General features: G+C 45.5%; 1 protein-coding gene across 1 annotated transcript; it reads left to right on the plus strand.

Annotated features, from left to right (window-relative positions):
• The first annotated feature begins 20,242 nt into the window (after positions 1 to 20,242).
• LOC132834991 (S-adenosylmethionine synthase-like) lies at positions 20,243 to 49,000 on the plus strand. The gene is made up of 9 exons (XM_060854173.1): positions 20,243 to 20,351; positions 27,215 to 27,292; positions 28,393 to 28,515; positions 30,632 to 30,744; positions 37,847 to 37,990; positions 39,320 to 39,538; positions 41,557 to 41,739; positions 46,371 to 46,504; positions 47,846 to 49,000. Exons 1-9 carry the CDS (start codon positions 20,258 to 20,260, stop codon positions 47,946 to 47,948), a joined length of 1,191 nt encoding a protein of 396 aa, XP_060710156.1. The 5' UTR covers positions 20,243 to 20,257; the 3' UTR covers positions 47,949 to 49,000.
• Positions 49,001 to 72,089: the final 23,089 nt, after the last annotated feature.

Consider the following 72,089-nt stretch of genomic DNA (forward strand, 5'->3'; position numbering starts at 1 on the left):
AGGCATTCTGCCAAATGGCTTTGACAGTCTGCTCAGGGAACCGCTCGATAGGATCCGCCCTCTCCTTTTCCCAAAGGGTCTCAAAGAGGACGTGCTGACCACTTCCTGATGGACCACTTCATAAACTTCTCCACGAAGGACAGGTGATACGGAACGGTCCAACTACTCGGAGTGTTCCGCAGCAGCGAGGCCAGGCCCATCCTTCGCAACACCAGTAGAACCTCAGTATGTAGTGACACTTGGTGTTTGCGTACCGGGGATCCACACACAGTTTGATGCAGCCACACACCCTTTTTGTTTTGATTTTTTTATTTCAAAAATATACTTTATTCATAAAATATGCATAGAATAATTTGATACACTGTACATTAGGTAATGCCATTCATATTTCCACATTTACATACACAGCTCCGAATTATCATTATTACATACAGATCTGTGCATCTCTCACTCACATATTGAGCTGAGGCGTCAGCAGAGCCCAAATGACTGCAGGGCCCCCTGACCTTCTTTAGACAGGCAGATGTTAAACGGTGGTCTTTCCCCACCGCGCCTTGGCGGCAGCTGCCCCAAGCTTCAGCGCGTTCCTCAACACGTAGTCCTGGACCTTGGAATGTGCCAGTCTGCAGCACTCAGTCGGGGTCAACTCCTTCAGCTGGAAGATCAACAGGTTTCGGACCACCCAGAGAGCGTCCTTCACCGAGTTGATGATCCTCCAGGCGCAGTTGATGTTCGTCTCGGTGTGCGTCCCGGGGAACAGGCCGTAGAGCACGGAGTCCTGCGTTACGGCGCTGCTCGGGACGAACCTCGACAAATACCACTGCATTCCTCTCCAGACTTCCTCTGCATAGGCACATTCCAGAAGGAGGTGTGTGACAGTCTCGTCCCCCCCGCAGCCGCTTCGAGGGCAGCGTGCAGTGCGGCTGAGAGTCCGGGCCTGCATAAATGATCTCACAGGTAGAGCCCTTCTCACCACCAGCCAAGCCATGTCTTGGTGCTTGTTGGAAAGTTCTGGCGATGAGGCATTCTGCCAAATTGCTTTGACAGTCTGCTCAGGGAACCACTCAACAGGATCCGCTCTCTCCTTTTCCCGAAGGGTCTCGAGGACGCTACGTGCTGACCACTTCCTGATGGACTTGTGGTCAAAGGTGTTTTTCTTCAGAAATTTCTCCACGAAGGACAGGTGGTATGGAACGGTCCAACTACTCGGAGCGTTCCGCGGCAGCGAGGCCAGGCCCATCCTTCGCAACACCGGGGACAGGTAGAACCTCAGTACGTAGTGACACTTGGTGTTTGCGTACCGGGGATCCACACACAGCTTGATGCAGCCACACACAAAGGTGGCCATCAGGGTGAGGGTGGCATTGGGTGTATTTTTTCCCCCGTTGCCCAGATCTTTGTACAGTGAGTCCCTTTGGACCCGGTCCATCTTTGAACTCCATATGAACTGGAAGATGGCCCGGGCGACTGCAGCGGCGCAGGTTCTGGGAATAGGCCAGACCTGTGCCACGTACAACAGCAATGACAGTGCCTCACACCTGATGACCAGGTTTTTTCCCGTGATGGAGAGCGACCGTAGCCTCCATCTGCCCAGTTTCTGCCTCACTTTACTGATACGCTCCTCCCAAGACTTGGCGCACGCCCCAGCCCCCCCCGAACCAAATACCCAGCACCTTCAGGTGGTCGGTCCTGACGGTGAAGGGGATCGAGGATTGGTCAGCCCAGTTCCCGAAGAGCATGGCCTCGCTCTTGCCTCGGTTTACCTTGGCCCCCGAGGCCCGTTCGAACTGGTCACAAATGCACATGAGTCTGCGCACGGACAGCGGATCCGAGCAGAAAACGGCGACGTCATCCATGTACAGGGAGGCCTTAACCTGCAGGCCCCCGCTGCCCGGAATAGTCACCCCTCTCAGGCTCGCATCCTTCCTGATGGACTCAGCAAATGGCTCTATGCAGCACACAAACAAGGCTGGAGAGAGAGGGCAGCCCTGCCTGACTCCAGATCTGACTGGGAAGCTATCTGATTCCCACCCATTGATTGAGACTGCACTGACGATGTTGGTGTAGAGCAGTCTGATCCAATTGCAGATTCCCTCCCCAAAGCCCATTTTGGAGAGAACATCTCTCATATACATGTGTGATATCCTGTCAAAGGCTTTCTCCTGGTCCAGGCTGATCAGGCAGGCGTCCAACCCTCTGTCCTGCACGTAGGCGATCGTATCCCTGAGGAGTGCGAGACTCTCAGCGATCTTCCTGCCTGGCACAGCACAGGTTTGGTCAGGGTGAATCACCGACCCCAGAGCAGACCTGACCCGGTTGGCAATTACCTTTGACAGGATTTTGTAATCTGCATTCAACAGTGTGATCGGTCTCCAATTTTTGAGTTCCTCCCTCTCCCCCTTCCGCTTATAGATGAGGGTGATGATGCCTTTCCTCATGGATTCGCTCATGGTATCTGCCCGAAGCATACTGACATACACCTCCAGCAGGTCCTGGCCAATCAAGTCCCACAGAGCGGAATAAAGCTCGACCGGTAAGCCATCGCTTCCGGGAGTTTTATTCTTTTCGAAGGACGCGAGGGCCTTGGTCAGCTCGTCCAGAGATAGCGGCTGATAGAGAAGGAGGGAAGGAGGGAAACCCTGCTGTGATCGAGTGTTTGGGCCTTAAACACTCCTTGATACCAGTACCATGACGATCCACTCTTCAATGCAGGTGACTGCTTTCAGGCTGTAATGTATGTGCCTCTCCCTCTCGGTTACTCTCTGCTGCACTTTAGCTTTACCTTAGGGAGAAAGGAGCGTGACTGGTCTTAACTCCCTATACATATACTGAAATTCTTGCCTCTCTACAGATGCTGACAGACCTTTGGAGTTTCTCCAGCACTTGCTGCTTTTGTTTTGAACCTGGAATGATGTGTTTTATTGCAGGGAAAGGTTGGACAGACCAGATTTAAATCTTCTGGAGCTTAGAAGAGTAGGCGGCAACTTCATTCATGTAAGATCCTGAGAGGTCTTGACAAGGTAGATAATGAGAGAACGCTTGTTCTTACGGGCAGCATGGTGGCTCAGTGGTTAGCACTGCTGCCTCACAGCACCAGGGACCAGGTTTGATCCATCCTCGGGCGACTGTCAGTGTGGAGTTTGCACATTCTCCCCGGGTCTGCATGGGTTTCCTCTGGGTGCTCTGGTTTCCTCCCACAGTCCAAAGACGTGCAGATCAGGTGAACTGGCCATGCTAAATTGCCCCATGGTGTGCAGACCAGGTGGATCAGCCATGGGAATGCAGAGTCATGGGGTAGGTCTGAGTGGGATGTTCTTCAGCGGGGCAGTGTGGACTTGATGGGCTGAATGTCCTGCTTCCACACTGTAGGGATTCCATGATTTTATGGGAAAATATGGAATAATGTATATATAAAGTAGAATTACTTCACTCAGGTGATCATGAAATAATCTTCGTGTAAAGATGTTGGAGCAGATTCCTTGAATATTTTAAGGCAGCGGTGCACAGATATTTGTGGGGTGAGAGGTTATTGGTTTGAAGTTACAATCATGATTGGCCGTGATCTTACTGAATGGCTGAAGTTGGTCAAAATGTACTCCTGATCCAATTTGTATGTTTGCGTGTCCATGAAAAGTGAGTGGGGTGAGCTATGTCCCTGATACTACTAATCAGACACTATCGGGACCGAAGTGTTGGGGGGTGGGAGGGGGTAGGTTCAGCTGAAGAGGAACAAATGGGTAGGGTGGGAGCTTGAATGGGGAGAAGTGCCAGCTCTGAATCAATGTACCCCGACTTCGTTCCCCTTGCCCATCGCCGACAATGGAGGTGCATTGACTGCCTTAATTGGCACCAAATTGGACCAAAAATGAGGGATCACCCCCTGTATTCCAGGTGAAGAGTGAAAATTGGAGGTGGGCTAACCACCCAACATGCCCCACGCCTCGTCAAAAGTGGGAGACAACAACACCAACTCATGGTGTCCAGACTTAATAACATTACCTTGTTACCTCTGGCAGCTCCCCTTGTTTCTCCCACATCTGCGAATATTCAGTGAACACTAACACAGAGCACTTGAACCCTCATCAGCGATGACTGGCAGGAGAGAGTGGAGACAAACAAAGGAGCCTTTTCCTGTTTGAAGGCTCCACAGCCGATGTCACTAACAGTTGCTTTCCCGTACAGACTCCTGACTTCCAATCCCAAACAAACAACCTCCTTTCTGTGGCTCTTCAGCCAAAGCAAAGTTGAGTTGGAACCTTGACACCACTTCAAGACTGTCACCTTGGGATCGATGGCTGTTTGGGTATTTCGGAAACAAACAGTGGATTTAGTCGGAGCGCCCAGTCATCAGTCGGTGGCTCCGTACGGAAGCTGGAAAATACCCCTCCCCCCACCTTCGGCACAAATTCATGGCAGGAGCATTACTGAGGAACTTCACAGTCAGTATCAAGGAAAATCAGGCACATTGGCTCCAAAGTTCAATACCCGTATGTCCAGAGATAGCCAGATTCTGGAAGCACACTCACCACAGAGCTCAAAATGGTATCGGATATTGGATACCCATGTTGTAATGATAGACAGATCTCCTCAACGTTTTATGATGATAATAATCATAATAATCTTTCATGATGACACCACTACAACAGATCAGATCTCAAAAAATGACAAGGCAGAGTCCAGGAAAGAGATAGACAGCTAAATAGCATGGTGTCAAGACAACAAACCCTTCCTCAATGTCAGCAAAATGAGGGAGTTGGTCATCGACTTCAGGAAGCAGAGTGGAGGACACACCCCTGTCTGCCTCAATGGGGCCGAGGTGGACAAAATCAAAAATCTCAAGTTCCCAGGAGAAAATATCAACAACAATCTGTCCTGGTCTATCCATATTGACATTACAGTCAAGAAAGCACATCAATGCCTGTACTTACTCAGGACGCTAAGAAAACTTGACATGTCCAATATTGACTCTCACTACTTTTTATAGATGCACCATAGAAAGCATCCTATCTGGATACATCACAGCTTGGTTTGGCAACTGCTCTGACTAGAAATTACAAAACGTTGTGAACACGGCCCAGTCCATCACAAAGCAGCTTTCCATCCATTGATTCTATCTACACTTCCCACTGCCTTTGGAAAGCAGCTAACATAATCAAAGACCCCTCCCACCTCCCCAGTCTGGCAGAAGATACAAAACTTTGAAAACACATACCACAAATTCAAGAACAGCTTCTTCCCCGCTGTTCAAAGTTAAAAATCACACAACACCAGGTTATAGTCCAACAGGTTTGTTTGGAAGAACCAGCTTTCGGAGCACTGCTCCTTCACACAACCACCTGATGAAGGTTGGACTATAACCTGGTGTTGTGTGATTTTTAACTTTGAACACCCCAGTCTAACACCAGCATCTCCAAATCATATCTTCCCTGCTGTTATCAGACTTATGAATAGACCTTTCATATATTAGAGTTGATCTTTCTCTGCACCTTCTCTGTAGCTCTACCACTATATTCTATATTCTGTTCTATTTCTCTGGTATTCTTTTGTAAGGTATGATTTGCCCAGATAGCACAGAAATACTTTTCATTGTCTCTGGATATATGTGATAATAATAAATCAAATCAAATCAAACATTAAAAACTCTCCCATCCAAATGAGTCCCTTTCACCAAAGCTAGCCATGCCCTGAAATATCCAAGGTAGATACGTCCCAACCCTGTTTGTTCAGGATTATGCGAAGGAAGAGTGCTGAGATCAGAGTGGTGCAGGAAAAGCACAGCAGTATAGGCAGCATCTGAGGAGCAGGAAAATCAACGTTTCAGGCAAAAGCCCTTCATCAGTAAGACAGACAGGAAGCCTTCAGGGTGGAGAGATAAATAGGTGGTTTTGGGGGGGGGGGGGGGGGGGGGGGGTGTGTGTGGCTGGGGAGAAGGTAGCAAAGAGTACAATGGGTGAATGGGGGTGGGAATGGAGGTGATAGGTCAGAGAGGAGGGTGGAGTGGATAGGTGGGAAGGGAGATTGGCAGGTAGGACAGGTCATGAGGGTGATGCTGAGCTGGAAGTTTGGAACTGGGGTAAGGTGGGGGGAGGGGAAATGAGGAAACTGGTGAAGTCCACATTGATGCCCTGGGGTTGAAATGTTCTGAGGTGGAAGGTGAGGCGTTCTTCCTCCAGGCGTCGGATGGTGAGTGAGCAGAGTGGGAGGGGGAGTTGAAATGTTGGCCACAGGGCGGTGTCCCGGAGATGTTCCCTAAAGCGCTCTGCTAGGAGGCGTCCAGTCTCCCGACTGCATCGGGAGCAATGGATACAATAAATGACATTGGTGGATGTGCAGGTAAAACTTTGATGGATGTGGAAGGCTCCTTTAGGGCCTTGGATGGAGGTGAGGGAGGAGGTGTGGGTGCAGGTTTTGCAATTCCTGTGGTGGAAGGGTAGGGTGCCATGACGGGAGGATGGTTTGTTGGGGGGGCGTGGACCTGACCAGGGGGTCTTCCTGCCTCTATTCCTGATGAAGGGCTTTTGCCCGAAACGTCGATTTTCCTGCTCCTTGGATGCTACCTGACCTGCTGTGCTTTTCCAGCACCACTCTGATCTAAACTCTGGTTTCCAGCATCTGCAGTCCTCACTTTTGCCTGGGGGAAGAGTGCTGTCTCAACGCCATGACTATACGTAATAGGAAATCAAAGTCAGTTCTTGGATCTATTCATTCAACATCTGTTTTTTTTTCTGTGCCTTTGAATCCGCTATTATGACAAAGGAATTATCATGTTGAAAAAAATGTAAATGTCTCCCAACCATAGAGTCATAGAAATGTACAGCATGGGAACAGACCCTTCAGCCACTGAAACAGACAATATGGTCATTATCGTATTGCTTTTTATGGGATCTTGCTGTGCACAAATTAGATGCTGCATTATGATAGTTTCAAAGTACATAATTAGTTGTACGGTGCTGTGAGGCGTACTGAGGTTGTAAAAGCTACTTTAGAAATGCAAACCGAGGGAACAGATGGTGAATATAATTAACCTTTGATGTCAGGAAGGATGAGGGAATCCCAGCAAAATAAGAGGTTCAGGAAATCATCGAGAAACAAAGTATTATAATAATTGTGCAGTCAGTATAGGTTTCAAGGGGGAAAATCTAGCTTGAGCAACCTTGCTGGGTTTTTTTCTCCAAGAGGTCATAGAGTCACAAAGATGTACAATACAGAAAGAGACCCTTCGGTCCAACTCGTCCATGCCGACCAGATATCCCAACCCAATCTGCCAGCACCCGGCCCATATCTCTCCAAATCCTTCCTATTCATAAACCCATCCAGATGCCTTTTAAATGTTACAATTATATCAGCCTCCACCACTTCCTCTGGCAGCTCATTCCATACACGTACCACCCTCTGTGTGAAAAACTGCCTCTTAGGTCTCTTTTATATCTTTCCCCTCTCACCCTAAACCTATGCCCTCTAGTTCTGGACTCCCCCACCCAGGGAAAAGATTTTATCCTATCCATGCCCCTCATGATTTTATAAATCCCTATAAGGTCACCCCTCAGCCTCTGACGCTCCAGGGAAAACAGCCACAGCCTATTCAACCTCTTCCTATATCAAATCCTCCAACTCTAGCAACATCCTTGTAAGTCTTTTCTGAACCCTTTACGTTTCACAACATCTTTCTGATAGGAATGAAACCTGAATTGCATGTAATATTCCAACAGTGGCCTAACCAATGTCCTGTACAGCCGCAACATGACCTCCCACCTCCTATACTCAATATTCTGACTGATAAAGGAAAGCATACCAAATGCCTTCTTCACCATCCTATCTACCTGCGACTCCATTTTCAAGGAGCTATGAACATGCACTCCAAGGTCTCTTTGTTCAGCAACACTCCCCAGGATCTTACCATGAAGTGTATAAGTCCTGCTAAGATTTGCTTTCCCAAAATGCAGCACCTCATGTTTATCTAAATTAAACTCCATCTGCTGCGCTTTTCCAGGAACACATTTTCAGCTCTGATCTCCAGCATCTGCAGTCCTCACTTTCTCCCATTGGACCATCTGATCAAGATCCCGTTGCAATCTGGAGTAACCTTCTTTGCAGTCCATTACACCTCCAATTTTGGTGTCATCTGCAAACTTACTAACTCTACCTCTTATGCTCACATCCAAATCACTTACATAAGTGATGAAAAGTAGTGGACCCAGCACCGATCCTTGTGGCACTCCACTGGTCACAGGCCTCCAGTCTGAAAAACAACCACCTTCTGTCTTCTACCTTTGAGCCAGTTCTGTATCCAAGTGGCGAGTTTTCCCTGTATTCCCTGATATCTAACTTTGCTAGCCAGTCTCCCATGGTGAACACCTTACTGAAGTCCACAGAGATCACATCTACTGCTCTTCCCTCATCAATCCTCTTTGTTACTTCTTCAAAAAACTCAACCAAGTCTGTGAGACATGACTTCCCACGCATAAAGCTATGTTGACTATTCCTAATCAGTCCTTGCCTTCCCAAATACATGTACATCCAGTCCCTCAGGATTGCCCACCACCATCAGCAGGCTCACTGGTCTATAGTTCCCTGGCTTGTCCTTACCACCTTTCTTAAACATTGGTACCATGTTAGCCAACCTCCAATTTTCCGGCACCTCACCTGTGATTATCGATGATACAACTATCTCAGTAAGACGCCCAGCAATCACTTCCCTAGCGTCCCACAGAGTTCTAGAGTACACCTGATCAGGTCTTGGGGATTTATCCACTTATTTGCGTTTCAAGACATCCAGCACTTCACTCTCTGTAATATGGACATTTTTCAAGATGTCACCATCTATTTCTCTACATTCTATATATCTTCCATGTCCTTTTCCACAGTAAACACTGATGCAAAATACTCATTTAGTATCTGCTCCAACTCCTGCGGCTCCATGCAAAGGCTGCATTGCTAATCTTTGAGCAGCCTTATTCTCTCCCTAGTTACTCTTTTGTCCTTAATGTATTTGTAAAAACCTTTTGGATTCTTCTTAACTCTATTTGCCAAAGCTATCTCATGTCCCCTTTTTGCCCTCCTGATTTCCCTCCTAAGTATACTCCTACTGCCTTTATACTCTTCTGAGGATTCACTCGATCTATCCTGTCTGTACCTGACAGCTTCTTCCTTCTTTTTCTTAACCAAACTCTCAATTTCTTTAGTCATCCAGCATTCCCTATACCTACCAGCCTTCCCTTTCACCCTAACAGGAATATACTTTCTCTGGACTCTCCTTATCTCATTTCTGAAGGCTTCCCATTTTCCAGCCGTCCCTTTACCTGCGAACATCTATGCCTAATCAGCTTTTGAAAGTTCTTGCCTAATACTGTCAAAATTGGCATTCCTCCAATTTAGAACTTCAACTTTTAAATCTGGTCTATCCTTTTCCATCATTATTTTAAAACTAATAGAATTATGATTGCTGGCCCCAAAGTGCTCCCTCACTGACACCTCAGTCACCTGTCCTGCCTTATTTCCCAAGAGTAGGTCAAGTTTTGCACCTTCTCTAGTAGGTACATCCACATACTGAATCAGAAACTTTTCTTGTACACACTTAATAAATTCCTCTCCGTCTAAACCCTTAACACTATGGCAGTCCCAGTCTATGTTTAGAAAGTTAAAATCCCTGTCCGTAACTACCCTATTATTCTTAGAGATAATTGAAATGTCCTTACAAATTTGTTTCTCAATTTCCCGTTATTAGGGAGTCTATAATACACTCGCAATAAGGTGATCATCCCTTTCTCATTTCTCAGTTCCATCCAAATAACTTCCCTGGCTGTAATGCTATCCCTTATCAAAAACACCACTCTCCCTCCTCTCTTGCCTCCCTTTCTCTCCTTCCTGTCGCATTTATATCCTGGAACATTAAGCTGCCAGTCCTGCCCATCCCTGAGCCACATTTCTGTAATTGCTATGATATCCCAGTCCCACATTCCTAACCATGCCCTGAGTTCATCTGTCTTCCTTGTTCGGCCTCTTGCATTGAAATAAATCAGTCCAAACTTGTTCTCTGCTTTGTCCCTGCCTGCCCTGACTGTTTGACCCGCTTTTGTTCTCAACTGTATCAGTCTCAGATTGAAATCATTCCTCAGTATCTCCCTGGGTAAAAGAGGCCTTGGCCCATATTCTATCATATCCAGCTGCTGAGCTTGGGGAAACCATCCTGTGGGCTCTGCAATGGTTCCTTCGCTCATGGACAGCAGCCATGGACACGGTGCATGCCGCATGGAGGGGGGCTCAGAGCATTGGGATTCAGGATAATGACCTAACCTGGTGTGCTTGGAGTGAGTGCACAGTTATTCACTCACAATGGAGAATACACTTCGCAGGTGTCCAGTACAAAACTATGCCTTTGAAGCTAAGCAGTTACCTGCTGCTTGCAACATTTTCTACAAAGAAGGAACGAATCCTGTCGGATGGGCTCATGGTGTTAAAATGTCTCAAGATATCACTTCAGGATGTGAGACAAACTGAAATGTGAGAGGGTGGCTCAGTGGTTAGCACTGCTGCCCCACAGCCCCAGCGGCCTGATTCCACCTTCAGGCGACTGTCTTGTGTGGAGTTTGCACATTCTCTCCGTGTCTGCATAGGTTTGCTCTGGTTTCCTCCCACAGTCAGAAACATGTGCAGGTCGGGTGGATTGGATGTACTGAAATTGTCGGTAGTGGTCAGGGATGAATGGACGAGGTGGATAGATGTGGGGTTAAGGTGTGATTGTGGGTGGCCTGGGTCTGGGTGGGATACTCTTTGGAGGATCAGTGTGTACTCGACGGGCCGAATGCCATCGTTCCAGAGTCCCCAATTAGTTTCACCAATTGGGAAAAGCAATAAAGTTGAAAGCAGTTGCTAACTGTTTACAGGTGAAGCTTGTAAATCCTGCCCATATTAACTGCAGTGACCCGCATTCAATACACGTTGATTCAAAGAGGCAGCAATGCCCTGTCATCCGTCGACCGTTTGTGACCCGTGTTCCTTAACCAAATGTTCAAGGTCACTGAGACCATGCAGGCACAGTTTCAGATAAGAAAAATCGACACAGCACACTGAAAAGCACACAGTGAAACCATGAAAATAAGAGCAAGCTGTGAATAAATAGTACCTTAGCATGTCCCTCTGAATGGGCCCAAAGCAGTGTTACTACAACAAATCACTTTGAAGTATGTTTGTGAAGGTACACGTAAACTATTAGCACACAGTGAATCTCATTTCTATCAATTTTGGAATACACCCTCTACCTCCCTCTCCAATTTCAGGCGTTCTTTGAAATCTGACTATCACAGCTTTCTAATATCACATGCTTTGTCTCAGCATTGATTTTTGTTTGATAGAGGCCTTGTGAAGTTTCTTAAGACATTTTTCATAGTGAATTATGTTTTTGTTGCATAAAAGCACTATTGCAATCCAGATACTGGGAATGTTTTCTGCTACTTCTTTAAATCAGAGACTTAGAAATTAGCTTAGATTCTCTACAGTGTGGAAACAGCTCCTCCGAAGAGAAACCCACCCAAACCCATAAATGTGTGGTCATCCACTTTGGTGGCAAGAACAGGAAGGCAGATTACTACCTAAATGGAGTCAAGTTAGGTAAAGGGGCAGTACAAAGAGATCTGGGTGTTCTTGTACACCAGTCAATGAAGGCAAGCATGTAGGTACAGCACGTAGTGAAAAAAGCCAGTAGCATGCTGGCCTTCATAACAAGAGGGATTGAGTATAGAAGCAAAGAGGTTCTTCTGCAGCTGTACAGGGCCCTGGTGAGACCGCACCTGGAATATTGCAGTTCTAGTCTCCAAATTTGAGGAAAGACATTCTGGCTATTGAGGGAGTGTAGCGTAGTTCACGAGGTCAATTCCTGGAATGGCGGGACTATCTTATGTTGAAAGATTGGAGCGATTGGGCTTGTATACCCTTGAGTTTAGAAGACTGAGAGGGGATCTGATTGAGATGTATAAGATTATTAAAGGATTGGACAACCTGGAGGCAGGAAACATGTTTCCGCTGATGGGTGAGTCCTGAAGCAGAGGACACAGCTTAAAAATAAGGGGTAGGCCATTTAGGACAGAGATGAGGAGAAACTTCTTCACCCAAAGAGTGGTGGGTGCGTGGGATGCTCTGCCCCAGAAGGCAGTGGAGGCCCAGTCTCTGGATTTGTTTAAGAAAGAGTTGGATAGAGCTCTCAAGGATAGTGGAATCGAGGGTTTTGGAGATAAGGCAGGAACAGGATACTGATTGAGGATGATCAGCCATGATCATAATGAATGGTGGTGCAGACTCAATGGGCAGAATGGCCTACTCCTGCACCTATTGTCTATTCCCCTACCCTATATTTACTCCTATCACAACTAACACAATGTGCAATTTAGCATGGCCAATTAACCTGACCTGCACACCTCTGGATTGTGGGAGGAAACCGGAGCACCCGGAGGAAACCCACGCAGATACAGGGAGAATGTGCAAACTCCACACAGACAGCTGGAATCGAACCCAGGACCCTGGTGCTATGTGGCAGCAGTGCTAACCACTGAGCCACTGTGCTGCCCGCACGTGGAAGAGGCCATTCAAGCATGCTCTATCGTTCAATCTGATCTCCTTATTCCGAAGAACTCTATCTAACTCCTTCATGAAAATGTTCAATGATTTGGCCAAAACCACTTTCAGTGGTTAGAGACAAAAAAAACTGCAGATGCTGGAACCCAAGGTAGGCAGGAGGCTGGAAGAACACAGCAAGCCAGGCAGCATCAGGAGGTGCAGAAGTCTATATTTCAGATCTAACTCTTCTTCGGGACTGCCTGGCTCATTGTGTTCTCCCAGCCTCTTGGTTATCTACCACCTTCTGTGGCAGAGAATTCCACAGGCTCAGCACTCTCTGGGTGAAGACATTTCTCCTTACCTCAGTCCTGTCCCGTATCCTTAGACTGTGACCCCTGGTTCCAGACTCCCCAGTCAATGGGAACACCAGTCCTCCATTTATCCTGTTAGACACAGACAGGTTTCTATGAGGTCCCGCTATACCACCAATTTCTCAAAATGCTGAAGACACACATAGCCAACTAAACAGGGAGGCTTAAAATCCCAAATAAATATCTTACAATGCAGCGCTCTCTCAGTGATTAAATAATGAACTCACAACTCTGACTGTGAAACAAGACAGCAACATAACCAACCAGGCTGACAAGTTTTATTATAATCTGAATATCTCGCTGCTAACTCTATGGTTCAATTGTGCCGCAGTTGCTTAATTTGCTGACACCATTAAGATAGCTGTGATAAGTAACAGTATGCAGAACTTCAGAACTGAGATGATGCCATTATGATTGCAGGATGACAAACGTGAGGCTTGGCATCAACCCAGCTGCTTTAAGATTCTTACTGCTAAGTCAGCATCTCTTTACTCCATTCAGAAAACGTCAGTGCCCCTGGAAGACTGAGCTGCTAAAAGCAGCAAAATTGCATCAAAGAACAAGTGGTTAACATTCCCCACTGACCCTCCATTTATGATTTATAGCCACTGATCCATTAATGTTAAAATGGGGGACAAGGTGACCTCAGGTGCAGTGGTTACATACAGGTCGGGGGGGGGGGGGGGGGGTGGTGGGGGTGGGGGGAGGTGGGGCGTGGGGACCTGAATGGTTCCTCACTTTGCTCTCTCTCCTCGTTTGACTGCAGCAATCTTTCTTTGAACAGCTTATACTTGGTATTTCAAAGGGTTGTTGGATGTTTACACTCTGTGATCATAAAGGAACTAATCAAACACATCTTCCGATTTTGACAAAGAAAGAATAAAGGAAAGGACTGCGGATGCTGTAAGTCAGGTTCAAAAACAGAAGGTGCTGGAAAAGCTCAGCAGATCTGGCAGCATCTGTGGCGAAAAATCAGAGATCACAGTCTGAGTCCGGTGCCCCTTCCTCAGAACAGAGGACAAAGAGTTGATTTATTACATTTAAAATAATACACAACAACTGTCACAGACACATCCCAAGTTCACATATAAACATACAGATTATAGAGTGCGGATGGAAAATTGTATGCATTTTTGTCCACGTTATGATATAAACTGTATGATTTTCAATGTCATTTATTTTGAGTTTTGAATTTTGAATAGTGACATATGGGCTATCTGTGTGTCTGAAGTTAACTACTAAGTATTTCAGTAGCTGGGGTGAGCTATTTTATACAAGTCTGTGAGAGTTCCTTTGGCAGTGCTGATGAATTTTTGCTTGCCTTAGGATGCTTTACAGCTGAGCAAAATAGACTTTACTGAGACTAGTTTGGAATTTACAGACTTGAGGTTTCTTTAAACGTCAGAGAAATGCCTTCAGCTTTACTTTGTTTGAGCAGTTCTGTGAAGTCCTTTAGATGGGGATGGTTAGATTACCTCAGAATAATGAGGCAGCGATGCTCCCAAATCAGAAATTTTGGGATAAGAAACCCTGAAGAGATTAGTTAAGTTCAGTACGTTTAAACTCAAGAGTGTGTGATAACTCCAGAAAGATATTAGCAGAGTTTCCAGCGTTAATGTTGCTGTCACCTTAAGGTATTAGAAAAGTATATTTTTCTCAGATGTGCATACTCTACAGGAGTGCTTTTGGATGCAAGGAATGTTATTTTGTTTGGGAACTCATAAATGAGTGTCCTTGGATTAATGGGATTACAATTTTATTTCTGCTGTAACTAAAGAGCTTGATTTACTCGTATCTTCATTTTATTGGCTAATAAAGTCTGCTTTGCTGTTAAAATAAAATCTATAGCATTCTGAAGTGGGAGAACAGCTGATTAAAACCAAAACAGAACAAAAATGATCTATCGTCAAGTTTTAATCTGGGATGTGATGTCTGCACCAATAACATCAGCTGGGATGGTAACATTATTAGATTAGATTACTATGAAAAAGGCAAAACAGTGTAGGGTCCATAGATTGCGAACTCATCTATCGCCAGGCTGAATCCAGTGGTTTTATCCTGTCAACATAGAGGTGGGTTTAAAACCAGAGATCAATGATCTATCGGTTCTACTAAGGACACAACTATAGATCTGAGTTCTCTGTTTAAAATACCTGTTCACTGCACATGGTGACAGAATCATCTGCTCAACTGCTTAATCTGACTTCTATAGAGGGAGCATGTGCTTAAAGCGCACAGAGTTGTTGGCCTATCATGATACTGACCTCCCCAGTTACTAGTAATTCAAGCATGGTCATATATTCCAACCCTAGCTCAATTAGCTCCTGACTGGTGAGCTACCTTGAACCCATGTCCCATTGTCCCAGCAATTAATCCTAAACAGTCCACTTCCAATATTTGAATAACTAAGGTGATTCCCGTTGGTGCCTTATTAATAAAATAGAATATGATGAGAGTTCCCAGAGGTCATTGTCTCTGGAGAGTTTTGCAGACTTGCTGTTATGATCCTCATTGGAGTTGGAATGTGGAATGTATAATTATGTAAGTCTGATTTAGCCATCTTGAACCATGAGTTCAGTCTGAGTTTCAAAATCTGTTTTAAAAAGATTCAATTGTGGGCGGCACGGTGGCACAGTGGTTAGCATCGCTGCCTCACAGCGCCAGAGACCTGGGTTCATTTCTCGTCTCGGGCTACTGTCTGTGTGGAGTTTGCACATTCTCCCTGTGTCTGCATGGGTTTCCTCCGAGTGTTCCAGCTTCCTCCCACAGTCCAAAGATGTGCAGATTAGATGAATTGGCCATGCTAAGTTGCCTGTAGTGTTAGGTGAAGGGGTAAATGTAGGGGAATGGGTCTGGGTGGGTTGCTCTTCGGAGGGTCAGTATGGACTTGTTGGGCCGAAGGGCCTGTTTCTACACTGTAAGTAATCTAATCTAATCTAATTTATGTTTCCAGCCAATGGATGAAAATTCATTACACATCTTGGTGGTAGTGTTAAACATCCATCTCAGACTTTAGTCTCAAATGAGTTGCCGATAATGTGATAGTTACAAGAATCCGTACCTCATGGCAGTTATTGTCCCACGTAGGAATATTCTTAAAACATTACATTAGTGCTTTAAAAACTGATAAGGAATGGCACTCAGCAAGCTATAGTTTCTGGTAACAGGCTAGTGAGGTGTTCCAGGAAATAAACAATCATGGAGGCAAACAATGTAACATGCTTGAATATACCTTATGTACAAGTAGGGAAGAGAGAGAATGAGGATAGGAATTATCTCTCACAGTTTACTTATTCCAGCCTCGGAAGGCTGTCAGTGTGGAATTTGCACATTCTCCCCGTGTCTGCGTGGGTTTCCTCCTGGTGCTCTGGTTTCCTCCCATAGTTCAAAGATGTGCAGGTTAGGTGAACTGGCCAAGCTAAACTGCCCATAGTGTTCAGGGATGTGTAGGTTAGGTGCATTAGTCTGGGAAATGTAGAGTAATATGGTCGGGGAATAGGTCTGGAGGGTCAGTGTGGACTTGTTGGACCGAAGGGCCTGTTTCCACACTGTAGGGATTCTATAAAAAATCTATTAAAAACTGTTGCCATAACTGATCTATAATGGTTCAATTTACAAATTCTTCTGTTTTGAGCACAACAGTCTCCAGGAGTCTAGTTTTGCCAAGTTGATGGACTGTCGAGGACAGGAAAATTAACACATGACAAACTATTTTCTGATTGAATCATCTATATGAACTTGACGTCATTCTCATAACCCAGTTTTAATTAAATCTCCAAAGGACCTTGTCATTCTACATGATCTCCATCACCTAGGGACAACAGCACCAATAGACAATAGATGCAGGAGTAGGCCATTCAGCCCTTCGAGCCTGCACCGCCATTCAATATGATCATGGCTGATCATTCCTAATTAGTATCCTCTTCCTGCCTCATCTCCATAACCCTTGATTCCACTATCTTTGAGAGCTCTATCCAACTCTTTCTTAAATGAATCCAGAGACTGGGCCTCCACAGCCACCACTCTCTGGGTGAAGAAGTTTCTCCTCATCTCTGTCCTAAATGGTCTACCCCGTATTTTTAAGCTGTGTCCTCTGGTTCGGCACTCACCCATCAGCGGAAACATGTCCCAGGTACATGGGAGCACCAGATCCTTCAAGATCCCCTCCAATTCACTCACCAACCTGACTTGAAACTACATTGCTGTTTCTGCAGGAGTGCTGGGCCAAAATCCTGGAACGCCCTCTACAACCATACAGTGGGGACTCTTACCACAACCACTACACCCTCCTCAGGACAGAGTGCACCGTCTCTGGGGAAATTAGAGATCACTGAATGCTGACCCAGCTATCAGTAGCCATATCTGATGAAAGCACATATAATGTGTGACGGCTGACCTTTATTGCCTATAATGAAGAGCAACTTGGGAATTTCGGTTGACAGTGTTGGGGTTGAGGGGATAGAAATTTATTTGGGCCATTTAAATCAGACATCCAGGGAGAGGAAAACTGCACAGCTTAACAGGGCAATTGATTCATCAGCAGCTTCTCAATACAACCATCTGAGCCATACTATTATCCCTGAAATCTGCAATCACCTTTGTCACTTACATCTGAACCATCCTCACTAAAACTGTAGTTTCACCAATAATGCAAAAAGGACTTATTTTGGACCAAATCTTCAAACATCCACTATACAATTATACATTTATTAAGCAGTTACATTATGCTATCATTGTGCAAAAAGACTCATTGTAATCTGGTATTTTAGGGCAGGCACCAGCAAATAACAATGGAATGTGCAGGATTGGTGTAAAATCCCAACTGGCCTCCCAAAGTGTGATCCTTTCCTCCCTTAGTCTGGTTTACACAAGCCTCCAACTCTTAATTCAAACAGCACCACAGAGATTGACAATAAACGCAGCCATATCAGTATTGTTCACACCCCAATTGTAAATACCCATATGTGTATGTTTATAGTGCTTTATTAATGTATGAATGTTATAGACTATAAATTTCAGTCAATAATGTGGATCATATTATTCAACTGGAAGTGAGCAGCTGAGTGCAGGATTGAAGGACAGTTTTGTGCTGGTGTTTGGAAGAATGGATTTTGATTGATTCTGAACACGGTGATGGTGTTGTATCAACTTGGCATTCTCACATATTTTCTGTGTCAATATTTTGATTGCATTGTCATTCCATGTCTCAATCTCCTCCCCTATTCCTCAAACCCATCAAGTGATTATTATAATAATGTACTGAATCGAGCTTGCCCCACATTCATAGGCTGGAGTCTTACATCAGTTTGGTTGACTAAATTGGCTGTTAATTGAGTCTTCTATCTCTATGTGGGAGGAAGTCCCATTTCCAAGGGCTGCTGGCCAGGCAGATGGCTGAAACTCTCTAATCTTATCCAAGAAGGAAACCCCAGTCAAAACTGATGAATGAGATGTACTGGTCATGTATGCTTCAAAATGGAGTTTCAGTATGGCCAATGTGATCATCTCCAAATATTATTGTGTTTTGACTGTTTTTATTCCCTCCACGGTGACTGGTTTTGATTGCCAAAGTAGTTAGAGAGACATCTTTAAGAGATTTTGTTTTCATTTCAGCCTCGTTTTTGCCCTGATCTGGTGTCCTGTCCACATAGCTGTGGAAGACAGATTGGATGGCAAGACAGTGTGTATGTGTGCAGGGGGAGGGGGTTCAGTCATATGATGAAGGAGGGATGCGTTCAGAAAGATCTAGTCATGAGGCATCAGGCACCATGGCTGGAATTTTATGCCTCTATTCAACATTCTATCTGGACACCCACTCTGAGGCAGTTGCGAGTGAGATGTAAAATTGGGTGCCAGCTTGACAGCACCTCACCAATCACGTACCCACCTCTAGTGGTTTTTCACCAGCAGCAGAGATGTGTTAGGCAGCCTGCTCACCCTTGAGCCAACTGATGCCCCTAACTGACATAACGAATGGCCACTTAGATGCCTCTACCCGCCGAATCTGGTATTTTACCAATGGCACTCCCGGTGGCCACTGCTCAGGTTGCAGGCTGTCCCCATACCAAGGAACCCAGAAGCTAGATAATAAGGTCAGCCCAGGATCTTTCCTGTGGATGGGGTCGTCACCCAGGGTGAGGGAGGTAGATGACACAGGGTGGGTTATATACCACTGGGTACAGGACACCTGAACAGGAAGTGACAATCAGCCACTCCTCCACACTCAACAAGCCTCAACACTAACACAGTTAGACTTGAACTCAGTCTCACCACTGATACACCCCTCTGCTGATACACTGGGTGTGTTTAATTTTCCTATGCCATTTGACCACAGCGATAAATGAAAAGGAACTTTGTTGATATTCATCCATGCCTTCCTTTGGTCGCAATTTTTTTTAATATATCTCTCTCCCCCACCCCCTATCATTTTGGGAACAAAAAGCTGAAATGCTCCCTGAAAATTAAAACTTCTTAAAAAGCAAAATTACATTTATCGATGCTGACATCGCTCGAATTAACGGAGACAAACGTCAGAAAATCCGTCGACCCTTTCAGCAAATCCACAAAACTGCTGTAGCAACAGGTGTAGGTTTCTGAGGCTGGTTAAAGATTTTTGACATCCAACCTTTGGAGGGGATTGTGAACCATGGGCTGCCGCTGTTTCTCTTTCTATCTCGGCATCAGAACGGTTTCTAGAAAGGAAACTGGAACAACTTTCCCCGCCTGTCTCTGTTGGTCTGTGATAACAGCTTCTAAAGAGCCACCGAGTGGAAAGAGGCAGCGCAAACCAAACACGTTTTTTTTTGCACAATCACTATTTACCCATTGCATCATCTCGCCTCGTCTGCTTCCAAAAAAACACAAATCCCTCCGGCTGGACCGTCCCCCTAGCACCCTCCCCTCTGTGTCCATCAATCAGAGCCAACTCTCCAACAGGTCTGTCCAAAAGCAAAATACTCAGGGGGGGAATCCTACCCTAAAATAGCACAAATGATTAGCAGCAATTAAGAAACAGACACTGCTGATCAAGCAGAGTTGGCTAGGGTGTAAGTGACTGGGTGCTGAGTGACATAGACTGCATGTGTAGGCTTCAGGGAAACAATGTCCTCAGTTTCAGTGGGTCAGTCTCTGCCCCCTCCTCCCTGCTCACATTGAACCTCACATGATGTTAGTAACATTTCTCCTGGCCTTATAAAGGAGGTGCAGGAGCCCTCTCCAAGCCAGAGCTGTGGAGTCAGGAGATCAGGGATTTCCTTGTCCCCACCTCCTGGCTGAAGAGAAACAGAGAACTGGACAGAAATCTGCAACACCCATCAGCCTTTCCAAACCTTCCAAGAATGAGTCGCCCGGTGAACGGTCGCCATGGCAACGCCGTACACGATGAAGGGATCTTCATGTTCACTTCAGAATCTGTGGGAGAGGGGCACCCTGGTAAGTCAGGGCACAGGGAGGACTTGCATTTCTGTAGCGCCCCTCGGAAGTGAAATGCGACAGCAAGGTGGGAAATGTAGCAGCCAGTCGGTGCTCGGCAAGATTCCACAGGCACCGAAGTGATCACAACTGGATAACTTGTTTTTTATTGCTGGAGTGATGGCTGAGGGATAAATACTGATCTCTGGACACCTCCCTTCATCGCCTTCGAAATAATACCAGAGGATCGTCAATGTCCACCTGCAGAGGCAGGCAGGAGCTCGGTTTAATGTCCCTTTTAAAAGACAGTGCCATATCCCCCTTGTGCTGCTCTGGGAACGTTAGCCTAGATTGCAGTGATGAGTGGGACTTGACCGTCTTCTGGTAATAGCTACAATGTGTTGACTGGACAGGCTGTGCTCTAAACATGGAGCAGGTGAGGGAAGGGAGACACAAATGGGAAGGTACATTATGAGCCTTGGTCAGCTGGGGTTTGATTAGTGAAGGGAATCCAAACTTCTCTTGGTAGGAAGAGGGTGTCTGAGTGACAGTGGTTAAGGCAATAAAGTGGAGAATGAGAAATGAGTGCATTCGGATGACTATGTAGTCATGGAAACGTGGGGACAATCTCAGCAGTGGGGTGCCAAAGGTAAGAATTTGCATTTGTATAGCACCTTCTTCATTATCTTATTCCCAAACGACTTTGTGATGACAAAACATCTTGACACTAGCAAGTGTTGTTCTGAGAGAAAATGTATTGTATGACATAGAGATCTGCAAACTGCAGATTGATGATTTTAAGTCATTAATTCACTTTGGTGGTGTGGACTGAGGGGTGAATGTTGGTCCAGACGCTGAGCGAACTCTTCCTCGTGATGTACTGTCTGTTTGTATCCACCTGCATGAACAGATAGCAGTCAGCGATTCCAGCATTGAGCACTCCCAATGAACTCAGTTTGTCGACCTGCGCTCCCTAGGGTTAATTACACAAATATCTTAGCATGTGACAATGAACCAGTTTCTGTTTTTCTGGCTTGGGGTCTTTGGACTGATGACTTGGTCTCTGCCACAGGGGAGGTGATTCACAAATAATCATGCCTAGAAATGTCCAGAGTGCTCTCCTGCATACAGTGTCATAACCTCAACAGCAGGTCATCAGAAAATGTTGTGTAATGGTTTCAGGACCATGAAGCAACCTCCCAATGATGATACATAGCTGCAGAGCAGAAGTGTGAGCAGGGTCAAAATACTTTGGAAGAACATGAAGAAAATATTAGGCAAGGACTAATGCACATCTATAAAATCAGAGCCTGGTATATTTGTTATCATGTATTGCAGTATTTAGAATTAATTTATAATAAAGTTACTTTGAAGTCCTTGACTTTGCCTTCTCCTTAACCAGTGTGTCTTGAACACAAACTCTGGGTATGGCATCAAATCACATGATAAAAGAGAAATTTCACAAAAATAGTGTAAACCAGGACATTCCCATTCCTTGTTTTGTTTTATTTCTCTCAGACTCCAAACCTGAACAATTTGGTGATTCCCAGTTGCCCCTCCTTGCAATATCGAACAGTTTTGAGGGGGTCTCCAACAATCATTCCATTTGCATTGTCTCTTGGTGGGTTTAGCCTGGGGAAGGCGTCCTGAATTTGCCATGGCTTGGTTCATCCTGGATGACAACTACCCACTGAGTAGAACTCTCCAGGGTTCAGCTTCTAGAATTGGAGTGCAACAGGAGCTACGGACTTCTAATCCCACTAACACACGGCGAACGGAACCTTACCCATAGATCTGTCTCCTATTCAGTGTTAGAAAAATATGGGCCGCACGGTGGCACAGTGGTATGGGCGGCACGGTGGTTAGCACTGCTGCCTCACAGCGCCTGTAGACCCGGATTCAATTCCCGACTCAGGCGACTGACTGTGTGGAGTTTGCACGTTCTCCCTGTGTCTGCGTGGGTTTCCTCCGGGTGCTCCGGTTTCCTCCCACAGTCGCAAAGATGTGCGGGTCAGGTGAATTGGCCAAGCTAAATTGCCCATAGTGTTAGGTAAGGGGTAAATGTAGGGGTATGGGTGGGTTGCGCTTCGGCGGGTCGGTGTGGACTTGTTGGGCCGAAGGGCCTGTTTCCACACTGTAAGTCTAATCTAAAATGGCAGACAGTGAACAAAGAATAAAGTCAACAAGCTTGTCAAGACGGACAAAGTAAGTATTTGGTACATACCGTCTTCTTTATACTAATGATCAATTTTTCAAAAATACTTTGGCTGCAGGCATCATTGGTTGGGTTTAATTTACTGCACATCCTCCAACTCCCCTCGAGGTGGTGGTGGTGAGCTGCCGCCTTGAACCTCTGCAGTCCATGTGCTGTAGCCACACCCACTACATTGTGGTGGAATTCCAGGATTTTAACCAGTAACAGTGAAGGAACAGTGATATATTTCCAAGTCAGGGTGCTGTGAGATTTGGAGGGGACCCTGCAGGAGGTTGTTCCCATGTATCTGCTGCCCTTGCCCTTCAAAATGTTAGAGGTTGCAGATTTGGAAGATGTTTCCAATTATGGTTACAGAAGTACAATGTGCTTACATCTTAGGATTTCAGGAGTTCTCTATTCCAACCACATTTCTTAGAGGTGTAGACCCAAAATGATGCAGGCCTCTAATCCTTTTATCTCCTGAAGAAGAGTCTGGAGATTTAGGAAGATGGATTTACGTAATTTATATGTTCACAGTAGTAGTAGATTTCTCTTGTTCCAGTTAATCAAGGTACAAAAGTGAATCCCTAACAACGAAATGTTGGCATGATTACGCAAGGTGAAACTTCTAAACCAACCTATTTCCCTACAAATCCCATTCCTGTTTCTTAAGCAGAGTCATTTTCCTTCTCTGCTTAGAATATGCCCTACAAAATCTCCTTATCAGAAACGTAATTAATGTCACATAACCAGAGCATTTCTTTCCATTTGTTCTCATGTGTAGCTCCTGTTAGTTGGACCAACAGAGATTTAGTATCACCCATCCACATACCAGCTTGATAGGACTGAACTTTTCACGCTCATTTTCTGGAATTCACCTTTGCAGTGGCAATGTCTGCAAACATTATTTGTGGAACAGGCTTTTTAATTAGTTGAAAGATCTTAGCCATTAACCACAAGAAGAGTCATTTTCATTTTTAATAACCCCTTAAAGAGACCAGCCGAGAAGATTAACCCAAGGTCCTTTGTAATTCCAACATTCTTTAGCAAGAAACAAAAGGTTGCCTGACCTCTTGATTTCACTTTCTCAACAAGGAAGTGTCGTTTGGGTTTATTCTTCAGTAGTTCACATTTAGGTGACCAATCTGGAATGTATGATCATGCCAAAGATGCATTCAAGAAGGGAGTTCCATCACTAGCGACTTGGGTGGCGATGGGGGGAAGGGGGTGTTTTGGCAATAGATTTGGACCTTTCTGTATGGAATGATTTTTTTAAACAAAGAACCAAGTGGCCAGGTCTTCCATATGTGCAATGTATCTCTGTGATACACTAGCGAAGTGCAACTTTGTATCTATGATTTTAAGGTATTCACCCACCATCATCCCTTAGCCTGTCTCTGTTCAGTACACATAAAAGGGATGAAGGCATTTAGCTCCGTAGAATTTTACGTGCAGGTGGAATGCATCACTGGTTGTGAAGTTGTTGACCAGTTTTGCATTTATTTCCTAGCCCGGCGAGTGGTTTAAATGATCAAACAGTACATATGGCAATAAAGGGCAATGGCTGGTCTCCTTACTTCCAGCAGAAGATCCAGATTCTCACCTGGAGGTGTGTCATAATATGCACAAATGGGTTGATTAAGAATTAAGTTTCTTTTCTTTAAGAGTAGTACAGGACATAATGAAGCCATCAAGTTAGTGCTCACTCTTTACATTAGCCTATGCAACCTGGTCTTACTACTTAACCATGCTATCGTTAAGGGGAACTCTTAACTCTCTCCAAGGCTAATCTTTTCTCTACCTGGAGTGTACACTGTCTGAAGGAGGAACTGGATGAGCACTCCCTGAAGAACACAGATTGGGGAATGACACGCATGTGAGGCAAACACAAAGGTGGTGGGCTCCAAGGAATTGGGGTCTTCCAATCGCTCTAAACACCCCAGGTGCTGCAGAATCTCTGTTCCTGGTATGGTCCTAGGCATGTTTTCTGCTGTGACAGATATAACACATCAAGATCCCAGGAACAGCCAGCTGTACCCAACCCCGGGCAAACCATGAGCTGTAGCAGAAGTAAGCCATTCAGTCCACCTAGTCTGCTCTGCCATTCAATGAGATCATGGCTGATCTGACAGTCCTCAACACCACTTTCCTGTCATTCCCCCCATAACCTTTGATTCCCTTCCTGAGTAAAAATCTGTCCATCTCATCTTTGAATATACTTAACAACCCAAATTTGACATCCCATTGCAATAAAGAATTCCACAGATTCACAACCCACACAGAAAAAAAAACCTCCTCCTTTCTGTCTTAAAAATGTGACCTCTTACTGTAACCTATCCATCGCCCCATCACCATCCTCCCGCCCTGGAACTTTAAAACACAGAATCCTGAGTGGGAAATAACGAGGATGGGTGCGGAGGGTGAGGTGGAGATGTGAAAGGGTGGTCCTAACAATGATCAGTGCCAGTGAAAACATGACACATGTTTCTGAGGGTAGGGAATCTGGCTCCATTTTCAAGGTCTACCACAAGAGTCGGGGGGCACGGAAGGGGGGTTGATTTTGAATAGTCTTTACCTGCAACCTGGTACAGTTGCCAGTCAGTGTTCCAGCCACACAGCAAGATTCAACACCAGCATGGGCTCCATTACATGGGAGTGCAACTCATTCAGTCCTGGAGTGTCACACACACTAGGTGTGTGGGACAGTCGCGAAGCAGTACCATGTGATCTCAGAATGTGGATGCGATCTGGATGTGAAATCTTAGTCCACACCTCCTCATCAACGCTCAACTTGAACTGTCAACTTTTGTTGTTGCTGAAATCTTGTGATAAAAGTGTCTTGCCTTCTGCTATCTGAGAATCTGAAAGCAGATTTGTTAATGGAAAGTACTGGGAATGCTGCTCTCTAATACTCAGCTGTTCTAGGAACTCCAATGAGAATAGCAAATTTTCTTGCAGTTTTCTAAAACTGTTATGCGACTTTCTGCCCATCACCATGACAGTTGATAGCATAGCCTTCATTTCAAAGACACACAGGGTCTCACACTGAGGGTGAGATGCGCTCTTTACTGACAATATAATCCCAATGTAACCTGCATTCATATTCCTCATCTCACCGAAGGCACCAATATTAAGCTAGAGGACAGTACCATGTACATAAGTCAACCTCCTGTACTGCAACCAGATCCCACTAATCAAATCCACTCCAGCCAGCACCCTCCCTGTGGCTGGCTTGTGATTGGAAGCTGGAACTCTGGCTGATATTGTTAGCCTATGCATTCCAGAGGCACTGCAATGTCTCCAAATAAAAATGTTCATTTATATAGCATCTTGCATGATATCAGCCGTCCCAAGACCAAGCAACTAGATTTTGAAATTGTTGTAAATGTCATCTCAGTAGCGAATTCACAAGGCATCACAAAGAGAAATGGGGGTATGGTGGCAGAGCCTGTTTCTAGTGATGTTTGATAAGGGCTTGATATTGATCAGATTACTGGAGAAAGAACCCCACCCTTCCCCCATTCTTCTTTGACCAATGACAGGGTGGAACATGGTATGGTATTACAACCACTTAGACTAGAAATCTGGATATCCAGAGAATGTGGGTTCAATTCCCAATTCAGCAACTGGTGAAATTGAAATTCAATTACCACAGGGATTGAAAACCGTTCTCAATAAGCGACTGGCAATTTATAGCAAAGGTTCACTCGGCTGATATCGGGGATGACAGGACTGTTCGATGTGGGGAGATCGGTTTGACCAGCCTTGTATTCACTGGAATTCAGAAGGCTAAGAGGTGGTCTGATTGAAATGTATAAAACTCTTTAATATGATAGACAGACTGGATTCAGGAAGGATGTTTCCACTGGTTGGGGAGTCTAGAACAAGGGATCATAATCTCAGGAGACAAGGTGGATCATTTAGGTCTGTGATGAGGATACATCTCTTCATTCAAAGGGTGGTTAATCCATGGCATGCTCTACCACAGAAGGCTGTGCTGGCCAGGTCACTGAATATATTGAACAAAGAGATTGATAATTTTTTCGATCTTGAAGGCACCACCAGGTATGGAGAGAAAGCGATGAAACAGAGAATCGGCTATGGTCATATTGAATGGCAGAGCAGGCTTAAAGGCCAAATGGCCTACGCCTGCTCCTAGTTTTGATGCTTCTGTAAAGCTTACAGGAGAGGTAATTAGCTTCTTGATATTGTCACCATACTAGTAATTACAGAAATCCAAGGTCCGATCTGCATTGTAGGGATTCAATAATTTATTTTGGAGAAGGAAATCTGCCATCCTTACCAATCTGACCTATATGTAACTCCACATCAACAAAATAGTTCATTCTTAAACATGTTCTAAAATGAATCCATGAGCCACTTAGTTCAAGGGCAATGAAGCTGGCTGACAAATGCTAGCCTTGCCATAACATATGAATGAATGGTGGGTACATGAGGCATCAGACTGGGAGGATACAGAGGACACACAAATCTTGGTGTGTACTAATCCATCCTGGAGTCATAGAATCCTCAACTTCAACTCTTAATAATCATTAAATCCATCATTATTTGCCAGCCTTTCCTAATCTCCCTCTTCCTTATTCAGTTGCCCAATCCTTACTCAGTGGCCCAAGCCATTTACACAAACTTATGTTGTTGCTGCTGTTAAAACAAATTTTCTCTTCCTCAGATAAAATCTGTGACCAGATCAGTGACGCTGTGCTTGATGCCCATCTTAAACAGGACCCTGATGCTAAAGTTGCATGTGGTGAGTGAACTGTGTCATTGTGAGTCTGGAGCAATGTGATGTCTTCAGCCGTTTGAATACTGAACCCAGGAAGGATTTGCAATGGATTATCTTACAACAATGGGAATAAACTACAAAGAAGTTAAACTTCCAAGTCTTTCAATTACTGAGGAGTTTGACAGGATAAACATAGACATTTCTCAACTGCAGGCGAACCCAAAGTTCAGTCCCATAAATACAATAGTTACCAATAAACTCAACAGAGATTACATTAGAGGTGCCTCTGTCAGAAAGTGATGAGAATGTATAGCTCACTATCACAGGGAATGGTTGAGGTGAAAAGCATAGAGGAATTTAAGGAAGAAACTACATGAGGCTGAGATGGAAAAGATTACGTCCATAGGAGAAGTGACAATATGGGAAGCTTGTTTTGAGCATTAACACCAACATGAGCCTTTGAGGCCAAATGGCCTGCTTTTGAGCTGTTAATTCTGGTCTGCAGAGATGTCCTGAAGCTGAGATGACTGACATTCAACAACTACAACCATTTTCATTAATGTCAGATATGACTCAAGCCAGTGGTGAGACCTTCCCCCTAATTCCCATCGAGTTGTTTTGCTCGGGCTCCTTAGTGGGCCACCTTTAACAGCATCCCTTAGTACCTTCTCAACTTTGAAGCTGAGGGTATAGCGAAAGTGAGGTCTGATTACTGGATGATACTTGTGAATTGTAATGAAATCAAAGGGATTGTGGAATGCAATTGATTACCATTTGTGCTCTGTGATTAGCAAATAACCACTTTACTGAACTTACAATTAAAAAGCAACTAAGCAAACATTCTCCAGAATTCAGCTAAACAATCCATAATTCCACATGAATTTGGTGGTCTCACACTTACAGACCAGAACAGGGAGCTTTCTCAGAAGCTGCAGTGAGAGGTTTCGTAGCATATTGTGAATTCTATTCTGTATCGAAACCATGTTCTACTCAACATGGCTGTGATTAATGTCACATTCAGATGCTGGTAATTGCCAGTACTTGAATCCCCACCTCCCCATGAGTAACATAATTTAAGAGAGCAACTTTTGCATTCATTTCCAATTCCCTCCTATGTTCCACAGAGACTGTCTGCAAGACTGGGATGGTGCTGTTATGTGGGGAGATCACCTCTCGTGCCTTTGTTGATTACCAGAAGGTGGTGAGAGACACAATACAGTACATTGGATATGACAATTCCACTAAAGGTCAGTGAAAAGTCCCGTGGTGTCAACTTTATTTAAACTAAAAGATCAACACCTTGCATTGCATTGAGAAGGAACCACCATTTAAAAGCCTCTCCATTTCAGTTCACGTGATACACTTCAAAGTATTTCACAAAATAATTCTACACTTCATCTATCCAGTGATTAACCACATGGGAACTAGCTCGAGGCATCATCAGTTTGCTGGGTTTCTCTGCTAACTATACAGAGCTGAGCCAGAGAGGTCACCAGGCAGCGGGAAATGTAGTGCATTTTATCATTTTTCACAAATAAGCCTAGACCATTGCAGGGTCTCACAGCAACCCAATCCTGTCCCTGTGTCTGTATTGTCCAGGTAATGCTTTCCCCACAGCTTGTTGGTGGTGTTCACTTTGAATAAACTCCTGATGGTGTTTTGACCAAAAGTCTGTTGAGATGCAGTAACTCAACACAAGGTTTATGGCGTAGCTCAGTTACATGGTGCTAATCATCCAAACTCTGCAGCAGTTCAATTCGCCCTCCAACAGCAGAAGAGCCTCACCCCCAAAGCAGCACTAAGACTGCACGCTGACAACCAGCAAAAATCCTCACTCCTGTCTCATCCTTCCCTGCATTAAATATACAGAGGAACCTCGATTATCTGAATTTAATTTATCCAAACGCCAGATTATTCGAAGGAGATCTCAAGGTCCCAATAGGAACATTTTCGTCAAAGAGCTGCTTCAACCTTGATCACATCTTTTGTTTACAGGTATCGTGATTAAAATCAAATTTGGCTCATTGAAATGCTGCCGAGGACAGTCCTGAACAGTCCAGACCCCATCTCTAAATGAGTGACCTCCCACCCTCTCTCTCTCTCCACACTTTCCCTGGGGTTCTACACAAGGGTGTATTCTGAACCCCCTTTCCCAGATACTCTCCCCAACATTCTCCTGTATGGGCAGAGGTAGAACCTGTAAAAAGTGGTGTCTGTGCACTGTTTGGAGACTTACCCCACAAAGGCAGCAGCAGCCTTATTGTTGGTGTCCAGTCCAGCTGCTCCCTGGGGTAGGGCATGCAGAGGTGGGGTCAGGCAGTAGCTGGGGATGGACTGGGGGGGGGGGGGTGCAGGCGAGGTTGGAGCAGACAGGATTTGGGGGCAAATGGATTTTGGAGGCGGAGTGGGAGTGGATGGGGTTTGGGGAGGCAGGGTGGGAGCAGACAGGCTGGCAACAGACGGGGTTTTGGGGGTGAGATGGGGGTAGACATGAGGTTGGGGTCAAGCGGGTGGAAGTGGATGAGGTTGGGGGCGGGACAGGGTTTGGGGGGTAGGGTGGGAGTGGGCAGAAGGGCGGGCATGGACAGGAAGGTGGGAGCGGGCAGGGGTTGGGGTCTCGTGCACAGTGTGCTGCTGTCTCGTCTCCTGAACCGGGAGCAGACTTCACAGAAAACTCCAAGCCCCGGAGGAAATCAATGAATTAAATAATCAATTATCCGAACGGAAATGTGCCTGCCCATCTCGTTTGGATAATCGAGGTTCCTCTGTATACTGACAACAACCTGCACAATTAACAGTAATGGTCCTCACTCGCTAACATAAACCCTAATCCGATAGTTCAAACATCTTCCAAATAATCCCTACTGGAAAAGTTAAACTCTACTACACATGAGAACGTGTTCATTATTCATGAAAATATTATAGGCTTTCTCACGTCCTATGGCTTGGAATTTCACACCAACTTATTAAAATCTTGCTCCCTTTCACTTCCAGCTTATAACCTTCTGCAATTTGCACCAATAAAATAATTCTCAACATGGCAGGAGTGATGTAATAAACACAGAAAGAGCTGGAGAAACTCCAGTCTGGCAGCACCTGTGGAGAGAAATAAGGTTTTGAGTTTGGTATGACTTGTCTTCAGAGCTACTGTTTGTTTCAGAATCCACAGTACTATGTTTTTGTAATCATTGGTGAGGGTCCAAGTGCTGCTGAGTTCCAAGACTGGTCACTGATCCAGTGAGTGGGAAGGCAAAGGGAAGTGGAAAGCCCCTTCTTTAAGATTCTAAACTCTGTGCTCTATGTTCTTCAGTGTGTGGGACATGTATCTGTTGCTGGGCTCTCACTGCTGTTTGCTGTGTGCAGGCTTTGACTACAAGACCTGCAATGTGCTGGTTGCCTTGGAGCAGCAGTCGCCTGACATTGCACAGGGAGTCCACCTAGACAGACACGAAGATGACATTGGCGCCGGAGACCAGGTGTGTTAATGGCCATCACCACTCTGTGTGTAACCACCACACTGAGGCCTCTCACCGTCACAATCCAATGTGGACTCTGAGGCAACCAGCAGAGCATTGTATCACAGACAAACTCCTGGGACTTCCATTGTTGCAGGATTCAAATTCAAATCTCCACTCCACCTCATCCCCTGCCCCCAATTGGAAATATCAAGAACTGAGATCTAATTGCAGGCCTGAGTTTCTGGCTTCAACCCTGACTAAACATTCCAGTTTCAATGGTCCTCACTGGGTGAGTCGGGAGAGCCAAAGTGACCAATGTGAGAGCTGAAACTCCTGGGGTTTACAGAGAAGCTGGTGAGCACTACTTTTTAATCGTGCTACAGGCTGCACTGATTCTGCCCAAGGGTACACGGCCCAGACTGCCTTGGGGTTATAAAGCTGGTGGCCTGGATAGAGTTGTGTGTAAGAGACCAAGACTTGTCCATTTAGATCTATGAGCAAAAAGCCACTGTCATTGTTTAAGACCCATGATGCTCCAGATTAGATGGACTGGCTATGAAGCTGATGGTTTACTTGAATCCCATCATTGCTGGTGGCGTTGAGTGCAATAGCATAATGCAAATGATGCTCTCTCTGCTTAAAATAGAAAACTATGTGCCATTTAATACAGATGGTGCCAGGTTTGCTATTCAACAGGTCAGATAATCATAGATTCAAGCTCCTACCCAAAGATGACAGCATAAGCTGACACTCCGACTGCAGCTCAAAGGGAATGCTACTTTGTCGAAAGTCATTCTGAGGGGTCAATAAATCAAAGCTCATTTCATCTAGTCAGGAAGTGGACATAAATTCAGTGGCATTATTTGGGGTGTGGGGTGAGGCTGTGTTTCCCCCCAGTGTCCTGACTCATTAGGAATCACTGAAGTTATCTGGGTCACTATATTGCATTTGCTTTTCAGAAGCTTGTTGTGCACAAATTGGCTATCGCTTTGCAACAGCGACTTCATTCCGAGTGTGCCACATTAGCTGCAGAGTGCTTTGGGGTAGATTGTGGTCGTGAACAGTGTCATATAATTACATTCCTTTTCTTTCTTATTTCAGAGTATGTGCACAACTCTCCAAATTGAGGAAGTGCAATCTGTCACATTTTAATTGTGATGGTGAATTTCACACATGATGCCTGACTGAGTACAATCATACAGGGTGGGGTAGAACTGCCCAAAACACATTCACTTGAATCAGCCAGATACAAAGACTCCTCTTGCTATTAATCGGGCAGATTATTAATACAGAGTCTTCTAAACAGATTGGTGGCCAAACCAAGATTTCCCAATGGTTTTTCTGCTGAGATGGCTCAGAAGTCCCTGATTTCAGGAGATACAAAATGCTAACAGCTGATAATGTGTCATCTTCCATGCTTTCTGCATTCCCCTGTCTCAGAGCAGCAGCTGACTTCTGAGTTATTAGCAATGCTTAAACTGGATTAACTATTGCATCAGTCAAGGTTGTGATTCTAAGTAATAGCAGCAGCAGCAGCAGCGCTGTCAGATCATGTTGCTGTAAACGTGGGCTGGGACGCTGTTTGAAGGGAACGTTTTTGATTGCTGCTCAGGATTATTTGGTCGCACTTTCTTTTGTTGGCTAAGGGTTTTCGAATCAATCTAATTTTAGGATTGTGATGACACTAAAAATTCAAAAGCAACAAATGCAAATAAACTGCCAAGTAGCAGAGCCAGACGCAATCCTTTAAAGACATCAGATACTAAACTGGACAATCCCAATACCTTGCCCCCAGGACCCCTATACAGATTGTTGCTGTGTCCTAAAGGGAGATACGTGACTGTATCCTCTCCCTCAGTGTCCACCACGCCATTTGAGTGTAACCCCAGACAATTTGGTACCACCTAACCCCAACTAGTACCACCAGTAACGCCAGCTCCCACCTGTCTATTTTGTATGAGCTAAACCTACCCATTCACAGCTCATTTAAGCAGGCCAGAGGTACTACTGTTAGCCTGCTTCCTTGACTCAAGGAATCCATTCAGCTCACGGCCAAAGTGTGGCGGATATTGACAGACAGTTTTGGGTATCAGTTAGAGTTTTCAATTAAATTGAACCTACCTTTGGTTAAACAGTCCTGTATGCGTGATCAGTACATTTATAGACAGAACCTCAGAGACCCAAAATTGGGGCAACACTATCTGAAAGACTCCAACACTGCAGGATAGCTCAACAAATAGATGTATGCTAAGGAATCAGCAACTATCCTTCCTGACAGCATAAATAACTATTATTGCTAAAGCAATACTTTCATACTAACTAACTGCTTGTCACATGCTGCTTTACACTCTGGTCCCTGATATAATTTGCATATTCTCTTAAAGTGATATCACAGCAGAGCACAACTATGAGAATGTCACAATGCCAAAGGAGAGCAGTGACTGAATTGGGCAGCGTCAGGTCTCTGAAGGACAGAATATGGAACACTCAAGTCACACACACACAAACAGTCCCATTAATCCCAGGGAATACTGAACAGGACAGACAGCACCGGGGAGGAAGAAATGATAGATGATGCTGAAACAAAAGAGAAATTGCTGGAAAACCTCAGCAGGTCTGGCAGCATCTGTGCAGAGAAATCAGAGTTAATGTTCTGGATCCAGTGATGCTTCTTCAGAACTGATGGTAGCTCAGAAAAGTTGATTTTTATGCAGATGATATGGTGGGGAGGAGATAATGGGTAAATGATAGGTGGAGATAGAGTCCAAAGAGAGAAAATAACAGGTGCACAGAGAAAGGTGTGGAAAACTAGGAGAATGACTGGCTGCTACTGGGAACTATTAGTGCCGAATAATGGGTAGTGTGTAATAGCAAATCACATGATAACAAGGCCTGATGTGTGGAGTTTGGGTTCAGGAAATAGGCGAAAGATCCTCAAGCCCTATATTCGTGAAAACATTGGTTGGTATGGATAGTGCAGATGACACCAAAATTGGTGATGTAGTGACAGCAAACAAGGTTACCTCAGATGGGCCAATGGGCTGAGAAGTGACAGATGGAGTTTAATTTAGGTAAATGTGAGGTGCAGCAGTTTGGAAAGGCAAATCAGAGCAGGACTTATACACTTAATAGTAAGGTCCTGAGGCGTGCTGCTGAACAAAGACACCTTGGAGTGCACGTTCATACTTCCTTGAAAGTGGAGTCGCAGGTAGATAGGATAGTGAAGGCGGCATTTGGTATGCTTGCCTTTATTGGTCAGTGCATTGAGTACAGGAGTTGGGAGGTCACGTTGCCACTTTTGGAATACTGCATCCAATTCTTGTCTCCCTGCTACAGGAAGGATGTTCTGAAACTTGGAAGGGTTCAGAAAAGATTTACAATGATGTTACCGGGATTGGAGGGATTGAGCTATAGGGAGAGGCTGAATAGGCTGGGACTATTTTCCTTGAAACATCAGAGGCTGTGGGCTTACCTTACAGAGGTTTATAAAATCATGAAGGGCATAGATCGGGTGAATAACCAAAGTCTTTTTCCCAGGGTGGAGCAGTCCAGAATTGGACGGCATAGGTTTTAAGGTGAGAGAGGTAAAATTTAAACGAGACCTAAGAGGCAACTTTTTCACACAAAGGGTGGTGCATGTACAGAATTAGCTGCCACAGGAAGTGATGGAGGCTGGTACAATTACGACATTTAAAGAACATCTGGATGGGTATACGATTGGAAGAGTTTAGACAGTTATGGGCCAAATGCTGGCAAATGGGACTAGATTGATTTAAGATATCTGGTTGGCATGAACGAGTTGGAGTGAAGGGTCTGTTTTCATGCTGTACAGCTCTGACTCCACGATGAACTTGATATTGAGCCCAGAAGACTGTGGAGTTCATAAGGGAAAAAGAGAGATGGCACTGAACTTCCATTAATGAAGATTGTCAAAAGATTCAATAGACTAGATAGCAGACATTATTTCCGTTTGCAGAGGAATGACCAGAAGAAACTACAACTAAGGACAATCAATTTAAGAGAACCCCGAGTAAATCAAATGGGAAATTCAGGAGATGTATCTTTGCTTACAGAGCACTGAAAATCTAGAAGCAGAGGGAGTGACTGCGTAGATACAAGAACAAAGAAAATTACAGCACAGGAACAGGCCCTTCGGCCCTCCAAGCCAGCACCGATCCCGCTATCTAAATCTGTCACCTATTTTCTAAGGGTCTGTATCCCTCTGCTCCCTGCCCATTCACGTATCTGTCTAGGTACATTTTAAATGACGTTATTGTGTCCGATTCTATCATACCCGCTGGCAACACTTTCCAGGCACCCACCACCCTCTACATAAAGAACCTTCCATGCATATCTCCCCTAAACGTTTCCCTGCTCTCTTTGAATTCATGACCCCGAGTAATTGAGTCCCCCACTCTGGGAAAAGCTTCTTCCTATTCATCCTGTCTCTACATCTCATGATTTTGTAGACCTCAATCAGGGACCCCCTCAAACTCCATCTTTCTAATGAAAATAATCTACTCAACTTCTCTGCAAAGCTACCACCCTCCATACCAGGCAACATCCTGGTGAACCTTCTTGAAGGCATCCACATCATTTTGGTAATGTGGCGACCAGAACTGTACACAGTATTCCAAATGTGGCCGAACCAAAGGCTTATACGACTGTAACATGACCTGCCAACTCCTGTAGTCATTACCCGGTCCGATGAAGGAAAGCATGCCGTAAGCCTTCTTGACCACCCTATTGACCAGTGTTGCCACCTTCAGGGAACAATGGACCTGAACAACCAGATATCTCTCTGTACATCAATTTTCCCCAGGACATTTCCAATTATTGTATAGTTTGCTCTTGAATTGAATTTTCCAAAATCCATCACCTTGCATTTGCCCAGATAGAACTCCATCTGCCATTTCTCTGCCCAATTCTCTAATTTATCTGTATTCTGCTGTATTTTCTGACAGCCCCCTTCATTATTTGCTACTACTCCAATCTTAGTCTCATCTACAAACTTGCTAATCAAACCATCTAGGTCTTCCTCCAAATCATTTATGTATATCACAAACAATAGTGGTCCCAGCATGGATTCCTGTGGAACACCACTAGTCGCAGATCTCCATTTTGAGAAACTCCCTTCCGCTATTTCTCTACCTATTTACCTTGCACATCCTGGACCCCACGCGACATCACATTCTCCAACAGCCTACCATGGGAACCTTAGCAAATGCCTTACTGAAGTCCACGCATATGACATCTACAGCCCTTCCCTCATAAATCAGCTTTGTCACTTCCTCAAAGAATTCTATTAAGTTGGTATGAAATGACCTTTCTTGCACAAAATCATGTTGCCTATCACCAATAAGCCTACTTTCTTCCAAATGGGAATATATCCTATCCCTCAGTAACTTCTCCAGCAGCTTCCCTACCACTGATGTCAGGCACACCGGTCTATAATTAATTGAAATACCCCTGCTTTCATTCTTAAGCAAGGGGACAACATTAGCAATTCTCCAATCCTCCAGGACCTCACCAGTGTTCAAGGATGCTGCAAAGGTATCTGTTAAGGCCCTATTTCCTTTCTCATTTCCCTCAGTAACCTGGGATATACCCATCCGGACCTGGGGACTTGTCCACCTTAATGCTTTTTAGAATACCCAACACTTGGCTCCCTCCTTGTGCTGATTTGAACTAGATTAATCAAGAGTATATAAAATTTAAGTGAAACAAACAGATAAGGAAGAAAGGGATGGAGAAATGAGTGGACAGGATGAAACTATGTGGAGCTGAAATACTGCTCAAGACCATCTGGGTTGAGTATAAATTCAGTATTATCCCTGATGATGCAGGAATATAGCCTAGAGTCATTGAGATGTACAGCATAGAAACAAACCCTTCGGTCCAACTCATCTATGCCGGCCAAACATCCCAACCCAATCTAGTCCCACTTGCCAGCACCCAGCCCATATCCCTCCAAGTCCTTCCTATTCATGCACCATTCCAGGTGTCCTTTAAATGTTGCAATTGTACCAGCCTTCACCACTTCTGGCAGCCCATTCCATACACGCACCACCCTCTGCGTGAAAACATTGCCCCTTAGGTCTCTTTTATATCTTTCCCCTCTCACCCTAAAACTATGCCCTCTCGTTCTGGTCTCCGCCACCCCAGGGAAAAGACCGTGTCTACTTAGCCTATCCATGCCCTTCATGATTATATAAATCTCTAAAGTCACCTCTCAGCTTCCCACACTCCAGGGAAAACAGCTCTAACCTATTCATTCTCTCCCTATAGCTCAAATCCCCCAACTCTCGCAACATCCTTGTAAATCCTTTCTGAACCCTTTCAAGTATCACAACATTTTTCCAATAGGAAGGAGACCAGAACTGCACGCAATATTCCAACAGCGGCCTAACCATGTAATGTACAGCCGCAACATGACCTCCCAACTCCTGTGTTGAAAACTCTGATCAATTAAGGAAAGCAAAACAAACACCACCCTCACTATCCTATCTATCTGCAACTCCACTTTCAAGGAGTTATGAACATGCACTACAAGGTGTCTTTGTTCAGCAACACTCCAGAGGACCTTGCCATGAGGTGCATAAGTCCTGCTAAGAATTGCTTTCTGAAAAAAGCAGCACCTCGCATTTACCTGAATTAAACTCCATCTGCCACATCTCAGACCGTTGGCCCATCTGGTCCTGTTGTAATCTGAGGTAATCTTCTTCACTGTCCACTACACCTCCAATTTTGGTGTCATCTGCAAACTTACTAACTGTACCTCTTATGCTCACATCCAAACAATTTATATAAATGACAAAAAGTAGTGGACCGATCTTTGTAGCACTCCACTGGTACACATCTACAAATAAGATTGTTTTTCAACCCTGTGTTACTATTTAATTGTACCAGGACTGATAAGTCGCCTCATGCACCCCTATCAGAATCATACAATGGCATACTAATTATGGAGGCCATTCAGCCCATCATTTATATTTTAATATTCCAAACCTTATTGATTAAGTAACTGGGAGGGGGGGTCCTGGGCCGTGTAGCTCTTTGACCCACTCCAGCTGAGAAAAGGTAAATCCTTTTATAAATGTGTCTGTGCTCCCTCCCTCAGGGACTGATGTTCGGATACGCCACCGACGAGACCGAGGAGTGTATGCCGCTGACTATTATGCTCGCTCACCGGCTCAACGCCAAGATAGCCGAGCTCCGACGTGACAGCACTCTCCCATGGCTCAGGCCTGACTCCAAGACCCAGGTACATGGCCGTTTCCCGCCCGCCCCCCCCCCCAGCTCTCGAGCGACACGCACGAGCTTCTCTCATCACCGACCTCCCAGAGACTCTGCGAAGGCGGGAAGGCATGGCAGAGGCTCATGGCCACACCCCCCTCGCGCACTGGGCCCCACCTCCCGACCGGCCCACCGCCCCGCCACTCACCTCCCACCACTAGACCCCGCCCCTTCACTCTCCCACCAGATCCCGCCCCTCCCATATCCCAGCCTCCGCCAAACACTACACTCGGCCCCGCTCCTCCCCGCCCACTGCCCCGCCCTCCCCGGCACTAGTCTCCTCCCCTTCCAGCTTTGTGCCTTCTCCCCACCCCCACAGTTCTCGGCCCCGCCCCTCCCTGCTCTCGGCCCCGCCCCCTACACTTCGGCCCCTCCCCTCCCTGCCCTCGGCCCTCCCCTCCATACTCTCGGCCCCTCCCCTCCCTGCTCTCGGCCCCACCCCTCCCTGCTCTAGGCCCCTCCCCTCCCCTCCCCACTCTCGGCCCCTCCCCTCCATACTCTCGGCCTCGCCCCTCTCTGCTTTCGGCCCCTCCCCTCTCCGGTATCGGCCCCTCCCCTCTCTGCTCGTGGCCCCTCCCGTCCTTGCCTTCGGCCCAGCTAGTCCCTCCCCTCCCTCCCAGAGTACTCGCCTCTACCTGCCCGAAGCCCCTCCCCTCCCTGTCCGAGGCCCCGCCCAACCCGTCCTGAGGCCCCGCCCAACCCGTCCTGAGGCCCCGCTCCCGGGCCTAAGCCCATCCTCTCCATGTCTGAGGCCTCACCCCTTACTGCCCTCAGTCCCCCCTACCCGAAGCTCCACCCCTGCCAGAAGCCCCGCCCCCTACCCGAAGCCCCACCCCTACCCGAAGCCCCGCCCCCTACCCGAAGCCCCGCCCCCTCTGCCCTCCTGTAACAAGATGTCCCAACACCTGTACCCAATGCAGTCACCATTCTTCACCAGCCTGCCTACCTGTGGCTCCACTTCCAAGCAGCTATGAACCTGTACCACTGTGTAAGTCCTGCCCTGGCTTGACATACCAACATGCAACACCTTGCATTTATCTAAATTATATTCCATCTGGCTTTCCTCAGGCCACTGGCTCAACTGATCAAGATTTTGCTGTATTTCTAGCTAACCTTTTTTCATTGTTCTCTACACCACTAATCCTGATATCATCTGCAAGCTTACTAACCATACCTTCTAAATTCTCATCCAAAACACGAGGCCCCAATCTTCATCGTACTAGACTGCACCCTTCCCTGCACTAAGCCCTGGGGCTGACCAGCTGCTATATTCTCGCCTCTCCCTCTCTCTCTGCAGGTGACAGTCCAGTACAGCCAGGAGAATGGGGTGGTCGTTCCGACTCGTGTGCACACTATTGTTATCTCCGTGCAGCACGATGAAGATGTGACGGTGGACGAAATGCGGTGTGCTTTGAAGGAGCAGGTGATTAAAGCTGTGGTGCCCAACAAGTACCTGGACGATAACACTGTGTATCACCTCCAGCCCAGCGGGAGGTTCGTCATTGGAGGACCCCAGGTTGGTCTAAAGAACATAATGTGGGCAGTTTAACAATTCATTCATGGGAGGTGGGTTTCACTGGCTGGAACAGCATTTATGACCCATTCACAATTGCTCAGAGGACAATGATGAAACAACTACCATATACACTCGAGTAATAGTCGATTTTGTTTGACTACTTGTTAAGGTTAAATTTATGGGGTCGAATTATTACATGGATACTACTTTTGAGGGGCTGAAGTTCATGCCCATCAAATTTCATACTGTATCATGAGCAGAAGCCCAACTGATCCCTGCACTAATAAAGAAAAATAAATAAATTATGATAAATCTAAAAATCCGGAGGGGAAAGCAACAGCCAGCGGACTGGAAGACTAGGGGTTCAGCGGAACAAACAGCAGACTGGAAAGCTGGAGCGGAACATAATGGCCAGCACAGACTCATAAACGTTGATCTGTTATCTGTGAAGAACTAAGGTCAATTTTCACGAGATATATGAAAACGTCCAGATTATTTGACCAAAATTAGGGGGTCAACCTTTACATGAGATCGACCATTACTCGAGTATGTATGGTAAATAGCTGTTAGCCTGGAGTCACATGTAGGCCAGACCAGTTAAGGATGGCAGATTTCCTTCCCTCAAGGGCATTACGAAGCCTGAAGAGTTTTTTTTTACAATAATTGACAGTGGTCAATTTGTTCCAGATTTTTTAAAATTGAAATTTAATTTCACTGTCGGCCATGGTGGGATTTGAACCTATCTCACCAAAGCTTGGCCTGAACGTCTGGGTTGCTAGTTCAATGACTTTACCATTAAAACACAACAAAATGTACAAACGTATTCAGACTCGTGAGAGTTTTTGACTGAATTGATGGACGGAAACCTGTTTCTAGTGACAGGGGTGTCAATAATCCAAGGACAATAATTGGCAAATGATCATGGGATAGTTTAAAATAAATGTTTTATGCAGTGGGTTATTTAATCCGTGCTGTCTGCAGTGGTGGTGGAAAAAGATTTTTTGCCCAAAATGCTGATTTTCCTGCTCCTCAGATGCTGCCTGACCTGCTGTGCTTTTCCAGCACCACTCTAATCTAAACCCTGGTTTCCAGCATCTGCAGTCATTGTTTTTACCTAGAAAAAGATTTGATTGTCAAGTTGAAAATGAGGTTTGGATAAATACTTGAAAAGAAAATGTTTACAAAACAGTGGGGGAAAAGTAAGCACGTTGGAGAATACTCAATGGTCCAAACGTGGTAAATACAGATTCTAATCCGATCTGTTCAGCCACCAGCCACAGACTTTGACAGTTGAAGTCACACTTGCAGCTGTGATGACCCATCTAAGTGTCAGCACTAGCGGCATGTGTGGGAAAGAACTGATCGCTGAGCCCAGTACTACTCATTGGACAGGGCCTGAGAGAGTCAGAACTGAGGTGTGGCAGGTCTAGCTCCAACTAGCAAGAACTTCCTTCAAGTGCAACTATGACCCAAACCTAAAGTAGACATTATGTGAACCATTAAACATCTCGTTTTTTTATTATGTTAAAAAGTACAGCATAGTAAATAGCAATTTGTGCTCCACATAATCCCCCCCTTATTTAATTTCCCACAGTCAATGTATCCTTTTCTCCCTCACATGCTTGTTGAGCTTTCTCATAAATGTGTCAATGTTATTCATCTCAAACATTTCTTGTGAGGGGCTGAATGATTTACACCTGCTCCTACTATCAGATTAGATTAGATTACTTACTGTGTGGAAACAGGCCATTCGGCCCAATAAGTCCACACCGACCCGCCGAAGTGCAACCCACCCATACCCCTACATTTACCCCTTACCTAACACTAGGTTTATTAGTAACCATCTTATATTTAGGGTCCAATGCCTTGGGTTAGCCTGACAATGGAGTCGTTGTTTTAATGTCAAACTTATCAAAAAATTTCATAAGCTAAAAGAGCTCTGCCCAGTTAGCCCTCAGTAAGTTGCATCGACTGTCTTTGCAGATATCATCCTGTGTCTCGTGTTTGGATTGTTTTAGGGTGATGCTGGAGTCACCGGGCGGAAAATCATTGTTGACACGTACGGGGGATGGGGAGCTCATGGTGGCGGTGCCTTTTCGGGCAAGGATTACACGAAGGTTGACCGATCGGCTGCCTACGCTGCTCGCTGGGTGGCCAAATCCCTCGTAAAGGCTGGACTCTGCAAACGTGTCTTGGTGCAGGTAAGGACTGAGTGGTGTGGACACTTCAGTCTCGGAATGAATGATGTGAGACTTGGGATGATAAGTACTTCTCCATGATATTATTCTGTTTCCCCATCTAACTAAGGGATTTATTAGTCTTACTTTGAACAGATTCAAGCTTCCACTAAATTACTGGAGTCATACCATGGTGAACAACTGAGCTTTAACAGAGTACTGTTAGTTCGAGACCACGTAGTTTTGGCTAATGAAGGGAGTTTAGTCCATAAACTGGGCTGCATTGAGCACTGAAGAATAAATAATGTTGGTACTCGCAAAATCTCCCTTTTTAAAATGCTTAAGTCTGTGATTTTTGAATTATTTAGAGTCTGTGTATCAGAATGTTTCTTTTTCTGGGGTGCGGACTTTGCTGGTGAGGTCAGTATTTGTTCTCTACCTTTAATTGCCCTTGGAGTGAGAGGGCCATTTAAGAGGCAACCATTTTCCTTTTGGAATATTGTATGCAATTCTGGTCTCCTTCCTATCGGAAGGATGTTGTGAAACTTAAAAGGGTTCAGAAAAGGTTTACAAGGACGCTGCCAGGTTTGAAGGGTTTGAGCTACAGGGAAAGGCTGAATAGGTTGGGGCTGTTTTCCCTGGAGTGTCAGAGGCTGAGGGGTAACCTTGCAGAGGTTTTTAAGATCATCAGGGCCATGATAGCATAAATAGACAGCATCTATTCCCTAGGGTGGGGGAGTCCAAAACTAGAGGGCATGGTTTGAGATGAGAGGGGAAAGATTTAAAAGGGATCGAAGGGGCAACTTTTTCACAGGTGTATGGAATGAGCTGCCAGAGGAAGTGGTGGAGGCTGGTACAATTACAACATTTAAAAGGCATTTGGATGGGTTTATGAATAGGAAGGGTTTAGAGGGATATGGGCCAAGTGCTGGCAAATGGGTTTAGATTAGTTAGGATATCTGGGGAGCAGATTTTATATTTTAAAGATTCACCCTTGACCAGATAGATTTTTGTGTCACAATTGATGATGTCATTGAAACAAGGTTTTCATTCCAGATTTTAAGCTGTGAAATTCCACCAGCTGTCATACTGACATATGTCTCAGAGTTTTAACTCAGGCCTCTGGATTGTGATTCCAGTGACATGAGCCGACAGTATGGCCATAGAGACTCCTCACTGGGAGCTGATTAGCAGAAAATGGTAACCACGAGAGGGTAAACATGCATCTCCTTCTGAATTGATGCTCTCCTTAACCTGTAGGCACTTGCGTAGTGTCATCAAGTCAGACATTCCAGAATTTTGTAACAGTGACAGTGAGAAAGATGGAGATACACATCAAGTTCAGAATGAATCTGTGTTTGAGAAAATGTTTGCAAATGTGTATTTGTGCAAGTCATAGTCGTAGAATTGTACAGCATGGAAACAGACCCTTCAATCCAACTCGTCCATGCTAAGCAGATATCCACAATTAATCTAGTCCCATTTACTGGCATTTGGCCCATATCCCTCCAAACCCCTCCTATTCATATACCCAACCAGATGTAAGGTTGCGATGCATGTGTATTTGTGGATGGCAGTGAGTGCATTCATGTGGTTCTGATTAGTGTGTGAAGTTGTATGTGTGTGAAGGTGGGTGTGTATGTGAAAGTGTGTGTGTGTTTGTGGCGTGTGTGTGAAGCTGGGTGAGTGGTGTGTGAAGCTGGGGAGGTGTGTGTGGGTGGGGTGCAAAGCTGGGTGGGTGGGTGTATGTGTGTGAAGCTGGGTGGGTAGTTTTGGGCGTGTGTGTATGTGTGTGTGGTCTGTGAAGCTGGGTGAGTGTGTGGGTGGTGTGTGTGCATGTGTGTGTGTGAAGGTGGGTGGTTGTGTGTGTGTATGGTGTGTGAAGCTGGGTGAGTGTGTGGGTGGTGTGTGAAGCTGGATGAGTGTGTGGGTGGTGTGTGTGTGTGTGTGTGTGAAGCTGGGTGAGTGTGTGGGTGGTGTGTGTGTGTGTGTGTGTGTGTGGATGGTGTGTGTGTGTGAAGCTGGGTGGGTGGTTTTGTGTGGGTGGTGTGTGTGTGTCTGTGTGTGAAGCTGTGTGGATGTGTGGGTGGTGTGTGTGTGAAGCTGGGTGGGTTGTGTGGGTGGTGTGTGTGGGTGTGAAGCTGGGTGGGTGGCTTTGTGTGTGTGGTGTGTGAAGCTGGGTGAGTGTGTGGGTGGTGTGTGTGTGTGTGAAGCTGGATGTGTGTGTGTGTGTGTGTGTGTGTGTGTGAAGCTGGGTAGGGTGTGTGGGTGGTGTGTGTGTGTCTGTGTGTGAAGCTGTGTGGGTGGTGTGTGTGTGTAAAGCTGGGTGGATGTGTGGGTGGTATGTGTGTGAAGCTGGGTATATGTGTCTGTGTGCATGTGTGAAGCTGGGTGGGTTGTGTGGGTGGGTGGTGTGTGTGTGTGTGTGTTTGAAGCTGGATGGGGTGTGTGGATTGTGTGTGTGTGTGTGTGTGTGTGTGTGTGTGAAGTTGGGTGGGGTGTGAGGGTGGTCTGTGTGTGTGTGTGTGTGTGTGTGAAGTTGGGTGGGGTGTGTGGGTGGTCTGTGTGTGTGTGTGTGTGAAGCCGGGTGGGTGGTTTTGTGTGTGTGTGTGAAGCTGGGTGAGTGTGTGTGTCTGTCTGTGTGTGTGAAGCTGGGTGAGTGTGTGTGTCTGTCTGTGTGTGTGAAGCTGGATGTGTGTGTGGGTGGTGTGTGAAGCTGGGTGAGTGTGTGTGTCTGTGTGTGTGTGTGAAGCTGGATGTGTGTGTGGGTGGTGTGTGAAGCTGGGTGAGTGTGTGTGTCTGTGTGTGTGAAGCTGGGTGGGTGGTTTTGTGTGTGTGTGTGTGTGTGTGTATGTGGTGTGAAGCTGGATGGGGCATGTGGGTAGTGTGTGTGTGTGGTGTGAAGCTGGATGGGGCGTGTGTGTGTGTGAAGTTGGGTGGGGTGTGTGTGTGTGTGTGAAGTTGGGTGGGGTGTGTGTGTGTGTGTGTGAAGTTGGGTGGGGTGTGTGGGTGGTGTGTGTGTGTGTGAAGCTGGGTGGGGTGTGTGAGTGGCGTGTGAAGCTGTGTTGGTGGTTGTATGTGTGTGTGTGGTGTGAAGCTGGGTGAGTGGGTGGGTGGTGTGTGTGTCTGTGTGTTTGTATGTGTGTGGTGTGTGAAGCTGGGTGGGTGTGTGTGTGTGAAGCTGGGTGTGTGTGTGAAGCTGGGTGCGGTGTGTGGATGGTGTGTGTGTGTGAAGCTGGGTGGGGTGTGTGGGTGGTCTGTGTGTGAAGCTGGGTGGGGTATGTGGGTGGTCTGTGTGTGTGGTGTGTGAAGCTGGGTGTGTGTGTGTGAAGCTGGGTGTGGTGTGTGTGTGTCTGTGTGGTGTGAAGCTGGGTGAGTGTGTGGGTGGTGTGTGTGTGTGTCTGTGTGTGGTGTGTGAAGCTGGGTGGGTGGTTTTGTGTGTGGTGTGTGTGGTGTGTGAAGCTGGGTGTGTGTGTGGGTGGTGTGTGTGAAGCTGGGTGTGTGTGTGGGTGGTGTGTGTGAAGCTAGGTGGGGTGTGTGAGTGGTGTGTGTGTGTGAAGCTGGGTGGGTGGTTTTGTGTGTGTGTGTGTGTGTGTGTGGTGTGAAGCTGGGTGAGTGTGTGGGTGGTGTGTGTTTGTGTGTGTGTGGGTGGTGTGTGTGAAGCTGGGTGAGTGTGTGTGTGTCTGTGTGTGTGAAGCTGGGTGTGTGTGTGGGTGGTGTGTGTGTCTCTGTGTGTGTGTATGTGTGTGGTGTGTGAAGCTGGGTGGGTGGTTTTTTTTGTGTGTGTGTGGTGTGTGAAGCTGGGTGAGTGTGTGAAGCTGGGTGAGGTATGTGGGTAGTGTGTGTGTGTATGTGTGAAGCTGGGTGGGGTGTGTGGGTGGTCTGTGTGTGTGAAGCTGGATGGGGTATGTGGGTGGTCTGTGTGTGTGAAGCTGGATGGGGTGTATGGGTGGTCTGTGTGTGTGAAGCTGGGTGGGGTGTGTGGGTGGTCTGTGTGTGTGAAGCTGGGTGGGGTATGTGGGTGGTCTGTGTGTGTGAAGCTGGGTGGGGTGTGTGGGTGGTCTGTGTGTGTGAAGCTAGGTGGGGTGTGTGGGTGGTCTGTGTGTGTGAAGCTGGATGGGGTGTATGGGTGGTCTGTGTGTGTGTGAAGTAGGCTGGGGTGTGTGGGTGGTGCTTCTGAAGCTGGGTGAGGTGTGTGTGTAAGTGTGAAGCTGGATGGGTGTGTGGGTGGTGTGTATGTGTATGTGTGAAGCTGGGTGGTGTGTGTGGGTGGTGTGTGTGAAGCTGGGTGGGTTTTGTGTGTGTGTGTGTGTGTGTGTGTGTGAGAAACTGGGTGGTTGTGTGGGTGGTGCGTGTGAAGCTGGGTGGGTGTGTGGATGGTGGGTGGTGTGTGTGTGTGTGAAGCTGGGTGGGTGTGTGAGTGGTGGGTGGTGTGTGTGCATGTGTGAAGCTGGGTGGGTGTGTGGATGGTGGGTGGTGTGTGTGTGTGTGTGAAGCTGGGTGGGTGTGTGGGTGTGTGGGTGGTGCCTGTGCTTGTCTGCCATTGCCTGAACTGACATTTGCAGTTGTCACTTTTGCTCTCCCATTTTGAGGTGGTTTTTAGCTGTGCCGTGTGACAGCTCCAGTGAAGCAGTTCTCTCACTGTAAATCTCCAGGTCGCCTATGCCATTGGGGTCGCTGAGCCACTCTCTATCTCTGTTTTCTCGTACGGAACCTCACAACTGGGCGACAAAGCATTGATGGAAATTGTGAAAAAGAACTTTGACCTACGACCTGGAATGATTGTCAGGTAAAAATAAGCTGCTACCTTCAGTTCTGGGAGCGAAAGGTGAGGATTGATGACCATTTCCTGACTTGTTCAATGCAGTGTTCGAGTGATGAGTAGATTAGATCAGATTCCCTACAGTATGAAAACAGGCCATTTGGACCAACAAACCTACACCGACCCTCGAAGGAGTAACCACCCAGACCCATTCCCCAACCCTGTATTTTATCCCTGACTAATGCACCTAACACTATGGGCAATTTAGCACGACCAACTCACCTGACCTGTACATCTTTGGATTGTGGGAGGAAGCGTTATTGTCGCAAGGCACTAGATATAATTTCACGGAGAAACCTACCCTCTCCTGTCCCCTCCCTGATGTGTACAGCCTACTCTTCAGCCTGGACTTATCAAATTGGTCTTGGAGTTCAAAAAGGAATCAGCCTCCAGTTTGAGGCTACCCTTGTAGATGGCACTACTGCCATCCATAATAACTGGCAAATTTACAGAGAATCCATTTCTCGGTCTTCGACCTCCCAATGCCTCATTCAATTAAACATTTCCCTTCCTTCATACCCGGGCCTGGATTGGGGGATTACTTTAATCAAGACCGGGATCAGGAGCCTTTTGCCAGATCTAGGAGTTCCAGGAACTAGATCCAGGGATAGGGAAGAATGCGGATGAAAGAGAACTGGGAATGTTGCAAGGGAAGACAGGGGATGCAATACAAATCTGTCTTCAGAGGAATACTCAGTTCACTGAGATCAGAGAAATCTTTCAATCACCGAGGTAATGAATTCCCTGCAATTGAATGTGGAATTTCTAACTTAAGGCTGCGTAGATTCAGGAGCTATTATAATTGCAAGCAATGTAATTGTTATTGTAATTAACACTGTTAGCTTGCTCCACCATTCAATACAAGAATGACTGATTGGTTATAGTGTCATCTCCATCTTCCCTCCTATCCCATTCAGTTTTGACACCCTTATCAGTTATTATAAAGCAAGCCCTTTAGAAGTCACCAGCTTAGAACAGGTACATTTGGAAAATTCCATTAAACAGTAAGAAAAAGAGACCAAGGGGTCAAATGGGGCAAAAACAAAATTCACTTGCACATCAGAAAAATCTTTAGAAACAATTGAATGCCCATTTCCTCAGAGAGTAAAAAGATAATTCCGTATGCATGAACTAAGACGGTACTTCGGCAGGAGAATGGGGGGCGCGGGCATGAGGTGAATTGTTCATTCAGAGAGCTGGTACAGACAGGCTGGGCTGCATGGCCCCTTCCTGTGCCATAACTGGGCTGTCATTCAGATCTGTTTTTGTGTTCTTGTATCAGACAAAAGAAAATGTTTCCTTTTCCAGGGACCTCAACTTGAAGAAACCAATCTACCAAAAAACAGCTTGCTACGGCCATTTTGGCAGGAGTGAATTTCCTTGGGAAGATGTCAAGAAGCTGAATTACTGATGTATCCCAGCCTGGTCCTGAAGCCACTGCTGCTGCTGTCCGTCGCGGTGAACTACAGAGGGGTAATTTGTCCTGAAATTCCATGATAGACTGGCTTCGGCCAGTCCACGTCAGATCCTTGCCTCCAGGAGGGACCAAATCAAAATCAGTGGGAAGAATTTAATCGTCAATAACAATGCCATGTTGGAGAAGAGTTTCCTGGGAGTTTCCATGGAGACTTCTGTTATTCTTTGCATTGCTGTCGTTAACAGAACCGTAACAGGCTCCTCTTCCTGTCATAGGGATAGGCACCACCAAAATTCCACAAATCTGAACGGTAGCTTCAGCCCAGTACCTCCAAGCCTGGTGACATGAGACATAACCCAATACTGAATCACAAAGTGACCAAAATGATGGATGCTAATACTTACATTCCCTGAAGGTGGAGTGTTGAGGTGCAAAGCTGCATCCTACTGTCAATGGCATTTCAATTCTGTTCTCCTAGATGACCCCATCTCACAAAACAAGGGAACATTCCTCTCTCCTCTGTGTTTGAGGGTTGAAATCGGTGCACCCTGAAATTTGTCATTCAAGTTTCCTGGGCATCCTGTGCAGCATGCAGTTAGTGCTAAAATAACGTTTAGGGGCCTCCCTGCCCCTAAAGAAACCATAACCTGCCTTAAAGTAGAAATCAGTGACTTACAATTCATGGTATCATTATGAATTTGGAGCAAGGGTATGACATTTGCCCCCACATCGATTCGACAGGATTGTGGCTGAATAATTGTGAGCTCAGCTTTTCTGGTTGTCCCTAATGCCCTGAATCTGGCCAGCTCTACCTTAAAGAACATTCAGTGATCTTACCTCCACTGTTCTCTCGGAAAGAAAATTCCAAGGACCTCATGGATCTCTGGGAGAAAAAAAATCTCTTCCTCATTTTAAGTTTAAAACTGGAGGCCCCAGATTTCGAAGCTCTGCACCACTCACCTCCCTCTCCCCCCCCCCCCCTCAAGTTCTAGCCTCTCCCACAGGGGAAACATGCTTTCAGTATCTTCCAGAGTATTCCCCTCAAATTCCACTCTGCTTCAATGAGACTAGCTCTCATTCATCTAACTCCTGTTTGCCGACACAGCTTCTGACAACATTCCTCACTTCATGATTTGCAGAACATTATTTCAAGTGAACCAGTCCAAGCCTCTGTCAAAGCAGATAGACTGAGACAAGCTGTGTAACTGGATGGAATTCACGTTTCCTAAACTTATCATGAGTTACTCTGGCTTCTCTAGTTCTACATTATGTTTCCTTCTCAAGTTTAACTTGTATCTGGTCACATAGTCTGTCTCTGAGCCGGGCCGTTTTGAGAACATTCAGCTCAAGTGCACGGGTCCACACCAGTTTTGGTGGTTGTTCCCTTGCAGTGTCAGTCTTGGATCATTTCTAACACTGTCACTGCTGAATCACAGGGCTGCAGGGCTAGGGCTCACTCCAAAGACTTGAGCATTGCATCCACATTGTCACCTCCGTTCAATACTGAGGGAGAAGCCATATCCTTTCACCTTTGACACCAGGTCCTGTCTGCTCACTCAGGTGGATGCAAAAGATCCTGTGGCAGAACTCATAGAGGAATGGAGTGCACTTTGTTCTCGTCAATATTTTTCCCTCAACTAACACAGTAATTTCATCATTATCTCATTGCTATTTGTAATTGATTGCTGCATTTCTTACACTACTCCTTTAAAATTAAAACGTGTTGGGACATCCTGTGAATATAAATAGCAGAACGGAAAAACAATCTTTCTTTCTTATTATCTTAATCTACAAAAACAATGCAATCAATTGCTACAACTCCAGTCTTCCTGTTGCTTTATGACTCTCCCATTCTTCTTCTTTTGTTCATTATTTAATGTTAACTTATATTCTGGCTGAATCTAATGAGTCTTCCGATGCCTCTAATCTCCTACTATTTTCCTTCTACCTCTTTCCACTTGCCTTTTTTAACAAAAATGTTGGATTTTGATTTATTTCTGAACTGATAATTGCAGTGCAAAGGGGAAAAGAATGTCTCTGTTATATTGCAGCAGTGGCTCCATCAGTCTGTGATTTAATTCAAATCTCCAAAGTCATTTCAAAGCATTTGGAAATTATGTGTTGGATCAATGTGCCTGGTATCGAGATGTGTGGTGCTGTGAAATGCTTGGGGGACTTGACTATGGGGAGCTGTGCACCCCACGGAATGTTCCTAATAAATGAATGGAAAACTGAGCTGGGTCCTTGGATCTCCATGTCCACATTCCCACTGCTCAAAGTTCTGTGGCAGGGTCACTCCTTGACAAAAGTCCCCATCATAAAGCTTTACTTTGTATAGCAAAACATCACAGCAAAGTAAGGTGCTGATTGGTTGACTAATCAATTCCAATTGCCATGGAGAAAATGAGGGATAGGTTCCTCAATCTTTCAGGGGAACCTGAGAGATTTTTAAAAAATCAATAAAAGACAAGCACTAAATGTATTCCATTTGCCGACCAATCAGTGCTCTTTTCTCCTAAAGCATAAGTTGCTGTGATCATTTGAAAGTTAGCATTCTTGCATTTGTCCCGCAGCAAGTTTCAGTAGCATGTCCCTTTCCTCAACAATTTGAGGACTTGAGCTGTAGGGAGAGGCTGAACCGGCTGGGGCTGTTTTCCCTGGAGCGTCAGAGGCTGAGGGGTGATCTTATAGAGGTTTACAAAATTATGAGGGGCATGGATTGGGTAAATAGGCAAAGTTTTTTCCCTGGGGTGGGGAGTCCAGAACTAGAGGGCATTGGTTTAGGGTGAGAGGGGAAAGATATAAAAGAGACCTAAGGGGCAACATTTTCACGCAGAGGGTGGTACAGGTATGGAATGAGCTGCCAGAGGATGTGGTGGAGGCTGGTACAATTGCAACGTTTATGAGGCATTTGGTTGGGTATATGAATAGGAAGGGTTGGGAAGGATATGGGCCGGTTGCTGGCAGGTGGGACTAGATTGGGTTGGGATAGCTGGTCCGTATGGATGGATTGGACCGAAGAGTCTGTTTCCATGCTGTACACCTCTATGACTCTAATAGTCAAGATCTGTACAACTAAGTGAAATTGAAATAACCTTTCCTATTTATGACAGTCTAAGATCCCATCAACGCCTCCAGGTGGTGCCAAGTTACATTTCATTCAGTTTCCACTTTTAACAATGAGGAAACAATCCCAGAAAACCAGAGTAAATTCCACCTCCCTTCCGTGCTAAAGTTGCCTTCTCTCACCCAATGGGAAATGCCTGAGTCACAAGGCAATGAATAGCTCACTTCGATGCTTGCTTCGACTGCTTGAAGAAACATTGGAAAAAGAGTTCCTTTGCGACAGAATATGGAAGTGGAATGAGCCATTAAAGGATTCCAGGATTCAAAGAAAGTTCGGAATGATCTCTTTCAAACATGCTCGAGAGTCACTGGAGTTTTTAATATGCCCCCCACCCTGCCCCAGTGTCAAGGCTTCTCATAAGAAGCAAAAAAATCCAAGCACTACCCCTGCTAACCCCTTAGATGGCTCCAGAATTGCACCGAGAGAGATCATTATTTATCCAAAGTTCCTCTACCCACACTCTGAGGCAACTGAAAATTGATGGGGATGTAGCTTTTATTAAAAGAGACAAGAGTATTTTGGGAAAACCATTGAGTGTACAAAATACAAAACATGTGCACCCATTTGTTGCTTCGTCCTTCAGCAGCATGTTCTTGCTTTAGGACACACACGTCATTTTGTCAATTATTGAGTAAAATGAATTCTGGTGCACATGAACTTGGCTACAAAATACAGAGCTGCCTTCGAGTCAGAGTCTAATTTGCACTAGAATTGGAATCCCTACAGTGTGGGGAAAGGCTCTTCGGCCCAACAAGTCCACACCGACCCTCCGAAGACTATCCCACCCAGACCCATTCCCTTACATTTTCCACTGACTAATGCACCTAACCTACACATCCCTGAACACAACGGGCAATTTAGCGTGGCCAATTCACCTGACCTGCACACCTTTGGACTGTGGGAGGAAACCGGAGCACCCGGAGGAAACCCACGCAGACACACGGGAGATTGTGTAAGACCATAAGACATAGGAGTGGAAGTAAGGCCATTCGGCCCATCGAGTCCACTCCGCCATTCAATCATGGCTGATGGGCATTTCAACTCCACTTACCAGCGTTCTCCCCGTATCCCTTAATTCCTCGAGACAACAAGAATTTATCAATCTCTGCCTTGAAGACATTTAGCGTCCTGGCCTCCACTGCACCCTGTGGAAATGAATTCCACAGGCCCACCACTCTCTGGCTGAAGAAATGTCTCCGCATTTCTGTTCTGAATTGACCCCCTCTAATTCTAAGGCTGTGTCCACGGATCCTAGTCTCCTCGCCTAATGGAAACAATTTCCTAGCGTTCACCCTTTCCAAGCCATGTATTATCTTGTACGTCTCTATTAAGTCTCCCCTTAATCTTCTAAACTCCAATGAATACAATCCCAGGATCCTCAGCTGTTCCTCATATGTTAGACCAACTATTCCAGGGATCATCCGTGTGAATCTCCGCTGGACACGTTCCAGTGCCAGTATGTCCTTCCTGAGGTGTGGGGACCACAACTGGACACAGTACTCCAAATGGGGCCTAACCAGAGCTTTAACTCCACTGAGCCTCTGACGCTCCAGAGAAAACAGCCCCAGCCTGTTCAGCCTCTCCCCATAGCTCAAGTCCTCAAATGGACTTGAGGCAGCAGTGATAACCACTGAGCCACCGTACCATCCCAAATTTTATCACTAATTTGATCATCTACTTTAAAGTTCTCGGATGAACAAAGCAAGGCCAAAGGATTCCACGTTTCTACTAGAAAAGCTGTTGATATGGGAACTAAGATACGGTATCAAAGTAAAATAATAGGAAGCTGTATATATGGAGACCAAATCTTCCAATCACGCAACATAATTTGCCTTAGTTGCCATGAATATTCAATATTTTGCACACTCCTCATGAACCTAGGGGTCAAAATAACTTATCAGGTATCAGATCGAACATGATGGACTTTAGCTGTGAACATCTGCAAGGTGTTGCAAAGCAGTGAGCACCTGGCAGTTGTCCAAGAATGGCATTGGCACAGCTTGGAAGAAGGCAGCCTTTGTACCAACCTGCTTGAGCAGGAAACATGGCATCATATGAGGGATGCAGATGGCGCAGTCAGGGGTGTCTCACAAGAATGTTAATACACCTCTTTCAAAAAAACAAATCACTGATGCTCACAAATAATATATTTATTATTGAATAGGTTGAAGTCTTCATTTTGTGTGGAAAATTGGCTCTCTTGGGACACATTTCCCTCACATGTTCATACTAATCCAATTGCTCAAATAGGCACTAAGTCTTCTCGCAAATTTTCCTGCTCCTCGGATGCTGCCTGACCTGCTGCGCTTTTCCAGCACCCCACTCTCGACTCTGATCTCCAGCATCTGCAGTCCTCACCTGCTGGCAAAATATCATGACCATCATGGACACTTAAATTTCACATGGAATCTTCAGGGTATTGAGGTAATTGTCTTTGCTTTCCTTCTCTAACTCCTTTCACATCTCTATCTTTTATAATCTCTTTTTTGTTTTAACAGTTACTCCATATTTTCTCTCTTTTCTCCACTTGAACATTTTTTGATTTACTTTGGAACATAGGAACAGGAGTAGGCCATTCAGCCCATTTGTCCATACAATCATGGCTGATTGAACACTTCAATGTCCTTTACTGACACTAGCCCTGTAATCCTTCACAGAATTGATAATGAAAAATTTATCAACCTCTACTATAACTATACTCAAAGACTAAGCTTCCACAGCACCCCAATTCCAAAGATTCACTTGAGTTAAAATTATCTTTCCTCATCTCAGTCCTAAATGGCATTCCACTTATTTTGAAATTGGTTCTACACTCTGCCGCCAGGGGGAAACCTTGCCTCCATTTACCCTGTCTCTGTCATTAAGTATTCTGGAGGTTTCAACAAGATCATTGCCAAATACTCCAGGGAGTACAGATCCAGTTTGCCCAATCTCTCTCTGTAGGACAGTCCTGCCAGCCTTTGTTTAAAACATATTCTCTCCTGACAGTTTTGCCAAATTCCTCCGCAAAAATTTAAACATTTACTATTTTTGTCTAACTCGTCCCACACAACTTCATTTGTTTAATTGGCCCTGCCTCAAGCTCACTCTCAGTCCCTGCCTCAGGCTCAATGTTGGTGTCCATTTTCTGACCTTTTGGTCTTTTTTTAATCCAATGCCAATATTTTCCAACTCCATGTCATGACCTTTGTGCCTGCATCAGCCAATCTATTGCTTGTCCATACTATTATCACTTATATGTTTGATAACCAGCCACCAAACAACCTTCCATCCTTCACCCTCCAAAACCTTCAGCTCATCTGATCTCATTTGTCTATCCTACGCTAGGTCCCACCTGTCCATACTCCTGGCCTCACTACTTCAAGCAAGCTTGAATCGCGTGTTTGCTTCTTTCCACTACAGTCTTTTCATTTCCCTCACTGTAACCTGTTTAAAAGCTTTACAGCTAACTTGCTTCTCTTGCAAACTCTTTCCCTCTGGCGCTCACCATGCCTTCAGACACAAATGCCCCAATCTCTGGAATTCCTCCCTTAAACTGATCGGTCTTTTTTTTACATGGTGGTGAACCCTTCTGTTAATTAAACCAAACACCCAGAAAAGTTCACCTTACCTCGTAATTTATTAAAGTATGAGTGACAGAGAACTCCCAAATTCGCTATATAAAGAAAATATCAATTTATTCTTTCATTCTAAAAGTGTACATCAAACAACTTTTCACAACTCTAAACCTCCTTTCCCTTAAATGCTGGCTATCTACCTCCCACTCTATAACAATATACTGTTCCCATAAAAACCCCATGTTAAAATTACATAAACTTAATTTCAGAACCACACAGCAGCTGTTGTCATCGTTATCAGTCTTCATCTGGCTGAAGATGCCCCTGGTCATCTTCCATCTTTTGCTACAAAGATGTTTCATATGATAAAGGTACCTTTGAAAGAGAGTGTTTTGAATGGCAGTCTCTCTCGATGGCAGTTGGTCACTCTCACTGGCTAACTCTCAAAATGCCAGCTACTTTATACCCGAAACATCAGATCATTTCATTGTTTCAATGTTGTTAAAACATTAAATTCAAATTCAATTGGGTTTTAGTATCTTGGGGCATAATTTAAACGAATTGGTTAAATTTGAACTGTTGTGACAACATACCAGCCAACAGATATTTGTTTCACAGCCAAGTGCTACATATGTTCAATTTTCCAGTACACTCTGAGACTGCTAGTCAGTCACATGACAGGTGGTGCATTCAATCTCTCTTAAAGGTATAGTCCACACCTTCAGCTTCATAACACCTCACAATCTATGTCCTTAGCCAAGCTTTGACCATTGCTGCTTATCTCTTCTTATTTGGGCTCCACTTCCACTGTTTTAACTTCATGCTGCTGTGTCTAAATTGAAGGCTTTACTTGGTTCTTATGATTAGACATTAACCCTCAGAATTGCCTGGCCATAACATACCTTAGTACATTTGAGAGCACACACCGTGGAAGTCTTGTGATGCAGAGGAATGTCTTTACCTCCAGGTTGAAGCCCTGCATATGGACTTGTTTGGTAGTGCAATTGTAGCCTGGCCAAGCGTGCTGATTTTCATCCTACGTATCCTTTTAATAAGCAGGTGGTCAGAGTGGGAGAGTTGCCTTGTCAGCCACATTACAGAAAGCAATAGCAAAGCACTATGGTACTTTATCTATGAGCATGGACCAATCCAATGGATCTTCACAGGCCAACTTTTGGAAATGAGGATGGAAGAAAAGACAAACAGACCTGAGAGGATGACCTAGTGTATTTTAACTAGTGCTTGGAACAAGTTCAGGGCTTGGGTGATTCAGTGTGCAAACAATAGGCAGGAATTAAATCATCCCTTACAGGTCAGCTGGTATTCCAATCCTTTCCAAATGCTGTTAACAATTGAATTATTTACAATAGCTTAATTAATCACGATAGAAAGGAAGATCAAAGATATGCTAAATATAGAAGAGATTATAACTTGTTCATTGCTCTAAAGCTAAAGAACCCTTTCTACAAGAGTGATTAAAAGTGTGCTTTCTTCACAATTTACTTCAACAAGGAGGATCAGTAAACAGTTGAATATCATAGAATCACAACCGCCCGATGAAGGAGCAGTGCTCTGAAAGCTAGTACTTCTAAATAAACCTGTTGGACTCTAACCTGCTGTTGCATGATTTTTAACATAGAATCTCTACAGTGTAGGATCGGGCCAATAGGCCCAACAAATCCACACTGACCCTCTGAAGTGTAACCCACCTAGACCCATTCCCTTACTCTATTACTCTACATATACCCCTGACTAACCTGCACATTCCTGAACTCTATGGGCAATAACACAGTTGTATTAACAGTGCAGGAAGCTTCCTCTCTCTAGCTCTGCCTTTAGAAGCCTCCACTGTTATTGTTCTGGTGCAATTTCTGTTTAAATGTCTGGCAACTGTTTTAGAAAAATTAGAAGAGATACAAAATCGAAAATTACATGCAGAGTGCGGGGTGTTCTTAGACTGGAACTTGTGCTGCAAAATCATGAGATTGTGTCTTACCCCAATCTATAGTTTGGTTCCACTTCCTGTGGATGAAGAGGAAAAATAATTCCTCTTACCCCCGAGGTGACTGGTTTATGATGCAGTCCGTCTAACAGGTGCGTTTATTTGTGCAGTGGAGTGAGATTTTGAGGAAGGAATTTCTAGCCTGGAATGTTTTGCCAAGAGTAAAATCTGATATTTAAATCAGCTTTATTGTCACGTACAGTGAAACATTTACAAATTGCCACTTACAGAATCATAAAGGTACAAGGGTATTGAGGTCCAGAATCTTGGTACAAAGCAGGAAAATAAAGAAAACAAAGTTAAGAATTTAACACTTGCTACTCTCCTCAGCTGAATTTCTATTGTATTAAATAGTTTGTGTAAGTTCTCTAATATATATTTTAAAAATCCCCTTTAGCCAAAGTCATGTTATGCTTACATTTAGATTTATTTTCCTCAAACATGCAGTCACTTAAAAATAATGCAAAATGCTACATTTGGCAGGATCAAAGCAAGGATAGAGCAGCCCCGACACAATAACACTTTGCAATCTCCTTGATGGCAATCTCTCTGAGCAGGGAGAATACTTGTCACAGAGCCCAGAGTCAGGAGACAGTGCAAGAGAGAGAAAAAAGAAACGCATTTAAAACGCCAAGGGGCAGTAGGCTTTGGACTGAATGGAATTAGTGTAGTTTAGTCTTTGTTGATCACATAGTCATGGTGGGCCAAAAGGTATGTTTCTACAATAAAAAGGGGCACAGAAAGTGCGAGAGGCTGTTACAGATAGGGGATAAGTCAATGAAATGTGAAGAAGGTATTACAAAGAAGAGGAAGTATTAGGTGAATGATTAAACAGTATTTTAAAAAAACATATTGTATATTGGTAGTGTGACATTAGTCATTCAAGTGCTCAGTCATTGGTCAATAATGAGTCGAGCACTTTTCCTGCTTTCTGTCATTGCCTTGTTTCAACAGCAGTTCGAAGAATCAGAATGTGTCATTGTGGGAGATCCATCTAGCTGTAAAGATCAAAGCCATGTGTAGACCACAACACCAACCTTCCTGAACACCACAACACCAACCATCCAGTGTACCACAACACCAACCATCCTGTATACCACAACACCAACCATCCTGTACACTGCAACACCAACCCTCCTGAACACAGCAGCACCAACCATCCTGTGTACCACAACACCATCCATCCTGTACATCACAACAGCAACCATTCTATACACCACAACACCAACAATCCTGTACACTGCAACACCAACCCTCCTGAACACAGCAGCACCAACCATCCTGTACATCACAACAGCAACCATCCTATACACCACAACACCAACCCCCATCTGTACATTACACAGCAACCATCCTATACAGCACAACACCAGCCATTCTGTATACCACAACACCAACCATCCTGTACATCACAACACCAGTCATCCTGTACATCACAACAGCAACCATCCTGTCCACCACAACACCAACCCTCCTGAACACCGCAACACCAACCATCCTGTGTACCACAACACCATCCATCCTGTACATCACAACAGCAACCATCCTGTACAACACAACAGCAACCATCCTATACACCACAACACCAACCATCCTGCATACCACAACAGCAACCATCCTGTACATCACAACACCAACCATCCTATACACTACAACACCAACCATCTGTACATTACACAGCAACCATCCTGTACACCACAACACCAACCATCCTGTATACCACAACACCAACCATCCTGTAAATCACAACACTAACAATCCTGTATATCACAACACCAACCATCCTGTACACCACAACACCAATCATCCTGTACATCACAACAGCAACCATTCTATACACCACAACACCAACAATCCTGTATATCACAACACTAACCATCCTGTACATCACAACACCAACCATCCTGTACACCACAACACCAACAATCCTGTATATCACAACACCAACCATCCTGTACACCACAACACCAATCATCCTGTACATCACAACACCAACCATCCTGCATACCACAACAGCAACCATCCTGTACATCACAACACCAACCATCCTATACACCACAACACCAACCATCTGTACATTACACAGCAACCATCCTGTACACCACAACACCAACCATCCTGTATACCACAACACCAACCATCCTGTAAATCACAACACTAACCATCCTGTATATCACAACACCAACCATCCTGTACACCACAACACCAATCATCCTGTACATCACAACAGCAACCATCCTATACACCACAACACCAACAATCCTGTATATCACAACACTAACCATCCTGTACATCACAACACCAACCATCCTGTACACTACAACACCAACAATCCTGTATATCACAACACCAACCATCCTGTACACCACAACACCAATCATCCTGTACATCACAACACCAAACATGCTGTACATCACAACACCAACCATCCTGTATACCACAACACCAACCATCCTGTATACCACAACACCAACCATCCTGTACACCACAACACCAATCATCCTGTACATCACAACACCAACCATCCTGTACATCACAACACCAACCATCCTGTATACCACAACACCAACCATCCTGTATACCACAACACCAACCATCCTGTATGCCACAACATCAAACACCCTGTACACCACAACATCAAACACCCTGTACACCACAACACCAACCATCCTGTATATCACAACACCAGCCATCCTGAACAACACCAACCATCCTGTACATCACAACAGCAACCATCCTGAACACCACAACACCAACCATCCAGTACATCACAACACCAACCAGCATGCATACTACAACACCAACCATCCTGAACACCACAACACCAACCATCCTGTACACCACAACACCAACCATCCTGTACATCACAACACCAACCATTCTGTGTACCACAACACCAACCATCCTGTATACCACAACACCAACCATCCTGTACACCACAACACCAATCATCCTGTACATCACAACACCAACCATCCTGTACATCACAACACCAACCATCCTGTATACCACAACACCAACCATCCTGTATACCACAACACCAACCATCCTGTATGCCACAACATCAAACACCCTGTACACCACAACATCAAACACCCTGTACACCACAACACCAACCATCCTGTATATCACAACACCAGCCATCCTGAACAACACCAACCATCCTGTACATCACAACAGCAACCATCCTGAACACCACAACACCAACCATCCAGTACATCACAACACCAACCAGCATGCATACTACAACACCAACCATCCTGAACACCACAACACCAACCATCCTGTACACCACAACACCAACCATCCTGTACATCACAACACCAACCATTCTGTGTACCACAACACCAACCATCCTGTATACCACAACACCAACCATTCTGTGTACTACAACACCAACCATCCTGAACACCACAACACCAACCATCCTGTACACCACAACACCAACCATCCTGTACATCACAACACCAACCATTCTGTGTACCACAACACCAACCATCCTGTATACCACAACACCATCCATCCTGTACACCACAACACCAAACATCCTGTACACCACAACGCCAAACATCCTGTACACCACAACGCCAACCATCCTGTACATCAGAACACCAACCATCCTGTACACCACAACACCAATCTTCCTGTGCACCACAAATCTAACAATTCTGTATGCCACAACATGAACCTTCCTGTACACCACAACACCACCCATCCTATATACCACAACATGGTGGCTCAGTGGTTAGCACTGCAGCCTCAGAGCTCCAGGAACCTGGGTTTGATTCTGGCCTAGTGCGACTGTCTGTGTGGAGTTTGCACATTCTCCCTGTGTCTGCATGGTTTCCTTCAGGTGCAATGATTTTCTCCCAGAGTCCAAAGGTGTGCACGTCACGCGAATTGGATATGCGAAATTGCCCCTCATGTTAGGTGTTTTAGTCGGGGGGAAATATGTGGTAGGGGAATGGGTTTGGTGGGTGACTCTTTGGAGGGTTAGTATGGACTTGTTGGGCTGAAGGGCCTGTTTCCACATTTTAGGGAATCTAATCAAGCCAACCATGCTGTGTAATGCGTAGGTCTGGGTGAAAGATGCTCTTTGGAAGGTCGATGTGGGCTTATTGGGCTGAATGGCCAGCTTCCACACTGTAGGGATTCTGTGATACCCTGAACATTCCTTGTAACATGCATGGTTTCAGTCCAGAAAAGGTTCACTCGACTGATCTGGGTATGGAGGTACTGTCTTATGAGGAGAGGTTTTGTAAATTGGGCTTGTACTCATTGAAGTGAAGGAGAATGAAAGGCAGCTTGGCTGAAACATACAAGATTCTTAGAAAACTTTACAGGATAGATGTGGAGCAGTTGTTTCCCATTATGGGAGAGTGGAGGATGAAAGGGCATAATCTTAGAGTAAGGCTTTAATGAGGATGAGGATTAATTTTTTGTTCACACAGTTATGAATCAGGGGAATTTTTTACTACAGAGGGCTGTCAAGACTGGTCCTAACTTAAATTCAAGGTTGAGTCAGACTGATTTTAATTTAGGGAATCAAGGGTTATGGGAAACAGACAGGAAAGTGGAGTTGTGGATTGCCAGATCAGCCATGATCTCATTGAATGGCAGGATAGACTCAACAGGCTGAATGATCTCTTTCTGCCCGTATGCCTTCGTTGGTCCTGTCTACTATAGTAACCATTTCTCCAAAGACGGCCGGGGGAGTGCCAGAGTGAGGTAACTGAGAGAAGATGAAGGTTTGACTACCTTAGGGAAAATCGAGGAAGAGCATGAGGAGTTGGTATCATGGAGCAGGCGGGTGGGAAAGAATTTGGGACATTATCTTTGGAGGCTGTGCCACTGAAAGCCCAGAGGTGGGCAGCCCCACTTCCTTCCAACCCGTTAGAAGCATTTTTCTTAAAGACAATGGGCTGCCTCACTCCTGCCTCACATCACATGCTGTCTTGACATGGGCATTATCTTAATGTTATTGACAAGATCTGAAATGAGTTATGATTTGGAGGAGCTGATGTTGGACTGGGGTGTATAAAGTTGAAAATCATACAACTCCAGGTTATAGTCCAACAGATTTATTTGGAAGCATTAGCTTTCGGAGCGCTGTTACTGACAACCACCTGATTAAGGAGCAGCGCTCCAAAAGCTAGGGCTTCCAAATAAACCTGTTGGACTATAACCTGGTGTTGTGTGATTCTTAACTTTGTACTGAATTATGTGGGGATGCAGGCAGGCGGACGATATTGATGTCTGGCGTATGAGAGTATGATGGTGGGGAACTGACTCCAGAGCCTTTTGTCATCCAGTCAATGGTCGAATTGGCTTGGATCTGTGTCTTATCAATGATTTCAGTTCCTAAGCTGAATTACTTCATAAAAATGTCGTTGATCAGTCAAACTAACATGGTGGCTTTTGCTCACTCACTGTCACCTTACACAATTCACTCCATTTGGAATTAGAACAAAGAACAATGCAGCACAAGAATAGGCCCTTCGGCCCATCAAGCCTGTGCTGACACACTTTGCCCTTCCATACTAAAACTTTCTTCACTTACAGGATCCCTCTATTCCCTTCCTATTCATGTATTCATCCAGGTGCTTTTTGAATGCTGCTATTCTGTCTGCTTCCAGTGTGTTCCATGCACTCACCACCTTTTGTGTGAAAAACCTGCCTCAGACAGCTCTTTTAAACTCTCCCCCCACCCCCACCTCCCTTGAACCTGTGCACCCAGTAACTGACCCTTCCAACTTGGGGAAAAACCTCATTCATCCCACTCTATCCATGCCATTCACAATCTTGTAAACGTTTATCAGGTCACCCCTGAACCTCCTGCATTCCAGTGAAAACAAACCCAGTCTATCCAACCTGTCTTCATAGCTAAGAACCCTATACCAGGCAACATCCTGGTAAATATTTTCTGTACCCTCTCCAAAGCATTCTGCTCGCCAGTGCAGTGAGCAGAACTGTATGCAATATTCCAAGTGTGGCCTAACTAAAGTTCTATAAAGCTGCAGCATAACTTGTCTGTCCTTTTACTCAATGCCCCTCCCAATGAAGGCAAGCATGCCATAGACCTTTTTAATTACTTTATCTAACTGCACTTCCACCTTCAGTGATCAGTGGACATGCACACCCAGATCCCTCTGCATATCAACACTCCTAAGGGTTCTGTGATTCACTGTATAATTTCCACCTGTACTTGACCTTCATCACCTCACATTTGTCCAGATTAAACTCCATCTGCCATTTTTCTGCCAATGCCTCCAACTAATCTATATCCTACTGTATCTCCTGACAATCCTCCTCATGATCTGCACCTCCACCAATTTTTGTATCATCTGCACACTTACTAATTAGACCAGCTATGTTTTCTTCCAAATCATTTACGTAGACCACAAACAACAGAGGTCCCAGCTCTGATCCTTGTGGAACACGACTGGTCACAAGCCTCCATTCCAAACAGCATCCTTCCACTGTTTCCCGCTGTCTCCTATGACTAAGCCAGTTCTATATCCATCTTGCCAACTTGCCCCTGATGCCAAGTAACTTCACCTTTTGTACCACCCTGCCATTAGGGAATTGTCATATCTCATGAAAGTACTAATTATGAATCTGCCTTGGTTCCAATTAGCACCACCTTAAATCCCCCATGAAAGGGAGGATATTTCCCTCTGTAGTATTCTTTCACAGGACAACCTGTTAACCCTTTACCACATTAGCAGTATTTGCGGCTATCTGGAACTCAGGAGCCAATCTGCAAATGTCAACTAATTCCTCTTATTGAGCAAGTGGTTATGACAAACCCAGTTCCTGCCAGGATTGTAAAGGTCATTCTCTGTTCAAAGTTTCAGTGCTCAGCCCCTCAGAATGGAATGATAGTCTCATTCAAACAAACCAACACTCAAAGCTAACATTACCACATTATGAAGCTTAATCAATAGCAGCATTGCATTTAGCACATCTACAGTCAGTTTGATTAATCCTTTCCTTATAGCATCGGTGCTGACTTTTTATAGAATAATTTCAGAATTAATTGCATTGCCTCGTTCCCCTCATTGTCCTGCTTCTTCTGTTGTAAGGTCAGGTTTGGACTCTGATACATGAAAATTAATTTGCTTTAGATTAAATTCCCTACAGTGTGGAAACAGGCCCTTCAGCCCAACCAGTCCACACCAAGCCTCCGAAGAGTAATCCACCCAGAACCATTTCCCTCTGGCTAATGTACCTACGGGCAATTTAGCATGGCCAATCCACCTGATCTGCACATCTTTGGACTGTGGGAGGAAACCGGAGCACCTGGAGGAAACCCACGCACTCACAAGGAGAATATGCAAACTCCACACAGACAGTCACCCGGACCTGGGACCCTGGTGCTGTGAGGCAGCAGTGCTAAACACTGAGCCATCGTGCCACCCCAGAAAAGATTGATAAAGTATAACTATATAGAAGGGAACTGTGTAGACATGGTTCTTAGTCTATGTGATCTGTCGCACATGCTTAGATACTATTCTTAGAATAAAATTATAGTTAACCCTTTTGTCCACATTTCTCCCCGAATTCACTCTTCCTACAAACTGGTAAGTCACAAATTATTCACAGTCTTCATCTTAAACTACTGTTAAGCATCTCTTCAGCTTGGATGGTGTGAGGTTGTTTGGTGTATGTAACCTGTAATATTGGCAGCTCCTTTGCTTTGAGTTGAGTTTTCTGAGCCTGTTGAAATACCGTTGGGACTTCAGAAGGTCAGATATTCTCCTCCTTACTTTCACTTCAGTCGCGATCACAGGGAAGAATGTTGTTTTTTTTATTCTTTTAGGGAACTGGCTGGACCAGCATTTATTGCCTGTACCTCATGGCGAATTCACCTTCTTGAACAGCTGCAGTCCACTTAGTGTAGCGACACCTCCAATGCTGTTAGGAAGGGAGTAGCAGGATTTTGACCCAATAACACTGATGGAGCAGCGATATGTTTCTAAGTCAGGATGGTGAGTGGCTTGGAGGGGAACTTGGAGTTGGTGGTGCTCTCATGTATCTGCTGTTCCTGTCCTTCTAGATGGTAGATGTTGTGAGTTCAGAAGGTGCTGTCTCAGGAGGTTTGCAGTAATAGCACACACTGCTACTACTGATCATCGGGAGATGGAGGGAATGGATGTTTCTGGATGTGATGCCGATGAAGCGGGCTTCTTTGTCCTGGATGGTGTCAAACTTTGTGAGTGGTGGAGCTGGACTTATCCAGGCATATCTGTATGTAACTGTTGATATCACAATTGCAGCTGCACTTCACTGGCAGAACGGGAAGACAAATTTAGCTGTTTGTTGTCTTCTGCAACAGAAGGGTGAATCATAGGATCCCGACAGTGTGGAATTAAACCATTCAGCCCATCAAGTCCACACTGACCTTCCAAAGAGCATCCCACCTCATCCCATCCCCATAACCCTGTACTGCCATGGCCAATACACCTGGCCTGCACATCCCTGGACACCATGGGCAATTTAGCTCGGCCAATCCACCCGAACCTGCACATCTTTGGACTATGGAAGGAAACCAGAGTACCCAGAGGAAAGTCCACACAGACATGGGGAAAATGTGCAAACAGCACACAGAGTCACCCAAGGCTGGAATCAGACCTGAGTCGCTGGCACTGTAAGGCAGCGGTGCTAAACCACTGAGCCACTGTACCACCCCAATCCTCAAAATCTTCTCAAAAAACACAGCAGTCTTCACAGATATTGTTGTTGGAGTCCAAGGATACAGTACCATCCCAGACCTCTGCTTCCACTAAGTTGATACAAGTAACAGATCCATTCTCTGTCAATGTTCCTGAAAGGTCTGGAATGGCCTCTTGTGGCTAATCCCGACAGTTCTTGATGTGTCTTCAGTTGCTGTTTTCTGCAGCCCCTCTGAAGAAAATGAAAGATCTTCGTGATCTTCCAATGGCCCTCAGGATTGAGACTCGACAGAAGAAACTGATTCCTTGTGCACTGAGCCGATTTCAATGTCTCCTGTAACTGAGAACTGAACAAAATTCAAGGTCATTCAAGCTTCTCTGCTAACGAAGAAGGGTAATATCTAGGAATGACCCACACAAAGTATCAATGATCTCTCTTTCTCTCTCATTATAACGAAGTGTAGCCCACGCACACCACCTCACTCTGAACTTTCACATCTCCTGTATCTAAACATTGAATGGAAGACTATTGGAGAATTGGAGCCCTCAACAACAATGTGGCTGCCATCACAAAATAGAAATGTCTGCCCAGTTTAAAAGATAACTTTCTTGCCTTTTCTTACCAGAATTCGCCTTGTCGCTCTGTGTCATCAGAGGAGTTGAAATCCTGCCAGCCGAGTCAGTTCCTCAGCATCATGTGACGCTCGGACACTTAGAGAATGTTGTGGTCTCGTCTAAATGTTCTGTGTTGCTGAGTCTGTTCTGAAATGATCTCCCATCACTCATGACCGTAACTGGGCAGAACCAGCACCAGCAGGGATCTTTAATGGCACCAACCATTAAAGATGGTTCCCACTCTCTTTGCTGCTGCATTTTCTGAGTCCCCCTTTTTTTTCCCATTGCCCTCCAATCTGTGGGAAGGCACAGTGGCTCAGTGGTTAGCACTGCTGCCTCACAGCACTAGGGACCTGGACTCGGTTCCACCCTTAGGCGACTATCTGTGCGGAGTTCTCCTCGTATCTGCGTGGGTTTCCTCCCACAATCCAAAGACGTGCAGGTTAGGTGGATTGGCCGTGCTAAATTGTCCATAGTGTCTGGGAGCATTCAGGTTAGGTGGGTTAACCATGGGAAATGCAGTCACAAGGATAGAGTAAGGAGGTAGGTCTGGGTGGGATGCTCTTTGGAGGGTCAGTATGCCGTCAATGGGCTAAATGGCCTGTCTCCACACTTTGGGGATTCTGTGTTAATCTATTACTCAGTGCGTCCCTGCTGCAGGCTTTTCTCACAGTTTGCCAGCATTACACAGGGTTCCGCAGTCCATGTACACTGTTTTAAGATTATTCTCACTCTACAGTCAGATAGCTGGATTGGCCCTATCATTCATCCACTGGATTCATTCAATTCATCCCCGGGATTGGGAATGGCTGGCTGACCAGCATTTATTGCCCATCACTGATTGCCCACAGAGGAAGTGCAATTGAGTGTCAAGTTGCTGTGTGTCTGAAGTCACATGTAGGCCAGACCAGGTAAGGATGACAGGTTGGATGACAGATTTCCTTCTCTAAAGGTCATTAGTGAACTAGATGGGGTTTTCCTAACAATTGACCTTAATTTCGTGGTCATCATTAGATGTTTAATTCTGGATTTTTATTGAATTCAACATTAATCGGCCATGGTTGAATTCAAACCCAGAACCCCCAGAACCCGACTCGGTAGCTCAGTGGTTAGCACTACTGCCTCACAGCACCAGGGACCCTGGTTCGATTCCCACCTCAGGCAACTATCTGTGTAGAGTATGTACATTCTCCCCGTGTCTGCATGGGTTTCCTTCCACAGTCCAAAGATGTGCAGGTTAGGAGAATTAGCCATGCGAAATTGCCTGTAGTGTTAGGTGCATTAGTCAAGGGGAAATGTAGGGCAATGGGTCTGGGTGGGTTGGTGTGAACTTGTTAGGCCAAAGGGCCTGTTTCCACACTGTAGGGAATCTAATCTAATCAAAACATTCCTTGGTTTTCTGCATTGATAGTTGAGCAATGATTCGACCAGGGCGATTGCCACCACACTGGAGTTGGTTTCTCCTCAGGTGTTCACTTGTCAGCTGCCTCTGGTCCTGCAGCTCTAGTTATCACTGTCACCGTGTCGCGAGGTCAGCTCTGCACTCTGCTCAGTAAACAGTAATAGGCCTGAAGAAGTTTAACCATCTAATAGATATGGTAATAGAAGAACAGAGATTGCTGGAAAAGCTCAGCAGGTCTGGCAGCATCTGTGCAGAGATATCAGAGTTAACATTTTGGGTGCAGTGACCCTTTCTCTCCTCAGATGCTGCCAGTCCTGCTGAGTTTTTCTAGCAACTTTTTGTTTCTGATTTACAGCATCTGCAGTTCTTTTGGTTTTTAAGGGAATAGAAGACCTTTCTGGACACATACAAAGTTGGTTCCTAGTTCTGTGTGATTTGGCATCACTACAAAATAGTTCCGAATGCACGTCATCAGTACCTATTGGACTTCTGGCCTCAAGGGGATTCCAGACCAGTCTCACATTATCCTCGAGGTGAAGCTGAGAACATCCTGGAGTCAAGGCCCAGCACGTCCTTGAGTCAAGGCCTACCACTTCCTTGAGTCAAGGCCCAGTACGTCCTAGAGTCGGGGCCCAGTGAGTCTGGAGGCAAGGCCCAGCACATCCTGAAGTCAATGCACAGTGCATCCTGGAGTCAAGGCAAAGCGCCACCTGGAGGCAAGGCTTAACGCATCCTGGAGTCAAGGCCCAGTGCATCCTGAAGTCAAGGCCCAGCACATCCTGGAGTCAAGGCCTATGCATCCTGGAGTGAAGACCCAGCGCATCCTTGAGTCAAAGCTCAGTGCATCCTGGAGTCAAGGCTCAGTGCATCCTGGAGTCAAGGCCCAGCACAGCCTGGAGTCAAGGCCTGTGCATCCTGGAGTGAAGGCCCAGCGCATCCTTGAGTCAAAGCTCAGTACATCCTGGAGTCAAGGCCCAGCGCATCCTAGAGTCAAGGCCCAGCGCATCCTAGAGTCAAGGCCCAGCGCGGGTGTCCTGGAGTCAAGGCCCAGTGTGTACTGGAGTCAAGGCCCGACGCGTCTTGGAGTCAAGGCCCAGTGCAACCCAGAGTCAAGGCCCAGCTGCATCCTGGAGTCAAGGCCCTGTACGTTCTGGAGTCAAGGCCTAGGGCGTCCTGGATTCAAGGCCCAGTGCATACTGGAGTCAAGGCTCAGTGTGTCCTGGAGTCAAGGCCCAGTGCGTCCTGGAGTCGAGGCCCAGCGCAGTCTAGAGTCAAGGTCTAGCGTGCCCTTGAGTCAAGGCCAGTGCATCCTGGACTCAAGACCCGATGCATACTGGAGTCAAGGTCTAGCGTGCCCTTGAGTCAAGGCCCAGTGCATACTGGAGTCAAGGCCTAGCGCAGTCTGAAGTCAAGGCCCAGCGCATCCTTGAGTCAAGGCTCAGTGCGTCCTGGAGTCAAGGCCCAGTGCAGCCTGGAGACAAGACCCAGCACATCCCGGAGTCAAGGCTCAATGCGTCCTGGTGTCAAGGCCCAGTGCAGCCTGGAGTCAAGGTCTAGCGTGCCCTTGAGTCAAGGACGGGGGCATACTGGAGTCGAGGCCTAGCGCGGTCTGAAGTCAAGGCCCAGCGCAGTCTGGAGTCAAGGTCTAGCGTGCCCTTGAGTCAAGGCCCAGTGCATACTGGAGTCAAGGCCTAGCACAGACTGAAGTCAAGGTCCAGTACATCCTTGAGTCAAGACCCAGAGTGACCTGGCATCAAGGCTCAGTGCAGCCTGGAGTCAAGGCCCAGCACATCCCGGAGTCAAGGCTCAGTGCGTCATGGTGTCAAGGCCCAGTGCAGCCTGGAGTCAAGACCTGGCATGTCCTGGAGTCAAGGCTCAGTGCATCCTGGAGTCAAGGCTCAGTGCATCCTGGAGTCAAGGCCCAGTGCATCCTGGAGTCAAGGCCCAGTGCAGCCTGGAGTCAAGGCCCAGCCCAGACTGCAGTCAAGGCCCAGTGCAGCCTGAATACAAGGCCCTCCAATGCCGCCTGGAGTAAAGGCTTGGTGCAGCCTCGAGGCAATGTGCTGGCATGGGCTGGGTTGGGAGGACTGTTGCTCTGAACTTTTTACTTCTCTATTTTCTAATTTATTCCTACAATCTACAATGCTGGACTTATTTATTTCCTTATTTTTCTAATCGTTCTTTCTTAAGAAATTGTCCTGAAGAATCTGCACCTAGGTAACTTGTACCAAAGGTGGCATTGTAAGTGGTGATTTGTAAACTTTTCACTACACTCATGTGAGAGGGGGAGGCACTATCCTTGTGGTATTATCACAGGACTATTCATCCAGAGATCTCAGGTAAGGTTCTGGGGACCCACCACGACAGATGGTGGAATTTGATTTTTTTTTAAATCTGGAATTAAGAGTCTAATGATGATTGTGAAACCTCTGTCAATTGTCAGGAAAAAAAAAACCATTTGCTTCATGCACGTTCTGTCGGGAGGACAATCTGCCATCCTTAGTTGGTCTGGCCTACATGTCACTCCAGACCACAGCAATATGGCTGACTCTTAACTGCCCTCTGGGCAATTAGGGATGGGCAATACATGCTGGTCTAACCGGCAGCACCATCATCTTGTAAATGAATAAAGAAACAACATGTGACAATAAAGCCAATTCAGTTCAATTATGGTAACAGTATAGTTAACCATTTCACACTGTTGCCTCACAGCACCAGAGACCCGGGTTCAATTCCCGCCTCAGGCGACTGTCTGTGTGGAGTTTGCACATTCTCCCTGTGTCTGCGTGGGTTTCCTCCGGGTGCTCCGGTTTCCTCCCACAGTCACAAAGATGTGCAGGTCAGGTGAATTGGCCATGCTAAATTGCCCGTAGTGTTAGGTGAAGGGGTAAGTGTAGGGGTATGGGTGGGTTGCGCTTCGGTGGGTCGGTGTGGACTTGTTGGGCCGAAGGGCCTGTTTCCACACTGTAGGTAATCTAATCTACTCCGCAGCACCCACTGAGGAAATTATAAGATGTGATTGTCTCTACCTCACACAAAACATCGAAACTTTCAAGGACCTTCTGTATAACAACATTTCTCTGATCTGTGCCCTCACTCTTCCAGTGACCTTTCTCCATTTCAGCAACTCATCTTTCCTCAATCAATAAAACAAAGCACTCCATGAGTTACTATCCCTTTGTTAAATCTCTTTCGTCTTCTCTGCTTGTAATGGAAATAACTCCAAGCGTCTCTGCACAGTAGTATCGCCCAAATCTGTCACCATCTGTGGGGTGGGGGAGAAGTAAGTTGGGAACCACAAGGAAGATTCATGTACTGCCTTTGTGACCTCAGGAAGCACTCTTCAGCCAATTAAGTGCTTTATTAGTGGTTCACTGTTATGACATTGCAAACCTGGCAGCCAAATGTACAGCAAGATCCAAATAAACAGCAATGAAATATTGATCAGAATTCAAGGCTTTGGTGTTGGCAGAGGGATAGTTATTGTTGAGGGCATCAGGGAAACTCCTTGGTTTTTCTTTGAAATAATGTCTCTGAGGTGGGATTTGAACCTGTGACCTTATGACTCAGAGTACAGCAGACGCATGGGTTTGCGTGTTCATTAGAGCATAGAAGAATACAGCGCAGAACAGGCCCTTCGCCCCTCGATGTTGCGCCGACCTGTGAACTAATCTAAGCCCATCCCCCTACACTATCCCATCATCATCCATGTGCTTATCCAAGGACTGTTTAAATGCCCCTAATATGGTTGAGTTAACTACGTTGGCAAGGAGGTCATTCCGCTCCCTTACCATTCTCTAAGTAAAGAACCTGCCTCTACATCTGCCTTAAATCTATCACACCTCAATTTGTGGCTATGCCCCCTTGTACGTCACCCTGGGAAAAAGACTCCTTCTGTTCCTATCTTCCAATGATCCCAGTGACTCCAAGTTGCACACTCTTTCTCTGGCTGCAACATTCTTCCTACAATATACGACGCAGAATTAAATACTTTCAAACTCATCTCTGTGACACTGAGCACAAACTAGGTTTTGCATTTACGACAATTTGCTGAGTGGGTCAGAGCCGGATCAACTGTGAATTCTTGTGAGAAAAAGATTTACAAATGGTAAATAAGTAAATTAGCTGCCAGAACCATTTGCAGAACTGATTAGTAAACCGTTTATTCAGGAATTGAATGAGTCAGAGGTAAAGTGGATAAAGGTTGAGGAAAATGAAGGACATTTGGTGTATCTATTTAAACAGAAGATATCCGAGGATCCAACTGTAACATTTTGTGGATTTTACCTTTCACATCCTCAGGATTTTCCACATGATTCATGTTTTGTTGTGCATTTAGGGTCCAGCTCTTCAACGAAAACAATGCAGATGCTGGAGATCTAAAATAAACAAAGAGAATGCTGGAGAAACTCAGCAAGTCTGGCAGTACCGGTGGAGAGAGGAACAGAGTTAACATTTCAAATTCAGTTCAAAACTTGTTCCATTCTGAAGCAGAGTCACACTGGATTTGAAACGTTAACTCTGCTTTCTCTCTCTGCAGATGCTGTCAGATCTGCTGAGTTTCTCCATCATTCTCTGTGTTTCTGTGATGTTTAACTATATTTAGTCTTGCAAAGTAATGCTGCTGGAGTCTATGGAATTATCTATAAATTTTTTTATTTGCAGCTTGATCTATTGATGATCAGTCTCCAAGGAAGTCCCCTCTAATATGTTTCAATTCCAAGAGGATGCCCCAAATTGTTAAGTTCCTGGGTGAG

The sequence above is a fragment of the Hemiscyllium ocellatum genome, chromosome 43 (assembly GCF_020745735.1).
Source record: "Hemiscyllium ocellatum isolate sHemOce1 chromosome 43, sHemOce1.pat.X.cur, whole genome shotgun sequence".
Classification (NCBI taxonomy): domain Eukaryota; kingdom Metazoa; phylum Chordata; class Chondrichthyes; order Orectolobiformes; family Hemiscylliidae; genus Hemiscyllium; species Hemiscyllium ocellatum.

Coding starts and splice junctions, on each gene's coding strand:
- LOC132834991 (XM_060854173.1), top strand. CDS start 20,258: ATGAGTCGCCCGGTGAACGGTCGCCATGGCAACGCCGTACACGATGAA. Junction 27,293..28,392: donor TGATGCTAAAGTTGCATGTG/GTGAGTGAACTG, acceptor TATGTTCCACAG/AGACTGTCTGCAAGACTGGG. Junction 30,745..37,846: donor ACATTGGCGCCGGAGACCAG/GTGTGTTAATGG, acceptor TCCCTCCCTCAG/GGACTGATGTTCGGATACGC.